This window comes from Theropithecus gelada, chromosome 2 (assembly GCF_003255815.1).
Source record: "Theropithecus gelada isolate Dixy chromosome 2, Tgel_1.0, whole genome shotgun sequence".
NCBI classification, from domain to species: Eukaryota; Metazoa; Chordata; class Mammalia; order Primates; family Cercopithecidae; genus Theropithecus; species Theropithecus gelada.
In genome coordinates, this window is record NC_037669.1 from 145,897,411 (window position 1) to 145,969,499 (window position 72,089).

General features: G+C 36.9%; 1 protein-coding gene across 1 annotated transcript; it reads left to right on the plus strand.

The window, feature by feature from the left end:
- The first annotated feature begins 202 nt into the window (after positions 1 to 202).
- Positions 203 to 19,815, plus strand: LOC112619395 (phospholipid scramblase 1-like). Its single transcript, XM_025377378.1, has 5 exons — positions 203 to 286; positions 1,615 to 1,657; positions 9,146 to 9,366; positions 15,268 to 15,429; positions 19,616 to 19,815. Exons 1-5 carry the CDS (start codon positions 203 to 205, stop codon positions 19,643 to 19,645), a joined length of 540 nt encoding a protein of 179 aa, XP_025233163.1. The 3' UTR covers positions 19,646 to 19,815.
- Positions 19,816 to 72,089: the final 52,274 nt, after the last annotated feature.

A 72,089-nucleotide genomic window follows, 5' to 3' on the forward strand; every position in this document is an offset into this window, starting at 1 on the left:
TGTAAAACCACATATATTAAAAACAATTTACAAAATAAGAGATGAATCATGTTTACACCATTAAATGTAGAAAAGCTAAAACTGTAGTTGTATATTCCTGTCTCTAACCAGGTTAATATGTTTTGATAATGTTAGATGTTAAATATAAAAGGCTAAATATTTTCAATTTGTCATACTCTAAAGCACTTACATAATCCAGATTATGGCTCTTTATGACCTACGACCCTGGTTGTCTACACCAGAGACAATAACCAGCTGTCCACCTGGATTGGAGTATTTGTATCAGGTATGGCAATGTGTTTCTCAACTTATTTGATCCACAATAACATGAATTTAGATCGTTCCAGAATATAATTTGTTATAAACATTTTTGACTATGGATTAAAATACTATGAACTTAACACTAAGATTTTTGTATTTTATTTACATTTAAATTTTTATTTTTGATTGAGATAGTAAACTTACACTTTACATATTATAATATTGTTACTTACAAATTTATTTCCTAGGAATCTCATTTAAAAATAAATACCTACTTTTGGCCAGATGCAGTGGTTCATGCCTGTAATCCTAGCACTTTGGGAGGTTGAGACAGGTGGATCACGAGGTCAGGAGATCGAGACCATCCTGACTAACACGGTGAAACCCTGTCTTTACTAAAAATATAAAAAATTAGATGGGCATAGTCGTGGGCGCCTGTAGTCCCAGCTACTCGGGAGGCTGAGGCAGGAGAATGGGGTGAACCCAGGAGACGGAGGTTGCAGTGAGCCGAGAGCGCGCCACTGCACTCCAGCCTGGGTGACAGAGCAAGACTCCGTCTCAAAATATAAAATAAAGTAAATAAATAAATGCCTACTTTTAAAATAGGAAATTGTATTTTGAGAATGTAACTTATACTAACCTCGAGAATCCTCACTTCATCTATTGCTTGTGCATTAGAAGCCTGGTATGAAAATGTAAAATATAAACATTAATATTAGGAAAATGTCTCTTATTCTGTACTAGATTGAATACAATTAAATTAAAGCTTATGATGTCAATTCTGATTTAATTTCCTGTGATATTGTCTCTTGAATAATTAACTTTGACAATTTAGTTGTCTGTAATCGTTGGCCACATTTTATTTTGTAATACTTTAAAAATAAAATAGTATATATGTAACTTCTTGAAAAGGTTGTTTACATTTTCAATACTTAATTATAAACTTGTCATAAATTATGATATAAATATAATAAAACCTTTTAACACTTGGGTAAAAATTATATTAAAATATTCTAATAGTGTAGATATTATCTGAATTTCAAAAATATTTACAATATGTATTTTAAATTTTTGTTAACCAAATTATTGAGTATGTTAACAATTGAGACAAGACAAAACACCTTATAGGCTGTAATAATAATTTTTCATTTGCCTGTTCCATGGTGAAGTAAAATAAAATTTAATTTTAGATTACTATGATATACAAGACAAGTGACAGAAAAAATCAGAGATGTTGACAATGGATCAATTATTTTAAATATCCTAAATGTAAATAATAAGTTATCTGTTGATATGTGCTTTAAATGTAGTCTGAGTACTTCATAACCACCTTCTTTATTTTTACTCTAATAGATAAATCAGTTAACAGTGTGCCAATATTTTGATCCTCCGGGAGGTATGTACCAAACACACTGATATATTAATTCTTGAAGTTATAACTTATTTTGTTGTAGTTAGATCAACCCCCATAAATTAAAGTGTTTCTTAAGGAAACTAAACCTCGCAAACATGAAGAGAGTGTATAGAAGGTCGTTAGATAATGAGAAGGTAAATGCAGCAATAGTCTTCTCATGGGAAAGGAAAAAAATACTTTTTTTTCTTATACTTTACTTTCTCTTAAAGCAGATCCTTTCAGGATCATTCCTGCCCTTTTAGTATGCTAAACATAGGTACAACTCCTGAAATGGTTTGCCCACCCTGATTTCTTCAAATACAGGTATTTTAGAGAAACAATAATTCTAAATTCTTCAGAAATTTTGTTAATAGAAGCAGAATGCAGGTAAGTTTCTGGATAGTCCAATTGTGCTCCCAAGTCTGAAAAATTAAACTGTCCTTTAGAATTTAACTGTTTACCTTTATCTCAACTTAGTATGAGTATTTCTTTTATGTGGATGAAACTAAAATGCATGGAAATGAGTATCTAGTTACAAAAAAAAATAATACTATCATTGCCTTTCTTATGCATTAGCGATTCTAAAACTAACATGGGCATTGATGATTTGTTTAACTCATGAAAGCTTTTCCATTTTGGCATATTATAAAAGAATGCTTTCTTTGTTTTTTTTTCTTGCTGAATTATACTAAATTGCTTTAATTTATGAAAGATCATTTACTACAGAAACACCATATGTTATTACAACAAACAAGGCATATGATATTCATTTTGAGAGAATCAAGGAAGAGTCAGATCCAGGCTTGCACTGAAGAACTTCCTCTGAAGTGTGAGGAATTAATATATTTGCTGTAGTTTCAATGTGTTCGCCAAAGTTCATGTGCTGGAAACTTAACCATCAATGTACTGGTGTTGACAGGTTGAACCTTTAAGAGGTGATTAAGTCATGAGGGCTCTGCCCTTATGCATGAATTAATGCCTTTATCTCAGGAGTGGGTTAGTTACTTTGGGAGTGGATTCCTGATAAAAGGATGCATCTGCATCTGATCTCCTTCCTCCCCCTCTCTCTTACACCTTCTTAGCATGTGATGCCTTCTACTACCATATGATGGAGCAGGAAGGCTCTCACCAGGTGCCAGCCCCACCTTCTTGGACTTCACCGCCTCCAGAACTTTAGGAATAAATCTCTCTTCTTTATATATTATTATTTTTGTGGTATATTTTATTGAAATACCAGTCTGTGGTATTATTTTATTGAAATACCAAACAGACTAAGATAGAAAATTGATACCTGAAAATGTGGAAGCAGCTTTGGAACTGGGTCATGGGTAGAGGCTGGAAGAGTTTGGAGAAGGAAGCTAGAAAAAGGCTAGATTGCCATCAGTGGAAAATTAAGGGTGATTCTGGTGAGGACCCAGAAGAGAATAGCTATAAGGAAGTCTGAGACTTCTTAGAAATTACTTAAGTGACTATGATCAGAGCATTGGTAGAAAGATACACAGCAAAGGCAATTCTGATGAGTCGTAGATAGAAATGAAAAACAAGGTGTTGCAAACTGGGGTGAAGGCCATACTTATTATACAATTGCTGAGAACTTGGCAGAGTTATGTCCATGCCCTTGAGCTTTAGGGAAGGTAGAATTTAAGTATAATGAATGAGGATATCTAGCAGAAGAAATTTCTATGCAAAATATTGAAGGAGCTGCATGATTAGTTTTCACCACTTTCAGTAAGATGCAAGAGGATAGAAATGACTTAAAATGGAATTTATAATTAAAAGAGAAACAGAATGGAAAACTATGGAGATTTCGCAGAGTACCCATATAAAGAGTAAAAAGGTATGCTTAGGAGAGCAAACCAAAAGTGTAGCCAAGCAGTGGTTTGTTAAGGAGATTAGTAAAAATAGAAGGGAGCCAGGTACTATTCATCAAGACAATGGGAGAATGGCCTTGAAGGCATTTCAGAGAGCTTTGAGGCTTCCCCTCCCATCACAGGCCCAGAGTTCCAGGAGCACCAAATGTTTTTGGAAGATGGATCCAAACAACACTCCACAAGCTCACTGCTCAGGGCTGTCTTGGTTCTGTTAAATATAGTGAACTCCATGTTTCTCTTCAAAGAATCAGTATGTTAGTATGTTCAGCTCTCTTATTCTTTGTTCTCCATTTTAAAGTTTAACTTCCTGGTTCTCTTTGCCCTCTTGCTTCTAGTTTCAGTAAACAACTTTCCCGCCAGTTCTAACCAGTAGTTCACATCTGTTCCCCTGGTTACCTATTCCGTCCTGAGTCACCCCTGCTCACCTGCTCTGACCTGAATCATCCTGAGTCACCTGTTCTGTAACTGTCCTTCCTGACAAACTACTCACCCCACCACTCCAACTAACACCCCTGCTTTCTTTAAAATAGCCAATCAGAATTAGCTTAGACTGTGCAGTCCAACCCTAGCCAATAGGGGAATGACACAGCAGTAGGGGCTATCTGCATCAGGAATAAGAGCCTATTCCTCTCCCTTGTTCAGGTGTGCTCTTGCCATTGCTCTATCCATGAATCATACCCTTTTATAGAAGTAAAATTGCCTTGCTGAGAAAATTAAATTTATGTTCGAGTGCTATTTCATTTGTGGCACCGAAAATTTATTTATGATAGTTCTCTAGTCCTGATACCTCACTGAAGTACTCCTTGGCCACCTCAGCCATGGCTCAAGCAGGCCCAAGTGCAACTCATGCTGCAACTCCAGAGGTCACAAGTGGTAAGCATTGGTGACATCCAAATGGTGCTTAGTCTTCAGATGTGCAGAGTGAATGAGCTGTGGGGCCATGGAAGCCTCCATGTAGATTTCAAAGGATGTCACAGACAACCTGGGGGCCCAGGGAAAGACTTGTCACAGGAGCAAAGCCAATACAGAAAGCCTGCACTAGAGCAATGCCCAGTGGAGTGGTCAAAGTGGTCAGCTTCGGAGACCACATAACTGTAGGTTCACTAGCAAGCAACTCCAGCCTGAGAAAGGTGCAGGCTTCAGAATGCAACTCATGAGAGCTACTGCGTGGACTGAAACCAGTAAAGCCATAGGGATAGGGTTGCCTGAGACCTTAAGGATCAAACCTCCCCACTCCGAGTATGCCCAGACTGCAAGACATAGAATCAAAGGAGATTATTCTCCTGCTTTAAGACTTAATGTTATTTTTCCTATTGGACTTAGGACTTACTTGGGACCAGTTAACCCCTTTTTTTTCTTGCCTATTTCTTCCTTTCGAAAGGGAAATGTTTGTCCTATGCCTATTCCACCATATTTTTTTGGAAGTAGATAACTTAATTTCATAGGCTAGTAGCTGGAAAGGAATTTGCCTTGGGACAAATTGTGCCTGGAGTCTCACCAATGTCTGATTCAGATGACCTTGTAAGGCGATGCTTGAGTGAGTTAAGACTTTGAGGCTATTGGAGTGGAATGAATGTTATTTCACATATGAGAAGAATATAAATTTCGGTGGCCAGAGGTGGAGTGCTGTGGTTTGAATTGATCCCCCAAATTTCAGGTGCTGAAAACTGAATTTTCAATGCAATAGTGCTGTGATGTGGGACCTTTAAGAAGTGATTAGGTCACGAGGGCTCTTCCTACCAGCATAGATTGTTGCCCTTATGGTAGGAGCATGTTTGTTATTGAAGGAGTGGATTCCTGATAAAAGGATGAGTTTGGACCCCTTCCTTCCTTCTCTTATATGTTCACTCACCATATGATGCCTTCCATCATATTATGATTGTTATAAATAAAGTTTTGGTGCCTCAAAAGAAATAGCACTCAAATATAAAATTTTCTTTGTAATTCTCAGCAAGGCAAGGTACTTCTATAGAAGGGTGTGCCCTTACAGATGGAGCAATGGTGAGTGCACATTTGGACAAGGGAGGGAAAGCAGTTCTTATTCCTGACACACGGGGTCCCTACTGCTATATCATTCCTCTATTGGCTAGTGTTAGAACACACAGGCTAAACTAATTCTGATTGACTAATTTAAAGAGAGTGATGTGGTGAGTGGTTTGGCGGGAAAAATGGTTATGAAATGAGTCAGGGTGGAGTAGGTAATCAGAAAAGGTTGCTTTACGAAGAAGTTAAGTTTAAAAGTAGAAGGCAAGGAATTGAACATACTGACATATTAATTCTTTGAAGAGAAATTTGGAATTCATATTTAACATGATGCAGTAAGAAGTCCCTTACCAGATGCCAGACCCTCAGCCTTGGACTTCCAAGCCTCTAGAACTGTGAGAAATAAATCCAGTTTTTAAATAAATTATTCAATGTGTGATATTCTGCTGTAGTGACACAAAATAAACTAAGACAATACTTAAATATGTAGTATAGAGTCCTAAAAATAATGAGACAGGTAAAAACTAATTGTGGAAATTCAAAGGAGAGAAATAGCCACAGTAACTCATAATTTAAGTCACAAAAATAGCAAAAACATTGGGAATCTAAACATCCTTGAATAGGGAACAATTTCTCCAAACCAGTGACTCTCCAGGTATGATCCCTAGAACAGCAGTATCAACATCACCTGGGAACATGTGAGAAATGCAAGTTCTCAAGCTCCATTACAGACCCATTGTTGATTCAGAAAATCCAGTTTGGGGTCAATAATTTGCTTTATAAAGCCCTCCAGGTGACCTTGATGCAGGTTTAAGAACTACCACTCTAAATGAAGGCACTTTCATGTAACTTAACACCGTGAGTTATTTAAAAGAATTAGACAGCTCTACAGATATGCCAGGAATATTTTCAGAGTATACTGCTAAGTATAAACAACAATTACAAAGTAGAGCATATAGTTAGGAGTGTGCATGTGTGTGTGTGTGTGTGCATGTGTGTTTACAATATGTGTAGTTTTTTTATATGCTTTGTGTATCTCTGAAAGGATGCATATGAAATTCAAAAGGATGGGGAGAGGGTAGGACTGGAAGAAGAAATTATTTCTAATGTTATACTCCCATTTGCATTTTTAAAATTTGTGCCATACATATGTAATTTCTACTTAAAAATTGATTTTTAAAGCAGAAAGTATTATTTTAATGAGTTGTGAATCATGATCTGGTCATCAATATCAAATGAAAATGTGTACTTTTTATATATGTTGGCACGGGATAGAAACAATTACATTTAATGCCTGCAGAATCATTAAAAATAAAGAAATTCTATACTCAACCTGTTTCAAAGTTTAGCCTTAAAATAGAATGTTTAGGCTGGGCACAGGCTCATGCCTGTAATCCCAGCACTTTGGGAGGCTGAGGTGGACAGATCATGAGGTCAGGAGTTCAAGACCAGCCTGGCCAATATGACGCAACCACGTCTCTACTAAAAATACAAAAAGATTAGCTGCGTGTGGTGGTGTGCACCTGTAGTCTTAGCTACTCAGGAGGCTGAGGCAGGAGAATCACTTGAACCTGGGAGATGAAGGTTGCAGTGAGCTGAGATTGCACCACTGCACTCCAGCCTGGTCAACAGAGCAAGACTCCATCTCAAAAAAAACAAAACAAAACAAAAAAACAAAAAAAACCCACCAGAACGTTTAATGTATGTTAGAGTAACATGTACTCGTTAAGTGTATACTCATTTCAAAAACAACAGTGAGAGAAAAAAAATCATCCATGCACAACTACTGATACATTTCCTCTGAAGAGGTTTTTAAAATTATTATTTTGTTAGAGTTTTAAAAAAAATCACTTTTAATTATCATCCACACTATTTTTCTTAGTCACTTAAGGTTATTTTTTCTTTATCATAAAAACCCAGCATTTTAAAGAGCTACACAGTAATCTTCAATAGAGGATAATAAGTATTGCCTCTTATTGGACACTTTCTTTGTTTTCACTTTGTTTTTTCTGTTCTAAATTGTGCAGTAGTGAACATTTGATGCCTAAAACTTTCTTTCTTAAGTTTTAGGATTGTTTTGTTTGCATAATAACACAAGTAAAATTATTAAAACAAAAGATAACAATATTCTTATTTGCTTGCAAAAAGGGTAAATTTGATTATTACCTTATATAAATAATAGAGTATTTCCTACTTCCCTCAATTTAGTGTAAGTACAATTTTTTTATTTCTACTATCCAGAATGGAGTTCTAATGAAATCTTTTTAAAATTCTGTAATAAGGAAAAGATGAAGAATACAATTTAACATAAAACATAATTGTAATGGGTTAACTTACTTGAAGTTCAAAAAGGATAACAAAAAGCTATGCATAGAATTTTAGCAGTAAATGGAGCCAAAGAGTACCTAGCCTAGCTCTCATTTTTCTTCATAAGAAGACTAAGATATCAGTGAAAATTAGTTACCTAAATTCAAACAGTTTATTATCTATTGGGGGAACTCGCCCCCAATAATTCAACGTTATTTCATGTAGGTTCTTTTCTATTTCCCTAAATGTTGGCCGGTCTGAGAAACAAAGGGAAAGAGTACAAAAGAGAGAAATGTTAAAGCTGGGTATCTGGGGGAGACATCACATGTCAGCAGGTTCTGTGATGCCAGCAAAGTTTTTATTAGTGATTTTCAAAAGGGGAGGGAGTGTATGAATAGTGTGTGGGTCACGGAGATCACATGCTTCACAAGGTAATAAACTATTACAAGGCAAATGGAGGCAGGGCGAGATCACAGCACCGGGGCAAAATTAAAATTGCTAATGAAGTTTCGGGCATGCATTGTCATTGATAACATCTTATCAGGAGACAGGGTTTGAGAGCAGACAACCGGTCTGGCCAAAATTTATTAGGTGAGAATTTCCTCATCCTAATAGGCCTGGGAGCACTACGGGAGACCGGGGCTTATTTCATCCCTTGTCTACAATTGTAAAAGATAGATGTCCCCTGAGCGGCCATTTTAGAGACCTCCCTCTAGGAACACATTATCTTTCTCAGGAATGTTCCTTCCTGAGAAAAATAATTCAGCGATATTTCTCCTATTTGCTTTTGAAAGAAGAAAAATATGGCTCTGTTCCGCCCGGCTCTCAGGCAGCCAGACCTAATGGTTATCTCCCTTTTCCCTGAACATCGCTGTTATCCTGTTCTTTTTTCAAGGTGCCCAGATTTCATATTGTTTAAACAATTTGTGCAGTTAACACAATCATCACAGGGTCTTGAGGTGACATACATCCTCAGCTTACGAAGATGACGGGATTAAGAGATTAAAGACAGGCATAGGAAATCACAAGAGTATTGATTGGGGAAGTGAAAAATGTCCAGGAAATCTTCAAAATTTATGTTTAGAGATTTCAGTAAAGACAGGCATAAGGAATTATAAAAGTATTAATTTGGAGAAGTAATAAATGTCTATGAAATTTTCACAATTTGTGCTCTTCTGCCATGACTTCAGCCAGTCCTTCTGTTTGGGGTCCCTGACTTCCTGTAACAATTATCCAATATAATTTCCATATTTGAAGGTAATTTGATACCTGTTTACGTACATCTTACATCAGTATTACTAACAAATTCATACATCATTTTATTCTCTAGTCCTCAGAAAATTTGAAACTAGTAAAACATATGAAATCTTGAACAATCAAGGACAGATAATTTATTTTGCAGAAGAGAGAAATAATTGCTTCCTTCGACACCTTTGTGGATTTTCAAGGCCTTTTACTATTACAATTTATGATAATGTAGGTAGAGATGTACTTGCTCTGCATAAGGCTCTGAAATGTAGCTGCTGCTGGAGTAGATGCTGCCTACAAAAGGTAAGTAAATATTTATACCATCATAACAAAAAAGCCTCGGTGCTGGACAGTATGATAAAGTCTAAACATTGGGATTGGCTGCAAAAGATTTTCTGGAATGAAAAATGTCAGAGAAATCATTGAATTTTTGTACCATGTACCTATAGGCTGAGAATCATGCACAACATTGCAAATTTTTTCTAGGCAATGAAGGTCATAAGATCTTTAGATGTTTTCTGTTCTAAACTATCTAAGCATCCATCCAAGGCTTTTTGTGACCTAAGAAATCTTTTCCTATTGTGAAGTGGCAAAGACTCTATCTCATTATTCCTATAGAAACTCTATATTTAAATCTACCTCCATTTTTAGTTAATTTTTGTATTCATGTGAGGAAAGTGTTAAGAACCTTTTTTTCCCACTTTAATATTTAGTTGTTTAAACACCATTATTTGTAAAAGACTATTCTTTTTCTACTGGATTGTTTTGGCAACATTTCTGAAAATGAATTGCCAATGTATATGTTTACCTATTTCTTTTTTTTTTTTTTTTTTTTTTTTGAGATGGAGTCTCGCTCTGTCGCCTGGGCTGGAGTGCAGTGGTCGGATCTCAGCTCACTGCAAGCTCTGCCTCCCGGGTTTACGCCATTCTCCTGCCTCAGCCTCCCGAGTAGCTGGGACTACAGGCGCATGCCACCTCGCCCGGCTAGTTTTTTGTATTTTTTAGTAGAGACGGGGTTTCACCGTGTTAGCCAGGATGGTCTCGATCTCCTGACCTCGTGATCCGCCCGTCTCGGCCTCCCAAAGTGCTGGGATTACAAGCTTGAGCCACCGCGCCCGGCCTGTTTACCTATTTCTAGAGTCTACTCTCTTCTATTATTCTACCTATGTGTATACATACAAATATATATACACACGCAGAGCTAAGATCATAAGGACAATATAATATTGGCATAATACCAGCTATAGAGTAAGTCTTAATATCAGGTAGTACAAGCCTTCTTATTTTGTTTTGCTTTTGTCAAACCTTTTTTGGCTCTCTTAGTTCCTTCACATTTTTATATAAATTTTCCAAAAAAAAAAAGAAAGAAAAAAACCTCTCATATTCAAAAATCCTGCTAAGATACTGAGGGTATTTAATCAATGGATTAATTTGAAAAGAACTTATATCTTATTAATATTGAATATTCTGCTCAATGACTATGGTTTATTTCTCCTTCTAGTTAGATCTTCTTTAATAACTCCCAGTAATAGTCATTTTCATTACTTAGGTCTTACAAATATTGTATTACAAATTAATTTAATTATTGTATGTTTCCAGATACAATTATAAATGGTACTTTGTATTTAAACTTTACATTTTTGTCGCTTTTATATAGTATATTGTATATAGAAAATTATTGCTCTGTGTATACTTACACTTTACTCTGACCTTGCTAAAACTTACTTATAAATTCTAGTAGCTTTTTGGTGGATTCCCTAAAGTTTCCTACAATTATAGATATGAAAATATAGATTTTACTTCTTCCTTTCTCATCTGTATGCTTTTTATTTGTATGTATAAATTTATGAATGTATGTATTTATTGTTTGGATTCTGGAAATCTCAGAAACATTTTATTCTTGTCACGTGTTTCACTACATCTACTTATATTTTGAGGCTTGAGGCTTTGTTTTTCCATCTAATTTTGCCATTTAATTTTGTCTAAAGAATTTGACAGTAGTTTTGTTTTGTTTTGCTAGCATACTTGTTCTGTCCTTTTCCATGATAGTTTTTGGGGGAATTTATAAGCCATACCACCATTATCATCAGATTGATTTAGCAGTCTCCCTTTGCCTTTTAATGGCTAATACTTACATATGGTAAGAAAAAGAAAAGGAAAGGAAGGAAAGGAAGGAAAGAAGGAAGGAAGGAGGGAGGAAGGAGAAAGAAAAAGAAAGAAAGAAAGAAAGAAAGAAAGAAAGAAAGAAAGAAAGAAAGAAAGAAAGAAAGAAAGAAAGAAAGAAAGAAAGAAAGAAAGAAAGAAAGGAAAGAAGGAAGAAGAGAGAGGAAGGAAGGAGAAAAGAGGGAAGGAAGGAAGGAAGGAAGGAAAGAAGGAAGGAGGAAAGAGGAAGGAAGGAAGGAAGGAGAAAAGGAAAAGAAAAGGAAAAGGGAAAGGAAAGGAAAGGTCAGAATTCTCTACTTTTCAGAATAGAAAAGGACAGAATATAATGGAAGCATATTCAGGAGAAACAATTTCTCTCAAATGCTTGCTTCCTAGGCCTCCTACATCCCTTTTTAGATACAACTACCATTATAAGTTTCTTATGTATTCTTCCACAGTTATGTTGTGAATATTTGTATAATGTATTACATAAATATAGCATGTTTATGCTATGTGTGTGTGTTTTAACATAATTAGTAGCATATTATTCTACTTTTTAAGCCCATAGCACTGTAATTTGAGGATTACATCTATGTTTAGAACTTCTTTGTTCCTTTAAATGGCAGCATAATAACCCATTACATGGATATGCCATAATTTATTCAACAAGTCTCTGTTGAGTCTGATTAACTGAGCTTTAAATAAAAATTGGGACAAAATTTAGATTTGCCGTGGCAAAGAGTTATGAAACTGCTTCGCATATTGAGTAATAAGCAGTTTTGGATGAGATTAGAGTTTATGTTGTATTTCAGGGGCATTGCAATTTAAAAAGTAATTCTCATACATGCCTACAAAGGAAATTATTATTATCCCTCTTTTGCAAATGGAAAGTAAATTTCAGAGACTTTAGTGATTTGTTCACATTTCAAGTAGTTAGTAAGCAGTGAAGTCATGTCTTAGCTCCGGGGACTTTAACATATAAATCCTGGTCTTCTCACTTCTATGTTTATTCTCAAACATGAGGCATCCCTTAAATACAGAAAGTTCTGTCTAAATATACAAAAAGCTCATTTAAGAGGTCGTACAGAACTAAATAAAGTGTTGCTTACAAGTCTAACATATCCGGTCGGATCAATGATATATTTTCAATCTTTTGTAGCTAAAAGTTGAAGCTCCACCTGGTGAAACAATTGGGTATGTTTATCAATACTTTCACCCATTCTTGCCAAAGTTCAAAATAAAAAATGAGAATAAGGAGGAGGTAATGAAAATTAGAGGCCCATGGTTGGTCTTCAGCTGTCTCAGGGATCTAAATTTTAATGTAAGTAATTAACAATATTTTAATGTCATATTAAAATTAGTTTATTACCTTTTTATAATAGATATAATTAGTGAATATGAATAAAGAAAAATAAAAGAATATTATTATGAAAATATTGTAACTATTCGCTTTTTTAAAAAATTGGATTACTAATTCACAGCATCCTTATTTAAAAGCTCTATAAGTTTATGTAGCTTATAAGGCAGGTTTTAAAGGTATCAAAAGTTAGTTATTTAATATCTCAAAGAATATTGACAGAGAAATTTAAACTTTATTAAATGGACAATGACCTAATCTGGTACTAATTATAGCTAATGTGTTACATTAATGTTAATTAACACAGTTTCTGCTTTTTATAAAACTTTGAAATTTAATATTTTTAAAAAATTTTTCTATGTGCTTACTAATTTACTTCTCAGATTATAGCCAACATCCAGATAATAATTTGGGAAATTAGCTACTAAACATACTTCATATAGTTAATAAAATTAAATAACTTGTTATATTTATTTAAACCTGAAGATTTCTAAGCAATGGAGAATATTGTGTTGGTTTAACATTATAGTAGATGTGCAAAAACTCATACTTCCCTAACTTTCATCTAAAACCTGTTTGTTTGTTTGAATATCTAAAATATCTAGTAGAAAATTTGCATACAGCCTAACTAAAATACTACCTATTTTTCCTTCCTTTCTTAGAATTATGTCAATTCATTTTAGTGATTCTGATTCTTACTGGCATCTGCATACACTGATTAAGAAAAATATACTTAATATATTACAAATTAATTGTTAATAATATGGTTAGTTCAGAAAGTAATAATATGACTCCAATGGGGCTCTATTTTAAGTTAAAAGCCAAAGTAACAGAGTAGACTTCCAAAGTAAGCATAAAACTCTGGAATCCAAAGCCATTTTTTACTGACACCAAATAATAAAATGCTTTTTGTGCATTATTTTGTATTTCAGAGTATAATATAGCAAATCCTACTCATTGTAATATTTGCAAAACTTTGTCAAAGCTATATAAAACTCTTCCCATTTTTTCTGTTTGAAGCAAAACAATTTTAAAGCTGGCACTCTTGGGTAAGTTCCAAGTAAGAGGAGCAAGAAAGGGAAATCATGATTTTCTAAGAAAGTCATCTTTTGCATGAATGTGGACAATCCTTTTAATACTTTTGTCTATGAATAAGAGGAAAGAGATAAAGTAGTAGCTAGTTACAGGGCCAGAACTAGAATGAGGCAATTAAGGTGTTCATCTCAGGTACAAAATTTAAGGGAGCAACACAAATCTTAGTATTAATGGTAAGTGATAAATGAATGTGTTGCACTTTTTAAAATTAAAATTAATGCAAAACTTTTTTTTATGATGAAATACACCAAAAAATTAAGAAAGGAACTGACCATGTACTTGTATTACTTATATCTCTGCAATACCCCAATCCTGTTTCTGGCTTGATGAAGGCACAGATGGAAAGTGAGGTATTTTTCTGAAAAGTATGTCATTATCCCTTTGATTGTAAAAGAACAGAGCCAAATGAGAGAAAGTATGGAGATACAACAGACTGAATACTTGATGAACCCGGTTTCTTATTTGGTATGGGACTAAGACACATGTAGAGAATTAGCTTCATATAGAGATGGCCCATTCACCATAACAGGAAGGAGGCCGGAAATGTTGGTACGAATACGTTCTGTTTGTAGGGCTGGTGTCTGAGTGTGAATTCCTGTTCCACAGCTTTTATTTTTTCTGTAATATAAGAGAGAAGATATTTTGTCGAGAATGAGGGGGAATGGTGGGTTCAGAGTTCTGAAAAGGGTGAAGAACTTTGGGCATATTTAAAACACTTTGCTATTTCTTATTTCCCATATTCCTTAGCACTACTCACAAGGCTGTGTATGAGCAGCCCTGCTAACCCCTCTGGTCTCACTAATTTTCTGCTATTAGCCGCCTCCCTCACTTCACTCCAGCTATGCTCCCTCTTAACTCGGGGCCTTTTCACATGTTAACTTTCTCTGGAATGCTGTCTGTCTTCCTATTTCTCTTGTCACTAATTCCTTCTGGTCCTCTAAGTCTCAGCTTAAATGATGCTGTCCCCAAGCAGCTTACTCTAAAACCATGCCCCTACCATTTGTGTAGTCTGCTTATTAGCTCCCAATTGTACTACATGATAGTACCCTACCCTTCCCTTATGGCCCTCATTACAAGGCAGGTACTATGATTCATCCCAGGTTTGTTGTTTTATATTTACATGAGTATCTTTTATCCTGAAGGAATTAGTGTGAGTTGGTATGAGAAATGATGCTCTCTGTTACTTTAGATAAGTAACAGAGAAAAAAAAAATGAGGAAAAAGTAAAGGCAACCAGAAAATAAAAGCACTTCTGAAAGAGTTGGGAAGCTGTGTAATGAGCTGAGAAGCTAGTGGTTTTCATTTTATAATGAAATTCATGCTCATGTTAAATGAAAGCAAATTATATGGGTTAACTATATATGTGTGTATACATAGACATAGAAATAGATATAATCAGTTGTATACAATTTGAAAATCTACTTTTAGATAGGAATTGTCTATAAATTTTACCGGGCTATTATGTGTCCATGTTGCATGTTTTGTAAATTCTTGGGTAAAATCAGTATGATTATAACTCATAAAGGACATAATTAGTTAATAAATTTGGTACAGGAATAACTTTTTATCTCATAGATTTTTCTCTAAAAGTTATATATTTTTCCATTTTAGTTATTGACTGTGGATGAGGAAATGGTTATTGGTAAGATTTCAAAACAGTACTCTGGATTTGTAAGGGGAATATTAACCAATGGTGAGAAATTTGGGATCCAGTTTCCATTTGATCTTGATGTTAAAATTAAAGCATTGATGCTTGGAGCAACTTTCCTCATTGTGAGTCTATTTTTACTCTATTTAGCTGAAAATTATATTTTCTGAGATTACCATTGCACTTTTGCTAATATTTCTCCTTGAATCATCTGAATTAACTGCGAATTGTGCCTTTCTGGCCATCCTCAGTCCCCAAATGACATCATGGATTCAGTATTCACATTGCAAAGGAAGCAAAAATTAGAGTGTTCTAGAAACATGATGATTCAGGTTTAAATCCTTAGCCTTCATGAAAAATCAGACTGTCACTGAAAATAGGAAAAATATGGTTCATTCAATGTGACTTATAGTTATCTCTTACAATGTAAAATTAATACATGCTTGTTACACTTTATTGAAATGGTAATATATTGTTAATTTGGAAACTATAGATATTATTTCATTGAGCTCTATCTCTTGAGCAATACAAAGACCTTAACAACATTTTAATTCTAATCTCTCTCTCACAACTAATATACTTTTGTTGACTAGTGTTTTAGTTTTGCTTCTTTTTAAATTCACACATTAAATATGTGCTATTAGTTTATTTTTCTAATAAAATCACAGATATGTTTAGCATTTTATTTGTTCTCAAATTTTATTGAACTTTAGATGAGCCCCCCAAGGTTATGTTCCTTTTTCCTAATCCTCACTTAATGTCATTGTATTAGTTCATTTTCGCACTGCTATAAAGAAATACCCAAAACTGGGTAATTTATAGAGGAAAGAGGTTTAATTGACTTACAGTTACACATGGCTAGGGAGGCTTCAGGAAACTTACAATTATGGTGGAAGGTGAAGAGGAAGCAGGCACCTTTTCCACAAGGCGGGAGGAAACAGTGAGTACAAGCACGGGACATGCCAGATGCATATAAGATCATCAGATCTCCTGAGAACTCACTGGCTATCAAAAGAACAGCCTGGGGGAAACACCCCCATTATCTAATCACTGCCCTCCCTCCCCACTTGGGGATTACAGGACCCTGCCTCAACACATAGGGATTATAATTCAAGATAAGATTTGGGTGGAGACACAGAGCCAAACCACATCTGTCTTCGATGGGTTCTTGGAAACTGCAAATTTAAGCACAATGATATAGAATAAAACTAATTATTTTTGCCATCAACATTATAACAAAATGACACTGAACAAAATGACATTTTTGTAATTTTTCTGTAATTACCAGTTGACAGAAATTGTTAAATTGGGCTGGGAGCGGTGGCTCATGCCTGTAATCCCAGCACTTTGGGATGAGGTCGGGAGTTCGAGACCAGCCTGACCAACATGGAGAAACCTGGTCTCTACTAAAAATACAAAATTAGTCGAGCAGGTGGCACGTGCCTGCAATCCCAACTACTCGGGAGGTTGAGGCAGGAGAATTGCTTGAACCTGAGAGGCGGAGGTTGTGGTGAGCTGACATTGCCCATTGCACTCCAGCCTGGGCAACAAGAGTGAAACTCCATCTCAAAAAAAAAAAAAAAAGAATAGTTAAATTGGATTTTTAGAGTGTCTGTAGTCTCTTTTAAAAAGACAAACCTAAATTAATGACCAAAAAATTGAAAGAAAGAGAATATGGATAAATACCACAAGAAAGCTAGGGAAGCTAAATTAATAGCAGGAAAAAAAAAAAAAGACATTAAGACTCCAAAAAATAGAAACAGAAACAAAATGGGTTCCTATGATGATAAAGTTTCTATTCAAACAAGATGTAATAATTCTAGGCTTGTATGCATGTAATATTAACTTCAAAATATACAGACAAGTGGCCGGGTGCGGTGGCTCATGCCTGTAATCCCAGCACTTTGGGAGGCCAAGGTGGGCGAATCACCTGAGGTCGGGTGTTCGAGACCAGCCTAACCAATATAGAGAAATCCCGTCTCCTAAAAATACAAAATTAGCCAGGCATGGTGGTGCACACCTGTAATCCCAGCTTCTAGGGAGGCTGAGGCAGGAGAATCACTTGAACCTGGGAGGCAGAGGTTGAGGTGAGTCGAGATCACGCCATTGCATTCCAGCCTGGGCAACAAGAGTGAAACTCCGTCTCAAAAAACAACAACAACAAAACAAAACATAGAGACAAGTGTTAAAAATTAGAGTGACAAACCCATCATAAAAATGGGGAATTTACTCATATCTCTTCATTTATACTAGATATAAGAGACAGAACATTAGTAAAGTTATTTAAAATTTGAACAACAAAATGAATACGCTTGATTTAATGGTCTTATTTAGAACTTTTTTTTTTTTTTTTGAGACAGAGTCTCTGTCACTAGGCTGGAGTGCAGTGGCACAATCTCAGCTCACTGCAACCTCCGCCTCCCGGGTTCAAGCGATTCTCCTGCCTCAGTCTCCCGAGTAGCTGGGACTACAAGCGCCCGCTACCACGCCCAGCTAACTTTTGTATTTTTAGTAGAGAAGCGGTTTCACCATGTTGGCCAGGATGGTCTCAGTCTCTTGACCTCGTGATCTGCCCGCGTCAGCCTCCCAAAGTGCTGGGATTACAGGCATGAGCCACCGTGCCCCGCCGAACTTTTACCAAACAATTAGACAATACACACTTTTCTCAAATAAACATTGTTTACAAAATTGATATAATAGTGGGCCAAGAAGCAAGTCTCAACAAATTACAGAGAATCATTATCATTTAGACCTTAGTATATGAGCAAACGAGACTCAATTAGAAGTTAGTAAATATTTTAAATGTTTTATACATATAGAAATATAAATAACCCAATTATTTTTAAAAAGCCATAACAAAAAATTTTAAATACTTTAAAATATGTAATAAAATATTACATGTCAAAACTCTTGGTATGCAACTAAAGATATTAAAATATATAGCTATAAATAATTATTGAAGAAAAGAGAAAAATTAATGTTAAATTAATTAGCTAAAACTATAAAGTTAGAAAAAAATAAAAAAGAATAAACCCAAGGAATTGAAGGAGATATTGAACAAGTAAGCAAACAAAAATAAACAGAGTACCCATACTTGGACTCTAGACAAATAGGTCTTTTGAAGCAAGAAAATCATAAAGTAACAGACTACTACATTTAAATAGTTTAAATTTCTGTACCCCATAAAACCTCATAATATTAAATATTTAAAAGCAAATAATAAATTAAGGAAAATATGGGAAATAAGGAAAACAATAAATTAAGGAAATACACAACAAATATGACCAACGAATAATATTCTTATGTTAATAAAAATGATATTTAAATAAGAAAAATATCAAATACTTAATGAAAATGTACAAATATTATGAAAAATAATTCAAATAACTATCAAAGAGGGAATAAAAATAAACACTCAACTTAAGAAAGCATTTCCAAAAACACACAAGAGAAGCAAAAAATAAAGGATAAAATACCATTTTTAAAATCATATATTAATGTTTTCATTTTTAATGATGTATGCTCAATGCTGACGAAGATTTAAGGAATCAAGTGCTCATGAACTCTAGGTACAACTTTTAGAGGAATGAATTAAAAACATTTGTCAAAAACGTAATGTTTATATTCTTTCAGATGCAGACAAATAATGATGTACAATCTTTATAGTAACTAGCAATATATACTCTATGTAGCAAACTTCACTCAAATAAACAGTAAAAGTTAAAACAACATAAAATGTGTGAGTATGAGATTTACTAAATACATTATGAGACATCTCTAGAACAGAGTAATAAACAGATATTAAAATAGACTAAAAAACTGAATACTTTTAAGGACCTTTAATGACACAAATACTCAGAATAGTTTACGCAATGAAAAAAGCCAGGGTATGAGCACATTATAACAGCAATTATCTACGTCTTGGAGGAATTTGTACCAAAATACTTACGGTAGATTTTGGGATTGACTGAAAATATAAACGTTTTCCTTCTCTTTTCCTCCAGTTTTCTAAGATGTGTATATGAATGAAAAAACATATATAAGTAAAATGAGGTAGTATTAGTTGCTGATCTCTAAGGGCCTTTAGCGATGCACAAATCTATTATTTTGATGTATTTAAGGGCAAACAGTCATTCTTATGCCCTTGGAAATTTGCTCCTCACGGGTCTGCCCCTCAGACACTTGCTTTTTAATATGTTTTGTGATCATGATATTATAATATAGGGACCTTAAAAAGCATTCTCATGTCTAATGCCTGCAGTTGTTTCTACTATTAAACCAACCTAATTGTATTTTTCATTTTCATTCTAGGACTACATGTATTTTGAACTGTGGCCATAAGAACTACCCTGAAGGAATATGTCAGAGGTCACTGGCATTTATTTTTGCCAGTCCTCCACAAAACTAAGCAACTTTCACTGAAAATATCTAAATACATTTTATTTTACTAAAACTGTTCATATATATTCTTTCTGCATAATAAACTGTACCAAAATTTTTTAACTTCAAATAATCATTGTGTTTAGCTTAGGATTCTGTTGTATAGTTCTCCTGTTCAGAACCTGGCTCACTCATGCATTTTGAGTCAATTATGAGATTGGTTGGGACTGTCTCATCTCAGATGGCTTCATTCACATGTCAGGCTATTGGCTGAGGGAATGGGGGCAATAGGTCACATATTTTTCATCATCTAGGAGGCTAGCCAAAGCTTTTACACATGACTGTGTTACAAAAGCAACAAGAAAGCAAGTTCAAATGTTCAAGCTCATTTTAAGCCTCTGCTTCTATTATGCTTAGTAATATCCCATTGACCAAAGCAAATCACATAGCCAAGCCCACATTCAAGGGGTGGAAAAATAGACTCAATTTTTTAATGACAGTTGCTGCAAAATTCTGTGACCTTTCTTCCCCCAACACAATTTATCACTGTCTTCTCTCTGGTTCCAATTATTTACATTCTTCCCAAACACAAAATATCCTTAACCCCATCAAGACTCCCAACAAGTCTCTTTCAATTACAGCATTAAGCTCAAGTCCAGTATGATGTGATCTGTTACCTTCTGTAAATGTGAGCGAGGATACTTGGACGCAGCTTCTCTCGATTCAGAGACTTGAGAACAAAAAAGACCCACTTTACACGTAATACTGAGCAAAGGTCAAAATAGTCACAATGAACAAATAAAATTCATGTAGTAGTCGCTGGTCAATAGAAATTATAGAAATCAGAAGGGATATGTTTCTAGTTCCCCTTACTCTGGTGACAGAGAAAATGCTGCTCCCTGGGAGTGGCTTTCCAGTCCATTGTTCTACAATATCCAAATACCGTGTCATCCTACATCAGAACTACACAGACACTCTCTTAAAGGGATCAAAAGAGATAAAGACTCAGTGAAATATAATAAAACAAGCCGTGGATACTTCCACAGAAAAGCTATTCTTCTTTCTTATAAAAGTATCTGGATAGAGCAATCCTAATTATATAAGTGTTACCATTTAATGTTTTAGATAAATCCTCCCCTTGTAGTTAGAATTTCTGCCCACAGAAGAAAATGTGTTTGCCTTCTGAAATATTTTTTTCTTTTCTAAATGAAATTACCATGTTTTTAGCTGAGTAACTTTTATAGGTTTCTGTCTATGAATATTGAAAACAGAGATCTCTTCACTTTAGAATGTCTTAGTCTCTTTTAGTTTATGCTTATACAACTCCCTTAAAAACTGTATGGATTTCTACTTATCAGATTTAGTCTACTTCATTGGAAAAAAGTCACATCCATTATTATTTTTAGGACAGGCTTCTTTCTCTGGACTTATTCACACCTAGCTTAGCTTTGTTATATCACAGGTGGGTTGCAAACGGAGCCAGAGAACACATCCTTAATGCACAAGCACATTTCAAACCTCTGTTTGCATCATGTCTGTTAATGTCCCATTGACCAAATCAAGTAACATGGCTAAATCCCCATTCAAGGGATGTTGAAAGAGATTCCACTTCTTGATGGGAAGAGCTCTAAAATATCGTGGATTTTTTTTTTTTTTAAACAATCTAGCACACTATTTAATGGGTGATTTTTTTATTCGTATTACCTATGAAATATCTTTGAATTTGGAATATTTTCAATTATATATCGCTAATTAACTAAAATATTTATGATAATTCATAGGTATTATTGGTCTCAATGAATGACAATATCCAAATACCATGTTATCCTACATCAGAACTACACAGACACTCTCTTAAAGGGATCAAAAGAGATAAAGACTCAGTGAAATATAATAAAACAAGCTGTGGATACTTCCACAGAAAAGCTATTCTTCTTTCTTATAAAAGTATCTGGATAGAGCAATCCTAATTATATAAGTGTTACCACTTAATGTTTTAGATAAATCCTCCCCTTGTAGTTAGAATTTCTGCCCACAGAAGAAAATAACAGATTTTTGTTTGCAAAAGTTTATGCTTAAAAGGGTACAGTCTAGGTCATTCTAGAAAGACTTGGGATCAAAAATTTAAAGCCAGCAGAAGTGGTTCACTCAAAGGGAGAGGGAACAGACTTGAGGCACATGTTGCCAAAGCTTAGGGATCTGTCCCTTACTCCCCTTCAAAGATCCAGAGGCAAATGGGCCCACATGTATGCCTGAAGATGTTTGTTGGGTGCACTGTCCTGGTAGACTCACATAAAGAACCTCATACTCTGGGGTGGCCAGGAGGAAGTGGAAATTCCTGTCTTCCAGGGGACTACAAGACCCTACTCTATAAGCTTACCCCAGTTCTCTATGCTTTGTGACATTTCTTAGGAATCTTTTAGGACATTTTATTGGGAAAATGGCACACACCACTTTTTCTCAAGAAAAAAAATTTAAAAATCATAAAAATGGAATTTCTCATACATTAATGAAAAGAAACTGGAAACAAAATTAATTTAAACAAGAAAATAAATAACATATTTTCTGCTACAGAATTCTTGGGAAGCAATCTCATTTCCAAATTATGTGTCTTGTTTACAATTTCTTTTATGAAACTTCCCTGCCTACATCCCCTGGAAGACAGATGAACTTTTCCCTCTCTATGCAGATCTGACAGAATCAGGGTTTGGAAAATAAAATTAGGTAATTTTCATTACAATGCATGATATATACTGAACGCTTAGTATATATTAGACAGTGTTATTACGGTCATGTTCAATTGAATGCTGATAGTTCAGATATGCTAGCTCACACAGAACATTTGTACATGACGAAAGTTAGAAATTTTCACATACTGTTATCTTGTTTGTTTGCCCCCATTCATAGAGATTCAAACTTTCTTTAGAGGAAGAAAACTTTGGTTGAAGTTGTTAGCAGAATTTTTTAGTGGAACATTTTATGCTTGTTTTTTGGTCAAGCTTGCAAACACTAAGCACAAAAGATAAAATTTCATTGCTCACATTTCAGAACAAGGTTCTAAACCATTTATGTAGGTTATGTTAAAAAAATAAAGTTGTCCTCAGCTCAACTATTCCAATACAGTTCATGTAACAAAACAGTTACAGGAGGACGAGAAGAAAGTATATACTATGGTGTCTAGTCTCATCCTTTGTGCTTTGAGTATTGAGGATTAGAAGTTGGTAACATTGCTCAAGAAGAGACCACGTAGGCTTCCTGACACAGGTGAAATTGTTTCAGGGACACAGTTTACCTCTCACATTGTAGATTAATTGATGCTCATCTAGCACCCTAAGGATTGGAAGCTTTGACAGCACTTATACCATCATAGCACAAGTGAAGTTTCTTCAGATGACTTGGTAGGCATTAGGGATGATTAAGTGGAAGCGAGGGCACAAGAAGCAAAGACAGCCTCTAGTAGGAGGAATTAGATGTACAGACTGGCTTTTGAAAACATAAAATACGCCATTCACTGAAATAGTGATTTTCAACTTTAGCATGCATCAAAATCACCTGGAGGGTCTTTCAAAACACAGATTGCTGCGTCTCATCCCCAGAGTATTTGATTCAACATGTCTTGGGTGTGCTGATAATTTCCATTTTAACAAGTTACCAGGTGAAGCTGCTGCTACTGCTAATGGGAACCACACTTGAAAATGTTGGCACTCGAGCAAACTACCAGACTTCAGCCAGAATTCTGTGAACTGCTTGCTAAAGGCAGCAAGTTGAGAAAATTATGAAGGCTTATGAAACATTTTAGAGGACCACTGGAATCATCTAAATCACCCCATCTGTATGCAGCATGGCTGGGGATCTTCAGGTATACCCTCGTTCTTTTATCTTCAGTCTCCCTCTCTGGAATATAATGTCACTCTAAGTGTGGCTTTGAGTCAGCAACATTAATGTAATCTGGGAACTTCCAAAAAGGCAAACGAATGAGTCCTACCCTAGACCTAGTCAATCAGTAACTCTGAGGATGAGACCCAGCAATCTGTTTTTTATTAATAACAAATTCTCAAGATAATTTTTATTGTGAGAAATGTTAGAATAATGCAGCGCTTCTCAGACTTAGCTATACATTGGAATCACCTGGAAGCTTTAAAAAACTATTGATGCTTTGGTCTTAACTCCAGAGAATGATTTCATTTATCTAAAGCACAATTGGGGCATTGGATATTTTTAAATAAGTAGTTTTAGGCTCACAGCAAAATTGGCTGGAATGTACACAGATTTCATATATATTCCTATCACCATGCCACATACAGGCACTAAAATTTTTAAAAGTTTTCCAGATGATTCTTGTGCACAGCCAAGTTTGGGAACGTTTTTTATTTAAACGTGCTGAGGACCTTATTTTAAACAAAGTTTCCTTTGATCGCATAGCTACCTTCACTTTTAACATTTTTGTTGTTGTTGTTGTTTTCATTTTAAGCTGCTTCAACTTTCTCTACTTTCTTTTTCCACTTCCTTGCCTCGTATTCACCACAAGTCCACTGTGATTTCTCTTGCATAACTACGATGACCTTATTTTTACCAAGGGGTACTTTTAAATTTCACCTTAATTGGATTCTGTACAGCATTTAGTATTGTTGACCATTCCTTCCTAAACTCTTTCATTGGTTTATAGAAAGCCCATTCTCTGAGATTTTTTTATTCTTGCCACGCATCCTCAGGCTCTATTAAATCTTCTCATGTACCCATTCATTAAACACTGATGTTTCTCAACATTGTATCTTTGGATCGTTTCTGGACTATCTAGCTTATCACATATCAGGGAAATTGAAGGTACATTAAAAACTTTTAAAATTAATTTTTATTCATAAAAGTAAAACATTTGAATAGTCTAAAATGCCAAACACTGCTGAAAGACTTATTACACAATCAATAGCATCTGGCTACTCCCCTCTACCCACTTTCTACATTACAAACAAAAAACCCCGCTAGAACTTCTATTTGGATTTTTATTGAATTTTTAGATAAATTTATGGAGAAATGATATTTTGACAATATTGAAACATCTACTATGAAAACATGATATATTTCTCTTTTACTTAGGGCTCCTTTAATCTCTGTCATCTAAGTTTTGTAGTCAGCACAGTACAAAACAAAAGTTCCTTACATATTTCTTATTACTTTTATTACCAGGTATCTAACGTTTTGATGCTTTTGGACATGGCATCTTTCAACTGTATTTTCTAGTTTTTTATTTCTAGTATGTGGAAATACAATCAATTTTGTACATTGGCTAATACTGTTACCTTTATCAACCTAAATAACAAACTAAAAAAAAGAAAAAGATATTTATTTGGAAGTAGGGCATTATAATGGGTATATGTGTACCATAGTAAACTATGTGCATATTCAGGGAAGTAAAGGAAGACAAAGATTTTTAAAGAAAAAATGAAGACGATCACATAATTCTTATATAAGTATCTTTAGCTACAAGAATCAATAACAAGAGTGACACTAGTTTGATGTTGAATAGGCAGTTGTTAGATGTCTTTTCAGAATTATTCTTTGTGTGAAGTTGTAATAGCCTTTGTTCAAGGCTGCAGAATTTGCAGTCTTTTGTGATCATTTTTATCAGGCATTTATACATGGGAACCCTCTCTTCGTAGCCTTTCCTGGCTCAATTTTTAAGGTTTCATTTTTAACACAAGCAACTCTATTTTTATTCTGACAACTTTCTCATTTCCCCCTATTGATCAAGCTATTTCTCTGAAAACATCATTGATCAATCATCCTTGTTATCTCTTAGTGCCAGAATGAACCTATTCCAGTTTGTTGGTCTGGTCCCATGTTGGGAGAATGGTGAGAAGGAGTCAATGTCAGAACCTTTTAACTGCATTTGAATAACAATGGTGGTTTGAAGGAAGTGGCTCTCAGGCTAAGCCTCCCTAGAGTTCATTATTAAGTTCAATTTTGTCTCTTCTGTAGTCTTTTGCTATCATCTCAAATAACTGGGCCAGTATTATTTTGTTAAGAGTTGCACTTCTGCAGAATTTTAACAAGTGGCAAATACAAAGTTTAAAAATGGAAAGTACAAAGTAAAATTAATAGTCATATAACAATCTCCATTTGCATAATGGTTTAGAGCCATGAATCTAGACTTAAAGGCAACTAATTGAGTGAATCAGATATCTATTATCCTGCCAAGTGAAAAAGGTAGGCATTAAGAGGGGTAAGAATCTCATTATGACATGGAGTCTTGCTCTGGCATCCGTGGAAAACTGTCTATGCATGAAAATGTCAGCTTCTTGTCCCGGTTTGCGATTTGAGTGTCTCTTGGTTATGGCATCAAGTGGGTTTGGTAAACGTTTTGTGTGGCCAATACATTAGGTACAAGTCTTGCTTCTTAAAATTATTATAGCTTTAGCATATAAGGCATTAAGAACACAGCCGTTCCCAATTTTAATAACTCCATGAAAGAAAGTTAGATTGGAAGAATGTAAAAGAATTCAGGATCCAGTCTAGTCTATTGTTAGATAACAAGAACTTGAAACCAATGCCCAGGGCTATAGCTTAATAATAGATATTATTGTGGCTTTTCTTTGGAAATATGATTTTTCCCATATGTTGATTATAAAGGAATCTCAGAAAACCTCTTGAGACTAGAAAGCCAAACCAAGGCAGACTTTAGATTTTACACACTCTTTTAAGGTTTCTGGGCCTGCCAAGAAGTAACCATTTTTATCTGCTAGGAAGGTGGCTGTACTGCAAGGAACCCTTGAAACCAGGCATTCTCAAATGTGATATTTCAGTCGAAGACTTGGTAATATAATCAGTGTTTCAAATTGTATCCTGATATACAGAGAGCAGATTTTTACTGGACTTATGCAAGTAACCATATTGTCATGAGAATAATCTTGAACATTTTTGAATTTTGGTGGAATCAAAGAGGGAGAAAAAGCAAATTCTTCTATCTTTGTTTGCAAAAGTATATTTTACCAAATTTCCGTAAAGTTCAAATAGTTTGAGAGAACAAAAATTTCTTAAATTTGGAAAAAAATAACATTTAAAAAAGAATCAACAATGTTTTAAGTGTCATAAAAACATTATCTTCATTAATTGTTCAATCTCGTTTAACTAATTTTTGTTCTGCTTGTTCTTGGTTAGAAATTTTATAAATCCATCAGTTTCTTCATTAAAGTTTTGAAAAAAATTTATTTTGCCCATTGATCTTAAATATATTAGAAACCTATATTTAAGAGGACATACAAATACTTGTTAGTCTTTTCCTTGAATCTGATTGCAAATACTTTTAGAGAAGAATTAAAAATAATCCCTGTGGGTGACAAAAACTTAGAATAGCCATGATTAAAAATCTGGTGGAAGTTTATTATAATCAACATTTGACAAGATAATTTAGTTATTTTTGTGGCATACAATATGATAGCCACAATTATGATGGATAACATATTAGGTTTCTAAGAGTTTTATCCAAATTTGGAATATGCATACTAATAACATACCTATAAGTGTAATTGAAACATCTGGATAGATACTCTTATCAGGTTGAATACATTTAATTATATTTTTCAATTGCTGAGATTTTTATTAACCTGATTAATGAGTTTGAAGATTGATTCTATTACTTATAAAACTATATATAGTTATAAAAATTGTTCTAAAACTAGAAATTTAGATATATTACATATCATAATATATATGACATTTATTAACGTGGAAAAATTACTTTGTTACAATGAAGATGGCCTCAATCACATTGTGTCATTCAAGAGACACTAATTTCACATATAAGCGCAGTATTCCAGGACAAAGAAAATCAAATGAGAAAAGGGCAAAAGGCATTTTATGATCCTGCTGTCTGATAAATCAATTTGTGGTTGCCTACCTAATTATCAATGGTTTTTGTCAAATGCTATTGGAGAAAGATTCATGCTGATAGTGATTCACTTTACCTTATGCTAGGACATTAATAAGTGGATCAGTTTCTCTTTAGCTAAAACATTAGCTAAATTGCGTTGGGAAAATAAAACCCAGAAGCGGAAACTGATTGGAAACATTGCTTTTAGGTAATGAAGCACTTACATATCTGTTTTGAGGATTCATTAGTTTTAGTTTGGGGAAGTTTCTACATAACTCACCTGAAAAAATGCATAATAGTCATTGAAATATATACTGCCAAAGTTACTGAATAAAGGGGGAACTTTGGAATTTTATTTCATTTCATTTTAATAAACACTCATCAAAGTTTGGGCTAAATTTCAGGCTCTAAAGATTAAAAAAAAAAAAAAAAAAAAAAAAAAAAAAAAAAAGATGATCAAGGCTGTATCCTACTACTTAAGGAGCCTAGTAGGGGAGGAGAAACACAATTAAACCAACAACTCTACCAGGTGATAAGGGCTATTAAAGACATTTGCATAATGTGCTACAGAAACACAATGAGATCAAAATTGTACATTCTTTCTAGGTGGGAGATATAGTCTATTGATAGTGTTTTAACACCTCTTTGTCTCTCTTTCCCTAGGCTTAGTATTTTGAAGATAGATGCAGGAAGGGCCAAAGTATCCCCTCAGTAAACTAGAGGAAGTTAAAACTGCCCCTGTGGTTTGCTAAGAGGTTTGCATAAACCAAATGAAGAACATTCTAGGCAGGTACAGAAGGGCTCAGTAGAGTATTTTCCTTTGAAGAACTTTCAGGAAGCATCATTATGGGTGGAGAGCTCTTCAGCAACGAGCAAGCACATTTGGGGTCAATAAGTGCAATTGTCATAGGTAAGAGAATCTGGTATCTGAGACATGAAGCTGTTTTACTAATAATGAAAAGAAAAGGATCAGTCATGGTTGTCCCGTGACAATTTTTCTTATTAATTAGAACAGGTTGTATCACATTCATTACAAACACAGAGACTATTTAAAGAGATGTTAAGATATTTTCCAGAAGCAGGACTAGCTACATAATTTGTTGAGCTCAGTGAAAACTAAAATGTGATGTTCCTTCTTCAAATATTATGAAGAATTCAGAATGGAAACAGCAGCACATTCATGCAAGCACAGGGCCCCATGTGACTTCCTGGCAGTCAGGCCTATGAAGCCAGCAGTGGTCAGAGGGCAGTGTCGGTTTGTATATTGTAGCAAGCTAAATATTTCTAGAATGAGAAACCATAGCTTTGAACTACAGCAAATGCAGATCTGAGTTCTAGCTCTATCACATATTACCTACTGTATATTGAACAAGTTATAAAACTTTCTACTTCCTCATTGAAATGTTGCCATGCAAATTAAAACTTCCACTTAAGCTCCAATATTATATACAAATATACATGTAAATTTTCTTCTGCTGAATATACAAAGAACTGATTTTGTTATTTAAAAAAGAATGTATCCAAATTAGTGGCTTTCAAATATTGCTGCTGATTTTAGAAATATAATTTTATTAAAGTAAAACAATTTGTTCATTTTCAGTTATTATTTTAATTTCCTTGGCCTTTGATTCCACCACTCACCCCAGTTGTACACTAAAGATTCACCATTAAAAAGATTATTTTAAGATTGGATTTTTAAATATTTAAATAGCTAAATGCAGTTGCTCATGCTTGTAATCCCAGTGATTTAGGAGGTAGCAGGATCCTATGAGCCCAAGAGTTTGAAATTAGAGTCAGGTATGATTGCACCACTGTACTCCAGCCTGCACAACAGAGTGAGACCTCATCTCTAAAAATAAATAAATGAATAAAATACTTAAATAGAAGTCATCTATTGAAGATTAAGAACATAATATTCATGTGTGTTTTATAATCTCCGCACAGAAAATTGCATTCTTCATTTTAATATTTCATTATTACTTTTTGATATTCAGAGATAGACTCAATTAATTTATGTAATGCTTTACCATTTTAACAATATATTACTTACATTTTGTCCTTTAATTATATGAAGAAAAGGAATGCTGGGGCATTCTCTCTGAGTGGCCGGGCAAATTCCTTCACCATCTCCAAGTGCTAGAGAGCTGACTTTTGCCAGCACATCATTAGAAAACTTGCTCTGAACCTTAAAGTATCTGTTCCCCTGAGAAACGTCATTTTGATACTTACTCAATTAAAAATAGAAAGCAGCAGAAGGCAGATGACCTCTGTCAGCACCCAGTCCCATTGTCTAAGCACATCTCTCCAGACTATTGCAAAAACAGAGACCTGTGTTCCTGCTCACCCTTAGCCTGTGAGTTCCTACCTGCATTATGTGATGTTTGCTGTTGTGTACCACTAGTACAGGCAGGAGGCAGAGAAATTCTAGGCAGATAGGGGCAGATCTCCAGTGAAATCCCACATTCAAGCCAGAGTAGCCTGAAACCTGTGGCCCAAAGTGAGAATTTCTATTCTTGTTTGCCTGTTCTCTCCTGATTGGTACTTTCTGAATAATGCAGTTTTACCAATTGAGTGTTGCCTTTTCCAAAACTACCTATGGCCTGCCCCATTCCCATCCTTTGCCTATAAAGACCCTAGACTTGGTCAGTAAAGGGAGAGAGGCAGTTTGACTTCAGCAAGATGGCTTGACTTTGGAGACAAAATGGCTGGACTTTGGCGATGAAGAGATGGCTTGATTTTAGGGAAGACACGGCTGGACTTCAGGGAGAGCTATCTGCCCTTCCCATTCCCTCTGCAGCTCTCCTCTCCACTGAGAGCCATTCCCATTGCTCAATAAAATTATTCATGTTCAGCATCCTTCAAGTGTCCCTGCGACCTCATTCTTCTTGGACACCAGACAAGAGCTCAGGAGCCACTGAGTGCAGGTACCCAAAACAGGCTGTCACACCAGCCCTTTGCCCTCTCTGGTGGAGGGCAGCTGCCCCACACAATGAGACAAGGGGCAAACTGAGCTGTTAACACATAGCCATCCATAACCAGCGGAACTAAAGGAGCATTGTATCACCTCTTCTGGGGCCTCAGGGTCACAGGCACCCCACCTGGTCACTGGTGCACAGAGCTTGCTCATGTCTCCCGGAATGGCTGGCTTGATCCCTCACACACTCGTTCATGTGCTCCCTCCTTCAAGGAGGAGCATACTTGGCCAAGTAAATGGGGCACCCTTGTTGCGAGCCTGATGAAGAGGCCGAGAAACATTCTGTACCACCATGAACCTTCACAAGAGAAAAACCTATCAAGTCATTGTGGGATAATGGGGACAGGAATTATTAATCTCATTTTACCAGTGAAAAATATAAAGTCACATGGATCATGTAAAATGCCCAAGATCACAAATCTAGTGATGAGCCTTGATGTGGCACTTGAACTTCCTATTCGAAGATAAATTATCAGTGATATAGGCCTCTGAAAACAAAACAGCTAGCACATTATTTACTTTCTACCAGCTCCTTTCATGAGTACTTCACATTTATTGACACAGTTAAGCCTACAATAAACCTCTCAGGTAACAATGTGACCCCTTTTTTACAGTGGAAAATACTGAGACAAAAGAAAGTTTGGCGACTTCCTCAAAGTCACCTTACTGTTAGTGAGTTGGAAAGTAGGGGGTTAAATCATCCAGAGTTTGTGCTCTTTTTTTGTTGCTGCACTGAAACTCACATGCCGACTTAGAAACCCTTTCTCAGAGCTAGGAGAGCTACCCAAACATTGCTATCCGTGAGCCGTATAACCAGTTGGTTTTGAGAAAAAGAAAGAGAAAAATCTCCTCATCAGTGGTCAAGTTGGCATGTAGGCTAATTCAAGATGCCTGTATTAACTGGGAGTTTTTGTAATATTGAAGCTCTTTTTTTGGTTTTAATTGAGATCGACTCTATGACTAAAACTACAAATGTTTCAGTTGTTAAACTGTGTACCTATTACTCACAGGTCCTTAAATGTTAACACAATATCTTGGGGATATATAGGACTAACAGTAAAGTAGCATGTCCAACCTGTAACACAGCCAGAAGTATGAGATATTATGGGATATTAACACAACCAGAAGTATGAGATATAGGCACAATAGAACTAAGAGAGAGGCGGAAACATTATACCACTTTTCTTAATCTGAAAAGCATCATGCTACACCTATCTCTGAAAGCAAGGACTTTATTTTTCTATTCTTGGGTATTCAAACTCATCAAAACTATAAAAACATAATCCATAATTTATATTTTTATGAATTTAGTGATAAGATCATTGTATTTTCTTCAAATTATTCTCTATAAAGTATCATTTATAATTATTTTAAATACATACATTTTGTAGACTTAAATACTTCTTCTCTCTTTTCTTACCAGCGTGAAGCTTAGTCACCTCCTGATTTACTCAATTTAAGATGTATTCAGACCTTCAGAAAATAAGAAATATTCAAAACAAAAATATTATATAACGGAATTCATCAGCTCATGGGTGAATCTCAGTCTTATTTTGTGGTATACATGGTAACATTTCTCACAAATTTTTCTGTGTCCCAAAGCATTATAATTTTGTTAGCGTCCTCTTCATGTTAAATAAAAAGGAACCTTATCTTTGGATGGCTATCATAGTAATGAAGAGAAAATTACCAGACAAATTGACATAGAAACATTTAATTTAACAATGATTCACTCAGTGTGTTGTTTTCAGAATGCATTTTAACATGTTCTTTATCTTAATAAAAGTAAAATGAGGTGTGTTTTAGTCCATTTTCATACTGCTGTAAAGAACTTCCTGAGACTGAGTAATTTATTAAAAAAAGAAGTTTAACTCACAGCTCCTCATGGCAGAGGAGGCCTCAGGAAACAATCATGGCAGAAGGCAAAGGGGAAGCAAGGCACCTATTACATGGCGGCAGGAGAGAGAGAGAGAGAGAATTAGGGGAAGTGCCACACTTTTAACCATCAGATCTCGTGAGAACTCACTCATTATCATGAGAACAGCATTAAGGAAACAGCTCCTGTGATCCAATCACCTCCCACCAGGTCCCTCCTTCAACACATGGGGATTTGGGATGAGATTTGGGTGGGAACACAGAGCCAAGTCATATCAAGATGAAATGAAGAAAAATGGAACAAGCAATATGTCTTGACCTGTTCTGCTTTCATGTACATGGCATTCTCTAGATGACTACTCAATTCTAGTAAAATATATGCAGGAGATGCATTTGTCCATTCAAGAAACATTAAATCCAACTAAATTCCAAAGTATAGAAACCAGAGAGAATGATGTCAGGGAGCAGAGGGTCAATCAAAATGGAATGGTGTCCACAAAATATGAAAATACGCATGTCATTGTTTAAGCCAGAACTACCTTTAGATATTAAAAAATGAATCTAGATCAAGTGTACTTGAGGAATACACAGGAGATAAGGTAACAGAAATATATAACAAGCTATGTTTTTAGGAAGCTCTGCAGGAAAAGGGGAAGTAAGAGACTAGATAGTGGCTACAGGGAGTAGAAAAAAGAGATGGCTTTATTTGGTGGGAAGAACGAAGCCTACATTTTGGATATGGGAAAGAAAACCAAAAAAAAAAAAAGAAAGAAAAAAAAATAGTTGAAGATATAGGAGAGGAATACTACGTATGACCAACAGAGCAAGAGCCTGGAACCTAAGGATGGAATAGGAAGCGGGAGACATGAGGAGGGCATACCTAATCTTCTGCAATGAGAAGAAAAGTGAGTATAGACATACATGTTGATAACAGTTTGGGTAGATCAGACAGAAGAGTAAGGAGGATTACTCCTGATGGCCATTGCTTTCATAAAAAGGTAGCAGCTAGATTCGCTTCTATGTCATACTTAGTATTCACGTAGTCATTCAACCAGTTGATTCAGTATCCACAATGCATTGGTTAATGAAGGAGGCACAGTTTCTGCCTGTACTAATTTTGCAGTCTAACAGTCTAGTGGGAATTGAAGATGCATAAATGTGTAGTAACAATACAGTGTAACAAGTGGATTTACAAGGGAGGTAAAGATTATTGACATTCATAAAAATGTTTACCAATGAAGATGGGCTATCTCATATGACTCTACTGCAAAAAAAAACAAAAAACAAAAAAAAAAACACTATAATTTTAATTATATTCTACTACTTTGCTTGCATATTCTTGGGTATTTTTTCCACAAGATTTTGAAGATCATATTGGACAATTTTGGTGAATTCATAGTGTAGTATTATGTAAGAATAAAAACCATGACATAGTTCTATTTTAATTTAATTGAAATAACACTTGGTGCTTATTAAAGTGAAAACAACAAAAAAAATTGCCCATAGTATATGTGCCCTAATGTTTAAAAGTAATTTATAAAACAAGGAATCAGAAAGGAGCAATTGATTGTGTAAAATATTGTATCAATATTAATTTCCTTATATGTTAATTGTGGTACTATTAAGGGAATATTCCTGTATGGAGATAATGCACACTGAAGTATTTAGGAGTACAGCAATACCATGTCTGCAATTTACAATTATTATTTTATATGTATGTATGTATATATTTAAGAGAGTAATAAAGCAAATGTGAAAAAATAGGGGAACGTAGGTGAGGATTATATGAAAAATTTTTGTACTATTCTTGCAACTTTTCTGAAAATATGTAATTATTTCTAAATTTACAAAAATTACCAGGCAGTGGGAGGCAATGGGATGGTCTAGCCTAAGTTTACATAATAGAGTAGTTGACTGCCTGAAGGTCATAGGAAAAGAAAACAAAACACCTCACATGCTTTTTCTTTTCTTTTAGTATAATAGATTCTAAAATTATGCTAACATTAAAGATAAATCAACCTTTCAGTGGCAAAGTGTCAGTTTTGTCATTTGTATGTTCAAGTAAACAAGATAACCTGAATGGGGAAGAAACAGCTGCCACCTGGATTCCACACCTCCTTGAGTACCCACTTTATTTGTCTATTCTCAGAACCCCAAATTTCTCCTTTCTTTTTGCTTGCTGCAGAAAAATGTTAAAAGAATAAATGTAGGCCTCACCATGTGCCCTAATTCTGAGGATTTCCTAAGCATATGGAAAACTTAGAAACTGAGAGACTAAAGATAAACTAAAGATAGACTAAACTAAAGGTAGATATACCTATGTAGCTATCTTTATATAGCTATCTATCTACTTATAGTGTTCGTTATGTTTCTCTGAAGAACCCAAAGTAATACACATTATGAACAAAACAAAAATTGATGGGATAGAGATACTGAAGAAAAACATGACTAAATTTAATAAATAGAAAATGGACAGAGATTCTTTCTTTGTAACAATTCAGACAGCAATAAACTCACATGTAACACATGATAATTCTAAAAAGAACTTTAAAAATAGAATTAAATTCTACATCTTCACTGGAAATAAACAACTTAAAATATTCCATTATTTTTACTCTTTATTTCTATAACCTGCAGACAATTTCTAAACTACAAAATATTTTGAATCTTTGTTCTTCAAATTCACAACACACCACTGTGTAATTAGGATGAGAAAAATACACTGTGGGTTGAACAAGAGAAGATATTAGCAAACCCTTTTAACACTTGTCATGTATTTGTGAGTCTAAAGCATTGAGAAGCTACACTTTGAAAGCTAATCAAATGGACTGAATTACTCATGGAAATGGACTGGAAAAATCACTTCTTGTGCAGAGTCACTAATGTGGAAAATACTCAGATTCCATTACTTTGAATTATCATTTAAATTATATTTTCAATATTTTCCTTGTCTATTGTGGAAAATATTGGGGGAGGTTATTTCTCCCATAATTTGAATATCATTTTAGATAATTTTTTAAATGTTGGGATTATTATGTATTAAATTAATACATCAAATTTGAATGAGTTCACTTTATCTTTAGTGATCCTATTCAAAAGCATTGGTTACATTTTCAACATTCATTAAAATTTCACTTTCTAATGAATATCTTCATTTCTAAGTTTATTCTTAAATTCTAAATCTGTCTTTCCAGTGCATGAATTTTTATTTTTATTTTATTTTTACTTTTCTAGACCTGTAGAAGCTTGTATTCCTTGGGGGAGGCAGAAGACAAATTTAATAAATACATTTGTAAGCTAAACAAATTTTAAAGAAACAAGATATATGGCGTTTGACAAAACAATCTATAAAAGTACTTGAAAAAGTTATAAGTGCATTAGGTAAAAAACAAGAAACAAGGAAAACCCATACACTATGGGGTTGTAATTTTAAGTGGAATGATTGGGAAAAAGTTCTATATTTAATGGAAAATTTGAGGAGTACCAGAGAGCAAAACGTGTGGGCATCTGGGAAGAGCATTCCAATCAGAGGATGTAGCATTTGCAAAGACCCTGAGGTGGGAGTATGCTGCAGATGCTCACAAAACAGAAAGAGGCCAATGTGGCTAGAGTAAAAGCAAGAAATTAGAGAAAATGAGAGATGAGGTCTGAACTGCGAAACTGTGCAGGTCGTTATAAAGATATTGGTATGTATTCTGAGAAGACTGTATAATAAAAGCAGGGGAGTCACCTGTCTCCTTCTGAGGCAGTTGGAAGAAGATTTTCAACACCCAAATCTACTAGGACTTTCCTAGACAGAGGGGCATGAAGGTCAAGTTCTTGTGATCTGTGCTACGCCAGTCCTGGCTTACAGAGATTATCGAGCCCAAATGATATATGGCTCTGCATTAGTTGTCCAAACCAACATCTCACATACACACAGACACCAGTGGACCTAAGAATTTCAGGAAAGAGTTCTTAGGAACTCAGGGAGGAGTCACTGACGCATATAAGTAGGTAGTGGAGGAAAGGATACTACTGTGCAGTCACCATCTTCATAGAATCCTGTGTTCCAGAATTTCTAACTATATTTAGCTCAATTCAATTCCACAAATTCTCTTCATTTCTCTTTCTTTATCCTGGAGAAGACAAAAAGTAACAAATCAAAATTATTTCTGTATTTTAACAGATAGCATTCAAGTAATTTATTTGACCTTGGTACTCTAAATTGAACTTTGTACAAAACACAATGTTGTTCAACAAACAGTATTTTACTGTAGATGACTTGCAAACCAGCAATCCAAAAAGTTTTGGCTGTGTACAAAGAAGCTCTAGCTCCTTCACAGAGCTATTCGTGACTGTGGAATCACTGTTGTTTGAAATAATGAACATGAATATAATAAAAATGACAAATATTTTTAGTGCCTTCTGTTTGCCAAGTATTCTGCTAAATATTTTATATGTGTGGTTACCTCAATTCTCAAAACAATGCAGTGTGGTAAGTATTACTGATATTTTACTGCCACAGAGGAGGAAATATATAGATGCAAACACATGCCAGGTGGCAGAGCTGGTCTTGTCTTACTCCAAATCTAGGAGACTTAACGCCTATTCATTGTTTACAAAACCACTGAAAAAGTTGGAGTTATCCAAATGAAAAAGATGCATAGCATTTACAAGAAGCTGTATTGCAAAGTTCTCCATTCTAGTTGACCTATTCAGATAGACAAGAAGAGCAGTTCAAGGCTTATTTTAGTGAGCATGGTGCAGCTTTCTACAAAAGAAAGTCGTGAAGAAACAGCTGTCTATTCTATTTTCAAACCATCCTCTACAATGATACTGCAGAGCAATTACATTTTTAGTTGCAGGGCACTTAAAGATGCAGCTTCTGTACAGAGGACACTTTACTCTGTCTTTGCTTTTTATTCTGTCTCCTGAAAACCAAAGAGTATTTTTAAATGGTAAAATGTATTATATCAATTTAAAATTCTCAAAAGAAAGTGAGAAAAACAATAGAATCTATGCATTTTCCACTTTCCTAAATGTGAAAAGACCAGGTTTGGCATAATTTATTCACATTATTGTTATCATCATCATCATCATCATTATCATCAGTATTTGTAGATAAGTTCATTCCATGATTAAAGTATTGTGTCTGATCTACTGCACTAAGAAGTGAAGCTCTCTCATCTTCCCTTCTCAGATAATTTTGCCAGGGCTGGGCAGGGACCACGTATATCCGGAATCCTCTGTATAATAAACTTGCCAGGAGGCCCTTTGTGATTATGCATAAGGTAGTCATTAGTTTTTAAAACCTAAATGTCATACTTTTTAGTAATTTAATTTTATGTCATGAGTTTCCCTCAACTATTTTAGTGCTAGTAATAGTTAGCTGTTTGGAAACAAAAATAGATAGGGTAACAATTTGATTAAAGATACAATAACCAAATTGATTGGACTGACAGAGAAGCAACTCAAGTCTTGTTCATTAAAATTTGAAGTCCCAAAGAAGATGGGGGATAGGAGGCAGGACTAGCTTGCATCTCCTTCTTGGACAGACCGAGCAGCGTGTGGAGATTCACGTCGTGAACATCTAAGACTTACCACAGGAACATACCAGGAAAGCTGAGAGAATCCAAAGACGCTTTGAAGAAACTGGATCGCCACTGTAGGCTGCCTGAGATACCGAAGGACTTGCTTTCTCAGTGAGGAGGCTGATGGTTTGGGGCAAGTTCTCAGCCCTGGTCACTGGCTGCCTGGAAATACACTCGATGCTGTTGGAGGAGCAAGGTGGGAGTGAGATCAGCCTTTGGGATTGCAGGCTGTGTGGGAGTGGGGTGAGGCCTGGGACTGCCGGCTTTCCCCCACTTCCCTGGCAACCTGTATGACACAGCATAGGCAGCCATAATCCTGCTGAGAACATAACTCCTCTGGTCTGGGAATCACACTCCCATTGCCCACAGCAGCCACAGTAAGCCCCGCTTAAGAAAGTCTGAGCTCAGACATGCCTATACCTGCCCCCACCTGGTGGTCTTTCTCTACTTACCCTGGTTGCCAGAGACAAAGGAAATAATCTCTTGGGAGCTCTATGGCCATACCCACCACCTGAGAAACATGAATACATAACCAGGCAACCTAGGGCAAGTTTGCATCTTCTCTATAGTACTGCAGCTGACGTGCTGTTGAAAACACCACCTCCAGGCTGGAGGTTAACCAACACAAAATCAGCACACTAAACAAAAACACAACAAAGGACACTCACAGAGTTCACTTCATTCCCTTGCTACCTCCACCAGAGCAGGTGATGGTATCCATGGCCAAAAGACCTGAAGACAGATTATATTACAAGACTCTTTGCAGACAGTCCCCAGTATAAGCCCCAAGCCTGGTAGCTCCATTGGGTAGCTAGACCCCAGAAGAGCAAAAACAATCACTGCACTTTGGCTCTCAGGAAGCCCCATTCCTAGGGGAAGAGGGAGAACACCACATCAAGGGAGCACCCCATAGGACAAAAGAATCTGAACGGCAGCACTTGAGTCTCAGATCTTCCCTCTGGAATAGTCTATCCAAATGAGAAGGAACTAGAAAACCAATTCCGACAATATGACAAAATGAGGTTTTAACACCCCAAGGCATCACACCAGCTTACCAGCAATGGATCCAAACCAAGCTGAAATGTCTGAATTGTCAGAAAAAAATTCAGAAGGTTGATTATTAAGCTAATCAAGGAGCCACCAGAGAAATGTGAAGTACAACTTCAAGAAATCGAAAACATGATACAGAATATGAAAGGAAAAAAAAAACCTCAGTGAAATCACATAAATAAAAAACAATCACAACTTCTGGAAGTCAAGGACACACTTAGAGAAATGGAAAATGTACTAGAAAGTCTCAGCAATAGAATCAAACAAGCAGAAGAAAAAAACTTCAGAGCTTGAAGACAAGGCTTTCAAATTCACTCAATCCATCAAAGACAAGAAAAAACAATTTAAAAAAAAATGAACAAAGCCTCCAAGAAGTTTGGGACTATGTTAAGTGTTCCAAACCTAAGAATAGTTGGTGTTCCCAAAGAAGAAGAGAAATCTAAAAGTTGGGAAAATATATTTGAGGGAATAATCAAAGAAAACTTCCCTGGCCTTTCTAGAGATCTAGACATACAAATATAAGAAGCTCAAAGAACACCTGGAAAATTCATCACAAAAAGATTATAGCTTAGGCACACAGTCATCAGGTTATCTGAAGTTACAATGAAGGAAAGAATCCTAAGAGCTATGAGGAAAAAGCATCAGGTAACCTCTAAAGGAAAACCTATCAAAGTAACAGCAGATTTATCAGTGGAAACCCTACAAGCTAGAAGGAATTGGGGTCCTATTTTTAGCCCCCTTAAACAAAACTATTATCAGCCAAGAATTTTGTGTCCAGGGAAACTAAGCTTCATAGAAGGAAAGATACAGTCTTTTCCAGACAAACAAATGCTGAGAGAATTCACCTCTACCAAATCATCACTACAAGAACTGCTAAAGAGAGCTCTAAATCTTGAAACAAATACTCAAAATACACCCAAATAGAACTCCCTTAAAGCATAAATCTCACAGGACCTATATAACAATAACACAATGAAGAAAAAAAAAACACAAAAACAAGGTATTCAGGCAATAAATAGCACAATTAATAGAATAGTACCTCACATCTCAATACTAATATTGAATGTAAATGGTCTAATGCTCCACTTAAAAGATATAGAATGACAGAATGGATAAGAATTCACCAACCAAGTTTCTTCTGTCTTCAGGAGACTCACCTAACACATAAGGACTCACATAAACTTAAGATAAATTTTATGACATTTTATGCAAATGGACACCGAAAATAAGCAGCAGTAGCTATTTTTACATAAGACAAAACAGACTTTAAAACAACAGTAGTTTAAAAAGACACATGGTGGTCGTTATATAATGATGAAAAGACTAGTTCAACAGGAAACTATCACAATTCCAAATATATATTCACCTAATACTGGAGCTCTGAAATCTACATAACAATTACTACTAGACACAAGAAATGGGATAGACAGCAACACAATAATAGTGGGGGACTTTAATACTCCACTGACAGCACTAGACAGGTCATCAAGACAGAAAGTCAACAACAACAAAAAATAAAACAATGGACTTAAACTATACACTACAACAATGGACTTAACAGATATTTGCAGATCATCCTACCCAACAACTGCAGAATATAGTTCTATTCATCAGCACATGGAGCATTATTCAAGATAGACCATGTGATAGGCCACAAAACAAGTCTCAGCAAGTTTAAGAAAATTGAAATTGTTTCAAGTACTCTCTCAGACCACAGTGGAATAAAATTGGAAATCAATTCCAAAAGGAACCTCAAAACCCTACAAATACATGGAAATTAAATAGCTTGCTCCTATATGATCATTGGGTCACGAATGAAATCAAGATGGAAATCAAAAAATTATTTGTGCTGAACAATAGGGACACAACCTGTCAAAACCTCTGGGATACAGCAAAAGCGTTGCTAAGAGGAAAGTTTGTAGTGTTAAAGGCCTACATCAAAAAGTCTGAAAGAGTACATATAGACCATCTAAGTGCCTGCCTCATGGAACTGGAGAAACAAGAACAATCCAAACCCAAACCCAGCAGAAGAAAAGAAATAACAAAGATCAGAGCAGAATTAAATGAAACTGAAACAAACCAAACACACACACACACACACACACACACATAGACACACACACACACACACAGACACACACACACAAAAGACAAATGAAACAAAAAGCTGGTTCTTTGAAAAAGTAAATAATATTGATAGATTGTTAGTGAATTAGCCAAGAAGAGAGAACCAAATTAAATACTCATGTTACAAAAGAGAAAAGTCTCAAATCAATCATCTAAATTTGGACCTCAAGAAATTAGAGGTAAATTAAGTCCAATATAAGCATTATGTGGAATCCAAAGTCTATTTTTCCTTATATCTTCCATCCTTATCATTATCCTTTTCTAGTTGCTAACTTCTGATTTTGAAAAAAAAAATTTTTTCTTATCCTCAGGACATCTGTCTCCAGGGAATTTCAACATAGATGAGAGAATTCAAGATTGGTCCCCCAATAATTTACTTCTGCTTTCTCCATGATGAATTTAAGACAATAACAGTATTTCCCTGGCTTCCTCCTCCAGAGACCAATGCCAGCAGAGCTTCCTAAGTGTAATTAGTTTCCCCAGATGTAGATGAAAGTGATATTTTCATCCAATTTACTTGCCCAATATATGGAAATCACATTGGTACACTCGATGAGAAAATGCATATCAAAAATTCATTTTTGAATTTATCATTTTTTCCTGAAAAGAGCAATTCTCAAAGTGTTGTTTGTTAGATTTGTCTGAAACTACTTTTGGCTTCCTTTTTCTCTTCAAGCCTTAGACCAAATTTTTATCTTTCTCATTCTTTGATGAGCTTTTCACATTTCTCTTCTGGCATTGGCTCCAGCTTTTTCGAAATACAATAGAGAATTTATGCAGATTTATCACAATTTGTTTTTACGTCTATCGTCCCCTCTCTTCAATTTGTTTCATAGTTCTCAATATCCAAAGTAAAAAGGAACAGCATTTCATCACTCAGTTTTGTTGTGTTATTGCTTTTCTTCATCTCCTGCTGAAAGAGGAATATAGTTATAGGTACAAAGGGCATCTTTACATAGTTCAAATTTTGCCTATTACATACAGCAAATTGCTTAAGTCATGAAAATAATCATACTACCATGGTCAATCCAAATATTTCCTTGACCTACACAATAAAAATATAATCACCATGCCACTATTCTTTAATGAGATTTTTCCATTTTTCTTATGCTCACCCAGACACTTGGTACCTTCTCCTTCAAGGTTCTCTCTAACCCTGTATCTGTAAATCTGTATAGCTTAGTAACTATCACCACACCCATGTACCTTGAAATCAGATTCCATTACAGTTAGTAGTTCTTTCTTGGAATACAGTGTTCTCACATCTCATTTGTTTAACTGGTTGTTTTTGTGCAGTACATTTTGATTCTCTTAAATCTGCCAGAAAAACAGCAAAGAAAATTTGTTCTTTCAGTTCTCAAGATTGTTTAGAACTCAACAGTGAGATGATGCGCAATTTTACTTTTCTAGTAAAAAATTCTTTAATGTGGATTACCTTAGCTTTTTTGTTTTGCTTTTGTTTAATTATCTCATTCTGATGGTTTATCCCGCAGAATTAATGTCACATTTCTTTTCTCACTCTAAACTCTGTGCTGATTTTGCAAGAGCAGAAATTTGTCTTTTGATGCAAATTTAACGTGTCAGCAAATTTATGGGTTTCTGCAAACCTTTAATTTATTGGTTTTCCAAGAGCTCTGAAATAAAACATTGATGGATGGGGGCAAATTCTTAGATCATTTTATAAGTGGACAGATTCACTGTTTTCAAAAAGTCTAGAAGAACTTGTCCAAAGTTTGTAGAAAAGGGATGTTTTAATATACTCTCCCACTGGAGTAAAAGTTTGTTCTAAAATTTTGCAGAAATTACTGATTCTATAAGCTCAGAAGTGATGGCCAGGAAATCTGAACAAGTAAAGCACAATTAATCAAAGTGAAAAGCTAGAAATATTCAAAAGAGAAATGTTCTTTCCAATCTTACTAAAAGAAAAAAAAACCTTTAAAAAACCTTTAATTTGAACAACTATTCAGTGATGAAATTTTCAGCACGTACTTATTAATTGCTTACTGTTTCAGGACTGTGCTAATCCCTGGAGACACAGAGATAGAGATGGTGCCCTCTTGAAATATGCAGCCTTATGTCATTTAATCTTCACAAAGATTCTTTGTAATAAATGAGTTGCTATTATTATGTAAATAATAGATAAGAATCAAAATTAAATGGCTTGTTCAGGATCAAACTGGAACTTAAATCTTCATATTCTTTTTTTTGGTATTTTTAATATATGAAAATGGAATTATATCATAATTTTAAAATATCTTCAGTATCAAAATATTAAGGATAAACCAAGAAAGAAAATTTTAAAAATAGAACCATTTGTTTTTGGCTTTTTTTACTTGGATAATTTATACACTAAATTACTGTAAATTGGTTGCTTATTGCAGGAACTGCTTCCCCATGCAAACTATTCCTTGCTTTCTATTTCGATTCATTCTTTTTCTACAGACAACTTTTGCGAGATAGGTATCAGATACTATATTTGGTTTCACTCCAACATATCTTAAGATAATGAAAGAACCAGCACACTCCAACCCCACATTTTCCCTCTGTACAGACCCAGCAGAGGTTCTCTGTAAGGGCTCCGCCTCTGTGACAAGTCTCTGCCTGGGCACCCAGGCTTTCTCATACATCCTCAGAAAATTAGGTGGAAACTGCCATGCCTCCTTCACTCTTGCATTCTGTGCACCCACAACCTTGCCACTGCGTAGAAGCTGCCAAGGTTTACAGAAACTTGCGTTCTCAAAAGTGACAGCCTGAGAAATATCTGGGGCCCTTTGAGCCAAGGCTGGAACAACAACAGCTGGGACTTGGGGAGCACTGTTTCAAGGCTATGCAGGGCAGTGGGGCCCTGGGCCTGGCCCAGAAAATTATTCCTTCACCCTGGGTCTCCGCCTGTGATGGGAGGGGCTGCCTTAGAGATTTCTGAAATGTTTTCTAGGCCTTCTTCCCATTGTCTTGGATATTAGCACTTGACCCCCTTTTAGTCACGCTAATCTCTCTAGCAAATGGCTGCTCTGCAGCCTAACTGCATTTGCATTTCTCTCCTGAAAAAGCCTTTTCCTTTTCTATCACATGGCCAGGATGCAAATTTTTCACATTTTTATACTCTACTTCCCTTTCAAATATAAGCTGCAACTTTAAGTCATTGATTTGCTCTGGTACCTGATGATAGGCTGTTAGATGCACCCAGGCTTCATCTTGAATGCCTTGTTGCTCAGGAGTTTCTTTCACCAGATACCCTAGGTGTATCAGTCGATTCTTGCACTGCTATAAAGGAATACTTGAGATGGGTAATTTATAAAGAAAAGAAATTTAATTGGCTCACAATTCTGTAGGCTGTACAAAAGGCATGGTGTCAGAATCTGTTCTTGGTGAGGGCCTCAGGAAGCTTACAATCATGACAAAAGATAAAGTAGAGCAGGCACATTACACAGCAAGAGCAGACAAGAGAGAAGGGGGAGGTGTCACACTCTTTTAAACAAGCAGATCTCATGTGAAGCTAGAGTGAAAACTCACCCACTACCATGGAAATTCCATGAAGCCGTTCATGAGGGATCTGCCACTGTAACCCAAATATCTCCTACCAGATCCCATCTTCAGCAGCAAGGAATACGTTTAAAAATGAGATGTGGAGGTGACACATATCCTAACCATATCACTGCAGTATAACCCATAACATTTTCAGACTGCCCAGTCTCATACTGCCTCTCCATTCCCTTACCTTCCTCTGTACCCACAAAGTGTGATGAGATTGAGCTGTTGCTGAAAAATGGAAGGTAATAGTAACCACAGTTCTTTTACTTTTCCTTTCACAGGACCACTATTTTTTATCTTTCTGTTTTTAAATATGGCGTGTTCATCCAACCCCAGCAGCTCTCAGTAGGTGGATAGTAAAGTATTAATACAGAAGAGATTTGAAGCTGGGAACTGATAGTGAGAGTGAATACTGAGGAATATTGAGGTACAATGGGAGCAAATGGTGGCTAGAGGGGAGACGAGCAGTAATTATTGCATCATTAGAGTCACAAGAGCTGATATAGTTTGAATGTGTCTCCTCACGCATATCTCATTTTGAAACATAATCCCCAATGTTATAGGTGGGCCTTGGAGGGTGGGACTAGATCCTGGGGATGGATTTCTCATGAATGGTTTAACACCCTCCTCTTTGGTACTATTCTTGTGATAGTGAGTGAGTTTTAATGAGATCTGGTTGTTTAAAAGTGTGTAGCAATTCCCCCCTTGCTCTCTCATTCCTACACTGGCCACATAACATACCTGCTTCCCCTTCACCTTCTGCTATGATTGTAAGTTTCCTGAGGCCTCCCCAGAAGCTGAGCAGATACCAGCCTCATGCTTCCTGTACAGTCTGCAAAACGTTGAGCCAATTAAAACTCTTATCTTGGCCGGGCGCGGTGGCTCAAGCCTGTAATCCCAGCACTTTGGGAGGCCGAGACGGGCGGATCACGAGGTGAGGAGATCGAGACCATCCTGGCTAACACGGTGAAACCCCGTCTCTACTAAAAAATACAAAAACTAGCCGGGCGAAGTGGCGGGCGCCTGTGGTCCCAGCTACTCGGGAGGCTGAGGCAGGAGAATGGCGTGAACCCGGGAGGCGGAGCTTGCAGTGAGCTGAGATCCGGCCACCGCACTCCAGCCTGGGCGACAGAGCCAGACTCAGTCTCAAAAAAAAAAAAAAAAAAACAAAAAAAACAAAAAAAAAAACTCTTATCTTTATAAATTACCCAGTCTCAGGTATTTCATTATAGCAACGCAAGAATGGACTAATACAAGGAGAGTGTCTATCACCTATACTCAACTCAGAGCCTCCATTACTCAGATCTTCACAGATGTAAAACAGAGACCCTATACCTCTGGGTAAGTTTTTATTATTTCATTTTTTTCAGAGATTGAAAAAACTTTTCTTTTAAGTTTTGTGCTTTCAAAAGAGACATTATCTGACTACTCATCTTGATTTTGATGTCAAATAAACCTAAATATATGGCTCATAGAAGATATTTAAAATATCTGGTAAATGACATTATAATAGGAAAGTAATGTGATATGTTTTAACTTCCTTGTTCTATTAGAGTTCCAAAGCCTGAATTTATTACCCTTCCAAATTCTGATATCTAAGTATCTAAGTTTGACAGTTACATATTGAATGTAACCTTTTTCTTAAATGCATTCTATTATTATTTATTTTTTTCAGCTTAAGTATATTGACAAAAATTATGTATGTTTAAGGTATACAATGTAATCTTTTGATATAAATAAATATTGTGAAATGATTACCACAATCAAACTAATTAACATGTCCATCGTCTCATTGAGTTACCACTGTATGTGTATGTGTGTGGTGAAAATACTTTTTCGTTCTCAGCAAATTTCAAGTATACAATGAATTATTATCAAATATAGTCATTTTGCTAAACATTAGATCTCTAGAATCTATTTTATAACTCAAAGTTTATGTCGCTTGACCAAAATCTGCCCACATTCTCCACCTCCCCAACCACCAATCTACTTGCTGTCAAATGGTTCTTTTATATGAGAACTAATGTCATATATCTAAAAATTCATAAACACACATTTCATTTAAAGAATAATGGCTGATCATCTCTATTTCTTAAGACTATTAGCAGAAAGTTAGAGTCTCTTGTTCCTCTTCACTCCTCTCCAAAGATAACCGTTGTGTTTTGTGTTTCTCTTCATTCCCCAGCTTTCTTTTTTTAAGTTTTAACTTCATACATGCATTTGGAAAAAAATATTATTTAGTTTTTCTGCTCTCAAACGTTTTAAAATAAAATAATATTATCTTCTCCAGTGACTTGCGTCTGTTTCTCAGTATGACATTTTTGAGCTTTATTCATGATGATGCATGTGGCTGTATTTTTGTTTGTTTTCACTAGTGTACTATTATATGATAATACCACATCAAGTCTACTGTTGATGGACATTATAAATGTTTTCAGTTTCTCGTTATATGAACAATGGTGTTGAGAATATTCTCATACGTATCCTTTGTGAACATGTGTAAATTGTTCAAGGGTGTATACCTAAGAATGACCAGAATTGAAGGTTCCATAAATATTTGTTGTTTTCCAAAATACCAGAGATTTTTATCATTGAAGGTTAAGGCCAGTCCTTGAACTACTTTGGCTGTCCAATGATTGAGACATGCTTTTTGATGTGTCCCAGAATACTTTTATACCTCTTGATACTATACAACTAACTCAAGCTCCAGTGAGAGAGTGGAAATAGTCCAAGCCTAATTGGCCTCTTTCTCCCATATGTAGCAAGACACACATTTGGGCTGAAAATCTACATATTGGCTTATGACTCGGTGAATTTCTTAAGTCAAATCAGTATCAATATGCTGTTCTAATGCTTCCTTGACCTGCTCTACCTCAGCAGCTTTCCATCTCACTTGGGCTACACAAATGAACACAATCTAAACACTGATAAACAGGATAACATAGTAGAAAGAATATGGTGACTATAGTCAATAATAATTAAGCTGTATATTTTAAAATAACTTAAAGAATGTAAATGGATTGTTTGTAACTCAAAGGATAAATGTTTGCAGGGACGGATACCTCATTCTCCATGATATGCTTATTTCACATGGCATGCCAGTATCAAAACATCTCATGTACCCCATAAATGTATACAACTACTATGTACTCACAAAAATTTTTTAAAAATTTTAAAAATGTACGAAAAAGAACGTGGACTTTGGATTCAAAGTTACTTGACTTTAGTGGGCTTAATCATTTACTAAGCTATACAGTTAAATTTATATTTCTCTGAGCTCATTTTCTCATCTATAAAATTGGGCAAATGGTATGTATCTTGGAGACATATAATTAGAGACAATGTAGGCAAACTGCTTGGCTGAGTGTCTGACACTTGATAGGCAGTAAATTATAGCCTTAGTTGACATTGTTCCTCTTTGTCATCACCTAGAACTTGGAAATATGAAAATTCTAAAATATTGAAATTTCATTCTATGAAGATAACATATATTTTCTATATATATATGTGTGCATATATATGTGTGTGTGTATATGTCTATGTACATATGCGCGCGTGTGTGTGTGTGTGTGTGTGAATATATTTGGCCTAATGGAATCCACTACATCTGCCCCCCATGCTTCTTTCAAAACTCATCTCAACTTCTAGTTTTCTACCCTTGAGTTATTCCCATAATGTTGCAGATACATATTTTTTATTTAAATGTTTAACTTATCTTCTTTTGGCCTCTCATTAAACATAACATGCCCCAGTCTAAACTTATTCTTACCTTCCTCAATCCCCACCATTTCCCCTACTGTTTTCCTCTCTAGTTTTGTTAATAGCATCACCATCAACTCAGTTACCTTGGGCTATGACTTAGAACTCTCTTTGACTCCTCTCTTTTATTTAGTCCATCAGCAACTCCTGGAGGCCCTGCTTCCAAACCGTGTCATGCCCTTGACCACTCCTAATCCTCTGTAGTGTCACCTCCCCCATCTAAGCTGGCATCAGCTCTCACCTGGATTGCTGCTGCCATCCCTCACTGCTTCCTGCTTCTATTCCTGCTATCATTCTATGGTGTTGGTCAGATCTGATCACTCCACTGACTGAATCCTCCAGACTTCCCAGTTCCAAATACCAAAAATGCCAACCACCTTGCCATGACCTTCAGATGAGATCAGACCTCTCTGTCTCCATGTCTTACCTCAGTTCCCTTCACTCACTGTGACCCAGTCACTTCTAACTGCTTTTTCTTTCTCTCCCTTGAGTATCCCAGACTCATTGCCACCTCTGACCCTTTGCACTAATCTCCTATCTTCCTGGAACTCTTCCCACAATTTTAGTGTGATGTTTCCTTTTCATAGTTCAAATAGCTCAAAGGGCACCTCCCAAGAATGGCTTTTCCTGACTCTCTTAGAACTAACCATCCATGTTTCTCTTAAGCCTATAACTTTGTTTTCCTCATAACTGCACTATCTAAACATAAATATTTGTTGACATTTTTTAAATCTCACCCCATGTAATCTCCAGCAAAGTGGCATTTTATCTGCCTGGCTTATTGCTATATTCTCATCATCTGTAATAGTGCCTGGTGTATAACAGATACTCAGTAAATACTTATTGTATTAATGAAGGAATGAATGAAAGGTAACTGGAAATGAGATAATGTACACTCTTTCTCTAAACTTTTAGCAATTATTGTGAAATAAAGTTATTCTTGCTTTTCCAGTGGCTGGAAAGAGACCCTGCCACCTTCCTAGGAAGCCTATTTTCACAAGAATGGGGATGAGGAGGTGCTCATTGTTAATGCTTGGCTGGAGTTCAGGCTCCCTACTGGTCCTCCACTTGCACTATCTTGGCTAGGGGAGGGAAGGGGATGAGAGAAAAATGATACCACTGCTCTATTTAAGAGACATTTGATAAAGGAACAGCAACTAAAGTCATATATTAGTGGTATATTCATATGATTATGATTATGAGTGCTTCTCTTCTTAAACTGTTATGTTTTCTTAACAAAATCTGATTTCCTTGACTATGATCTTATTTATATTGACAAAGTTAATAGTTAACTGCTCCCATGTTGGAGGTGAGCTGTCTGAGAACCAGACGATGTTCATATAAATAAGTGACTGAGTCAGAGGCAACATAACACAGTCTTAAAATCACCACTTTGAGACTAAGACCTAATTTCAAATCCCAGTGTCATCACTTTCTATCTATGTGAACTTGAATAATAATAATAATGAACATAATAGAAATTTGCATACTGCTGAGTTTATGCCATGCCCTGTGCTGACTCTGCAACCGCCTGATGAGATAGTTGCAGAGAGATATTGACAATCTCCTCAATCTTAGTTTTTGCACTTGTGAAATTGGTATACCTAATTTCATATGGTTTAAGAGGATTGTATTTCTTCATGATCTGGAAATCTCCCTACTAGGCTTTTTGTATATAGGATGCTATGTCCTCAGAAAGCGGAGACTTCTGTTGTATCTAAAAAGCTGTCATGTGACCCATGTCATCTACAAATAAAAAGTCATGCCATGTCCTAAAATATTGTAACTTTAAATATACATAATTATTTCATTGTTTCAATTATTTCGTTTGTCAGCTGTCTCTCCACCTGGAGGCTTCCACAGTAGCCCAGTATCTTCCCCTTGTATCAGTCAACTATCCCATCCTATCCAGTATCAGCCTGGTAAATATCCTATGCCAAATCAGCCTGTTCCAATAACACAGAAGCCAAAGCCAGCTCCTTTGGCAAACTGCCCTCCTGGTCTAGAATATTTAGCTCAGGTATTCCATGCTTTGGCAAACTGTCCTCCTGGTCTGGAATATTTAGCCCACACAAATCCAAGTTATTTTTCTATGAAATATGACCATAGTGATCCAATAAGGAGAGAGAAAACACAGGACAGAGTGAATAAAGGAGATGGGTCAATGTTAACATGTCTAGTTTGTGAGACTGTAAGAATGGTGGTACTAACTTCAGAAATGTAAAGGGGAAGCAAAAAGTATAGAGATGTTTTTAGTGGGATGAGTATGGAGTTTATATGATTCAGGTTTACCGTTAAGATATTCAGGATGTCCTCTTAAAAAAATGTAGATAAATAGAAACAGAAATAGAAAAAAAAAAAAAATCCTGTCTTAGACGCTAGCTTTTGTTTCATTTACTTGGAACAGCGACCGTCCAAAAAAGACATATAAAAGGAACAGAAAAATGAGTAGCTAAATCACTAAGTGCCTTGGCCCTTTGACTTCCTTCACCACCTATAATTTCCATCAGCTATTCCAGACCTCCCCCCACCAATATCTATTTTCCATGTAAAAACAGGGTGCTGACAAGGTACATATAGCAGCAGGTCAAGTCCTTGAGGTCCCTTCTCAAGTGGTGATACCCTACTTCTCTTCTCTATAAACATTATGGAGCCACCGTGACACTCAGGTCAGAAACTTGGGGAATACGAATATTTGGTAAACCAAATGGTATACATAAATAAATTAAATTAAAGGTAGTATTAAAAACTATTCTGTAACCCTTGACCCTTTTGGTTTAAGAAAGAGGAGACATTTAAATTCATTATATGTAAGGAACTCCCTAATTCAATACTTGCCTTCCCATATAATCAAGTATTTCTTGGAGTTCACAAGGTCCTCTTTGCAATTCCACATATTACTAATCCTGTGCATTGAAAACTATTGGTGCAATACTACAGACTTGATGTGTGAATTGAATTAGAAAATTGGAATTTTCTTGAGCCAAAAATTTTATTAAACTGCTCTCTTAATAAAATAGCCAAAAGGAGTGGGGTCAAGATGGCCAAATAGAAGCAACTCCAGTGTGGCTCTCACAGACAGGAATGAAAGGGGCGAGTAAATACAACACCTTCAACTAAAATATCCAGGCATGCTTTTGCATTGAGACTGATCAGGGAAACAGCTGGACCCATGGAGAATGGAGGAAAGCAGGGAAGGGTGACAGCCCACTCAGAAGAAATACGAAGTCAAGGGAACCTCTCTCCACCCCCAGGGAAGCGGTGAGCAGATATGTGATGTTGGGAAACCATTCTTCTCCCATGGATCTTTGCAACCCTTGGGTCTTAAGGTCTCTTCCTGAACCCACTCCACCAGGGCCTTTGGTCTGACACACAGGGCTGTGTGAAGTCTTGGCCGAGCAGCTGCTCAGGCACATGTAGAGTTCCAGGAGCTCTACTTACTTTGGCGCCAGGAAACCTGGCAAAGGTGACTCCAACTGAGTCAAGGAGGGAAGTTGGATGTTCCTACACATCCCTAGGGAAATAGCTAAATTCAGGAAGCCAAGCCGTGCAGGTCCACGGGTCCCACTTCCACAGTGCCTCGCAGGACTAATCTCACTGACTTGGAATTCCAGCCAGCCCCCAGAAACAGTGTTGCACCTACTTGGGATGAGACAGAGTTCCCAGAAAGAGGGGCAGGCTGCCATCTTTGCTGTTTGGACAACTCAGCCATTCCAGCCTGGGGGTTTAGGAGAGTCCAAACCAAATCAGCCAGGGATGGAAGGGACCCCTCCTAGCACAGCACACCTGCTCTACCAAACTGCAGCCGGACTGCTTCAAGTGGGACCCTGATCCATTCCTTATCTCAGGGCAGGGCCTCCCAGCAGGGGCCTCCAGCAAGCGCTACCCATATTCTCTGGCAGACAGAGTTTTAATTTCTCCCTTGGACGGAGTGCCCAAGGGGAGGAGCAGTTTGGACAACTCAGCTGTTCCAGGAAGTGGGCTTAGGAGAGTACAAACTGTCTGAGGCAGAAAGGAGCCCCCAGCAATGCACAGCTGCTCTACCAAAATGCTGTCAGACTTCTTCTTTAAGTGGGTTCATGATTTGCTCCTTATCTCTGGGTGGGACTTTCCAACTGGGGCCTCCAGCCACCGCCACCCATATTCTCCGGCCGACAGTTTTGATTTCTGCCTTGGATGGAGCACCTGAAGGGAGGGGTGGCCAACCATCTTTGCTGTTTAGACAACTCAGCTGTTCCAGTCGGTGGGCTCACAAGAGTCCAAACCACCTGAGAATGGAAGCGGTACCCCAGCAAGGCACAGCTACTCTACAAAAGCACGATCAGACTGCCCATCAGACTTTCATCTTGTCAGTGATTCCTAAGTAAAACCAAGATTAAAAGTTTACCTAATGTTTTTCCCAAACTCATTTTTCATGTAATACCACCCCAGAATGTGTTCTCTCCTTTGTGCCAGCTTCATTCACATGCTTCTGCCATCTTCGACCCTCTCCTTATTATCCCATGCACCTAGGGAAAACTGCCATTATTAACTCAAGTGAATGGAAGTCAATACATTAATCTCTCAGAGGTACCCATGAAATAATTCAAAATTGGTCACTTTTTGAGATTCACCTTAGCTGACTTACTCTCCCTAAGCCATTGAAAAAAATTGCACTCTCTATAATTGGTCCATGTAAAACCATGCTGAACTTCCTGATCAAATCCAAATGGCAGGTGGTATGTCAGAGAGACCAGTGAGTAGTAACTGAGCAAGAAACAATCTAGGTATACACAGCTATTTCTAGATGTTGCTCTAGCAAGTTAATGCTTTTCTGATATTTTAGATAAAACTTTCAGTCTTATACAGTGGAACTGGAGGAAACTGTTTTTCCTATTTGAACAGCCCTTTTAATGTCTATATGACCAAGTGAAAATAGGCTAATTTCAGTTGATAACACATATTTTTAATTAATTTCATTCATACTCAAAAATTGTTTTAGAACTCAGTTGATTCATTGTGATACATCTATCATCAATTTCTTTCTTAGTGCTAACTTAATTCTCTTATTTCTTCTCTCTCAATAGTTGGACAACATGTATGTTTTTCAGCATTTGGAGCCCCTGCAAAGTATATATAATTTAGTAGTGTTCAGCAGTATTTGAATCAGGTGGAAATTGACATTATTAAACAGGCAGTTACTTTTTACAGCAATCATTCTTTTCAGTGGTTCAAACAGAAAACACTGTTCTCTAAAATTAAAAGAGAATTATTTTGTGTAATTTTATTTATTTACAAATTATATAATCATTAGCTCTTAGATTAAGAAGGATCTTATATATTATCTGGTCAATGTCCCCTTACACTTACATCTTCTATCCACCCATCATTTAACTTTCACAGATGAGGAAAAGAAAGAGCAGAGGAATGAAATGACTTAGTGAGGGTCAAGCAGAATCTAGGTTTGCTGAAGCGTAGTGCGGTGCCTTTGCTTTGGAGGCAGGAAGAAATGAGCATGGTAAACATGAAGCCTAACCTCTGTTCATCAATAGAGTGTGGCTGACTCTTAAAGCAGCAGCTCTACACATTCATTTGACAACACAAGGTCTTCAACTCCTCTTGGTTACTTTTTCTATTTGCAATTAGTAGTGACCCTGATCATCTTACTGAGCTGGATAATTTATGCTCTAATGTATAAAATAATTAAAATATTTTATAGTTAAAGTCTTCTGAATGCAGGTAATATAAAAGACATAATCATCCTTATACAAGATGACTTTCACCTTTTACATGGAAAACTCTTAAGTCATCTTGCACTAAAATTAAAATAAGCACTTTAAATTCTAAAGCATATTAACATTTATAAGGTGATGAAATAGTTTGATGTTCCCATCAGTTGTTTATGTTTCAACTGAAATTTTTAAAAGGCTCTTTTGCCTTACACCCTGTGAAATGATTCATGATGACCTACCTCTTGAGGGCAGACTTAACTGCTAATAATTTAAAGATGACTTTCTCATTTCATTTTCTAGTGACGACAGATTTTGAAACTAATAATAGAAATGATGTTAAAAACAACTCAGACCAGATGGTTTGCATTGTAACTGAAGACACACATATCTTTACTACGAATGTGTATTGGACACTAAGGCCCTTCATCCTCTGATCACTGAATGCATGGGCTGAAAAATCATGACCATACAGAGACCTTTCAAATGTACCTGCTGTTGCCCCTCCGCCAGGCAGGAGGTTAAACAATGAATTTCCAATCCACAGTTTCCTTCTGCTCCAACTTTTCACAGCAGTTTACTCCTTCCACACAAAAGGGATTTTCCCTGGCCCATCCAATCAGAATGGGAGAAGATAGTGGAGAGGGAGGAAACCAAATTGCCTCACCTAAGGAAAATCACAGAGAACCTTTGTATGTGAGTTACTGCTCTTTAGTGCTAATCGGTGGGTCAAGCACAATTAGGGTTGTTTAGTCAATAATCATGATTCCATCAGTTGCATCTATTCAATTAGAAATTTACCTACCCTGTAGAATAGTCACATACATTTATCTAAATATACCTACATATTACCGGATAAGGTAACGTAAATATAAACGGATGCTTTTAGAATTGGAAGGGACTTCAGATTCCTTTATACTACTCATCACAACCCACACCTTTCTGTTTTTTGTTTTTTGTTTCTTTTGGGACAGAATCGTACTCTGTCACCCAGGCTGGAGTGCAGTGGCACGATCTCAGCTCACTGCAACCTCTGTCTCCCGGGTTCAAGCGATTCTCCTACCTCAGTCTCCCGAGTAGCTGGGACTACAGGCGCACACCACCATGGCTGGCTAATTTTTGTATTTTTAGTAGAGACGGGGTTTCATCATACTGGTCAGGCTGGTCTTGAACTCCTGACCTTGTGGCCCGCCCGCCTCAGCCTCCCAAAGTGCCAGGATTACAGGTGTGAGCCACCTTGCCCAGCCCCACAACCCACACCTTTCTACAGAGAAAGAAAGAGTGGCTGAAAAAGATTAAGTGCCTGAGAAGGTGTTACACTGACTGTGCCAGAAACTCAATGGAGGTGTGCTGCGTTACAATCCGGTTACTCTTATATAACCTGCGTCATTCTAGGAGTATTGTTTACTACAAGAAAAAGAAAAGCAGTTTTGGAGCAGCCAACAAGAGTTTAAATTCTAGATATGACACTTACTTAAATTTGTACAATTTACTGAACTTATTTGGGCTTCAATCTTCTGGTACATAAAATATGCATAACAATACCCCATAGGTTTACTGGGATATTAAAAGACATATTAAGTACCAACATTTACTAATCTTAATGTATTACAATACCCTCTTTTCTTTGATTTCCTCAGTTGTAAAATAGATATAATATAGTACATATCACATAGGAGCTTTTGAGATTTAAGTAGTAAATTAATGTTACATGCTTAGGACAGCACCTGGCAGATAGTCTACTACTCAAAGAATGTTAGTTGTTGTTCTTAGATATCTTATTCCCCTATCATTATGTTTTAATCCTAACAGTCTTATATTTGAGATGAATCTTCACCTCTGTCATTCATTCTTTTAACTATACTAGGAATTTTTCTTCATATTCATGACTTGCATTGTCTCCTCAAATCCTTTTAGTGCAGCCTTCCAAATTAAAAAAGCTATGATGTAGAAAAGATAATCAAAATTACAAACTTATCCAATTTATAGAACATTTATCTCAAATATTATTCAGATTTTATTCTTATCTCTTCAGTTTTACTTGTTTTCATGTTTGACTGTGTCTATTTAGTTCTGTGTAATTTCAGCAGCTGTTCAGATTTCTGCATCCACCACCACAGCATAGATAACCTGGTGAGGCAAGCTGATGTCCTAACCCTGTTTTCCTAGTTGCCAGGAGTGAGCTGGTGGTCAGCATCAACTGGTGTTTAAGTGAGGGGTAGGAAGTGTTCTAGGGCTGGGATAAGCATGATGTACCATCTCTGAAGTAAAAGCTGTATTCACTTCACTCAACCATATATATATATGTTAGATTATACATTCAAAAGACATGTTCTGAAGTCTGAGGAATCAAAATATGTAGACAGCAACATAAATATATTTATAAAGTAAATAATTTACTTTGAAAACCTACATATAAGAACAAGGAGTAAATAGTAAATTCTAAAAACATATGCTATCATTAGTTAGCTTAATTTTTGCGCGTTAAATTTTACCATAGTTCTTAGTTTTGCCGTTTCTCATCAAAAAAGCCAGTCATGTGAAATCATGTAATTTTGAGATGTGTCATAGCTTGGTTTACCTAAAGGTTTAACTCCTTGCAAGATGGATATGTATCTGGGCATATATGAAGAAAAATCTACCTAATCATGAGATAGGTGAGCTAATATGACCAGTTATATATAATAGTAACGATAATGGTGATGCCAATAATTATAAGAACAGCTCTCCCTTTTTAGTGCTTCCTACATTGCTGGCATGGTTCTGGTTCTAACTACTTTTTGTATATTAACTCATTTAATTCTTGTAGCAAGCCTATGAGATATATTACTGTGATAATTCCCAATGTAGAGATGAGAAGACTAGATGAGGTATTTTGCACAAGACCACTCAGTTATCTATATATTTACAAAGCTATCTATATTTCTGTTTGAAGCCAACCCTAAACACTACACCCTAAACCATTATGCCATGTTACTCTTTTATCTCTGTGTGATAGTTGGATTCTCTATGTATTAATATTAACACAGATGGCTGGACGTGGTGGCTCATGCCTGTAATCCCAGCACTTTGGGAATCAAAGGTGGGTGGATCACCTGAGGTCAGGAGTTTGAGACCAGCCTGCCAAACATGATGAAACCCAATCTCTACTAAAAATACAAAAATTAGCCGGGCATGGTGGTGCATGCCTGTAATCCCAGCTACTTGGGAGATTGTGAGGCAGGAGAAGTGCTTGAACTGGAGAGGCAGAAATTGCAGTGAGCCAAGAATGTGCCATTGCACTCCAGCCGGGGCAGCAAGGGTGAAATTCCATCTCAAAAAAATTTAAAAATTTAAAAATATATATTAACACAGACATACAGGGGAATGAAAATACGAAAAATTGTACACAAGAAATCATAAAGAAGAGATTTCTGTATACAAGATTTGTATACAATTATACACAGAAATTATATAGAAGAAATCATATTCAAGAAAATGCATGTGTTTTCAAGTTTGGGATTATTGCTGGAAGCCCATGAGGCTCCAAGCAGATCTTGTCTGAGAGTGTACTCTCTTCAGAGAGATTGGATTTTGCTTCTGCTGATGCCCCAGCAGTGTTACCAACTGAAGATTATTTTTGTTTTATTTTTAGTTTTTTATTTTTCAACTCTGTATGTATTTTAAATATGAACCCCTACATGATGAGGACAAGACTTGATTATTGTGCGAAACACACTCATCCAAACCCAAAGAACGGACTCAGAAGCACAAAGAACAGCAAAACTAAGACTTTTAATAATGGTCTTGCAAGATTGAGTGGTAGGCAGGCACATCCGGGGCAACTACAGCAACTAATTTATCTCCTAGCATGCAAGTCCCTCCCCCAGTTCCTCATTGGTCAATTACTATGAGATTACAATCTTCCCAGATGTCGCGTAAGTTTTATTATCCCCATTATAAGGTTATACTCCAGTCCCCTTCCCCACTTAAGTTTTGATTTCCCAATAACGAAACTTTCCTCCCTTTATGGGCTGACCCCTCCTCTACACTCTGTTCACTTATCATGACTTTCTAATAGCATGAGCCATGCAGTTTGTTACATCTGCAGGCTGGCTGCCAATTCTAGATTTATCATGCCTTGAAAATGGACCATTTAAAATATTTTCTCTCAAATTGTCTCTGCTTTTCTATTTACTTCCTCTGGTCTCATTTTCATCTAAACCCTCCTGGTCCCAGAATCACTCTAGAAGTCATTTACTTTCTTCTTCATAGGAGAGTGAGTTTAATTTAGTTTTAATAGTAGAAAGTTATTTTGCTGGTAAGTCATGGGCATTTGTTTATCAATAGGTGTTTCAATTAATCTCTCTGTTTTAGTCCCCTCACACAGGGATAATACATCATCCCACTTCTGTTAAGATTCCTGCCACAATTATGAGAGATGTAAGGATTGAAGCACCATTCCTTTCCATTTTTCAAATCAACCTTCTAGTCAACCCATGAATGGGTCACCAATTCCAGCATTTTCTGCCAGTTTGTTGGCTAGAGTTGTCAGTCCTTGTAAAGCTTTTGTGATGGTCCCATCTGAGCAGTATTGTCGGGAATGAAAGTACATTTGTCACCCAGCATAACACATATGCCCCCTTCATCTGCTAGAATTATGTTTAGTGCAAGCCTATTTTCCCAGGCCATTTGGCTGGTGGCATCTAACTGCCTAGCTACCCCCTTTGAGGGCGTCCCAAGTATAACTGATGAGTCTGTTGGTTATAATAGATGTAGTTAATCCAATCCACGTTCTTATTAATAGTTGACCACCAGAAAAGTGGTGACTCAAACCCAGCAACTATTTGGTTTTGGGCCTTAAATTCATTAGACACCCCGCTAGGGACTCCTATCGAGTCAATATGTATATTGGGATCGAAAGAATTTGTTAAATCTGTCCAGTTTGGGTGGCCATGTGTATTTTCAGGTATCTTAGGGCCTGGGGTTAGAGCAGTCCCAAGCAAATGGGTAGTTAAGTTTTTGATTAGTTTGAGAACAAATCACCCTGAGGGTTTTTTTTCCCTGTGATGTCTGTCCCTAACCCATATACCCAAGATGCTATTTTTGGTTCTTGGTCTAAAATGGCTGGATTGTTAATGGTGATGGATGTAGGATTGCATTCTAAATTCTGGTAGTTATTTGACTGTGAGCCCTTGGACAGATGTAGTTTATTTTGTAAGGGTCTCCAGCTCAGAGTTACCCACCCCATGTTTACTGTCCAACCCTGAAATTGGGTAGTCCACCATACATCGTCCCTGCTGGGGCAAGATGATGCCTTACTGTAACCTGTATCTGGTTCAGGGCAAAGATATTTATTTGCCTGCAAGAGCTGTCTCTGATTTTCTAAATTCCCACAAGATAAAACATGGCAAGCATTAAATTTTGTACTCTGGGTTTTTACTGTTTTGGTCACATTAATTATCAACTTGATTGAGTAAGGAGGAGTCCCCTGCCAGTTTCCATTTTGATGTTTTGCTGTTTGTATAGTACTCCATCCTAGCCATATTAACTTCTAGAAATGGGGCCAGTCCATGTTTTCTTTTTAGATTTTTCTTAGAGCTAACTTTAAGGATTCCTTAGGTGACCAATGCACTTTCCAGTGATCTTTTTCCCTCCCTTCAAGGGTCTCTTTTACCAGTCCCTTGACTCAAGTATAGTGAGTCCACCCCCATTCAGCTGTTCGCATGGCAGTCTCAGTGGTCAGGAGCCCTTGATAGGGACCTTCCCAGCTTTGGTGGAGCTTGTCCTCGTTCCAACTCTTAATCAGCACCAAGTTGTCAGGCTGGAAGTGATGAACCATGAACTTACCTGCTGTAGCTGCCCCAGGTGTGCCTGCCTACCAGACACTTGATCTTGAGTTTGAGTCAGAAGTCCTTTTAACTTAAGGGATGACGGGGTGGAGGATATGGCCAGTATATAGTTTCTTAAAAATTAGTCCTTGGTAGCTTGGGTGACAGTGAGACTCTGTCTCAAAAAAAAAAAAAAAAAAATAGTCCTTGGTTTCTGTAGTAGGAAGATCTGTAGCCCTGCACAAATATGGGAGTCCACAATCCCAAGTCTTCTCCTGTGGCTGTCCTAATCCTAAGGAGTGCTACTGGGAGATATTTGGTCCAAGGCATTTTAGTTTCTAAGATTAGTTTGGTGACATGCTTTTTGAGAGTTTGATTCATTCTTTCTACCTTTCTAGAGGAAGGGGGATGTCAAGGGGTATAATAATCCCATTTAATTTGTACACCTTCCATAATTTCCCTTACCACCCTTGAGGTAAAGTGCTCCCATTGTCTGAATCAATATTTTCCACCAGGCCAAATCTAGGTACAATCTGTTCTGATATTATTTCGACCACATTTCTGGCAGTGGCTATTGGAAGGAGAAAGTCTTCCGCCCAGCTGGAAAAGAGATCTATGATCACCAGTAAATACTTCAGTCTTCCGACCTTGGGCATTTCTGTGAAATCTATTTGAATGCTTTGAAATCATCTTAGTCCAGGAGGTCTTCCTCCCATGGCCTGTTTTCTAATTACCTTTTTCTTCATCTTTTGACAAGTTACACAAGTTCCACATATTTGTTTAGTGAGGGTATAAATTCCTATACACACATAATTTCTAAGTTTTGCATTACACAGAGCCTGGAGTCCCCAGTGACTCCCTTTGTATAATATAGACATTAGTTCTTTCATCAGGGGTTTACTGATACTAGCTCTCTCACATTATCCGCCTTTATCTCAGCTGTCTGCTCCAGTTCTGTGACTCCTGCTGCCCCTATGCCTGCAGCTTCACTCCCTGGTCTGCAAGGCCACCTCTTAGTAACAAAGTTAGCCTTCAAAAGCCCATGCCCTACTGGATCCTGCAGGTCTAATCCAGAGTATTTTCTATCTGATCTCTGAGCCTCTGCAGGAATGCAGAGGGAGTTTCCTCTTCTTCTTATTGAATTTTGAATGCCTTTGAGACATTTTGTGTTCAAGAGTGGACTCTTTAATCCCTTTAATTGTTAGTTCCCTGAGGTTCTGCATTTGGGCCTTGTCCCTGGGATCATTATTATCCCATTTGGGTTCTACATTTGGAAATTTTTGTTTGACTGGCAACACTCCTTGCCCAGGATGGTGTTGCCTCTCACAGAGAGTCATGATCACTCTCCTAATCATTCTCCTTTCTTCTCCTTGTGAACAGGATATTCATGATAGACATCAATTCAGCCCAGGTATAAAAGTTGGTCTGCTAAACCAAGGGGATCTTCTAGGAGTGGTTTCATTTCCTTCTTGAAATTCCTAACTTCAGTACTTGTAAGAGGAGCATTTACAAAGCCAATCCCTCCCTGTCTCATGGGAACTTCCCTAAGAGGGAACATGCTAGATGTCTGCTGTGTGGAAGGGATAGGGCAGTTCTCAATATCCCTCTTACACTGTTCTAATTCTTTTCTTAAATTTGGATAAGGATTTAAGGGAGCAATTGGTTCAGCTCCCCCATGGTCTCCAGGTCACCTTCCTCTAATCCTTCTGTTGCCCCTTGATATTTTATTCCCTATTTTGTGAGACATAGGCAGGGGGCAAGCACGATAGGGGTCCCAAGGCTTTGAGTGAGGACTCTTTACTAGGCTTTTTCTTCTTCTACTTCTTCTTTGAGGGGGAACATGGCAGTTAATTCCTTGATCCAGCAGAAAGTGTAACCTATCTCTTGTTGTGAGGATGAGTTTTATCATTCACACAGAGAATTAAAGTTTGGCACACCCAATCTTCATCTGAGCCAAACTTAGACCAAAAGACTGTAGGCTTATGAATGGGATCTTTGGGCCAGATAAAACAGCAATATTTTATCATCTTTTGCTATTTCTTGTCCCTGGTTCGAAGGTTGTCCCTCCAAACCTGCAACATTCTCCCCAAAGGACTGTCCGGGGGAATGTGAGAGGGAGTCTCCTAGGCCTAGAATTCCTGTTTTCCATTTTCAGTCTCTGTGTCTGAGCTGTTCCCTGTGTACTCAACCCCCCCACTGGAGGTTTCTTGCACACCCCAAGAATTGGTTTGTCCATGTCCCGCTGTTTCCCTTGCAGGAGAATAGAACTGCAGATTGGGACTCCGCACTCGCTTTGTATGCTGGATAAGTCTCAGTTACACACACTTAACCTCCAAAAATGCCCAACCACCACAGCAGAACTCACAGTCCAATTTTCCTACTTTGGATCGTGCATGAAATTGCCTGGTTGCTGTGGTGCTTCCTTTTCTCCCTGTGTCACTTCCGATGCCTCCTGAATAACAATCTCAGTTTTGTCTGTGACCTCTGTCGGGAGCCAGGATGCCCAAACAGATTGGACCACCTACATTGGGTGGGATACATCTCCTTTCTCAGCCAGAGTCCTACTCCACGCAGGCACAGAGATCCCAGACGAGCCCTCAGATTTGTAGAAAACATGCTCACCCATCCAAACCCAAAGAATGGACTCAGAGGCACAAAGAACAGAGAAAGTGAGACTTTTAATTGCAGTCTTGCAAGATCAAGTGTCTGGTAGGCAGGCACACCTGGGGCAGCTACAGCAGGTAATTTATCTTCTAGCATGCAAGTCCCTCCCCTAGTTCCTAACTGGTCAAGTACTATAGTGTTACAATCTTCCCAGATGTCGCCTAAGTTTCATTATTCCCCTTAAAAGGTTATACCCTAGCCCCCTTCCCCATTAAGTTTTGATTTCCCAATAATGAAACTTTCTTCTCTTATGGGCTGAGCCCTCGTCTACCTTCTGTTCACTTATCATGACTTTCTAACAGAATGAGCCATGTGGTTTGTTATATCCGCAGGCTGGCTGCCGGTGCTAGATTTATCATGCCTTGAAAATGGACCATCTGAAATATTTTCTCACAATTATGAATTCTCAGAGGACGAACCTTTAGCACAGGCCCAGTGAGGTTTTCATTTACTTCTCATTTGCCAGTGGAAGAATGTTATCTATTCCACTCTATATTGGAATGTGTCCCTTCAACGGTTCCCATTTTATTGAGGGTCTCTATTACAGTAACCTCCTTGCTCAAGCCCAAGCCCTCACAACTGCCTGGCCATGATTGGTAAATCAGATCCCCATTCTAAGGAAGATTGGCTACTGTTTCTCTTGCAGAAGCCAAAGATGGTGTTAGTCTTTGTGTAACACTCAGATTTTTCAGATTGTTTCTTACTTTTTGGCCCCATGGATTTCTCTAAATTTTCTTGGAACTCAAATTTGCACGTATATAGGTTTTATTATGCTTAGCTCAGCCTTTCAGGTTTTCACATGATATATTTTGCGACATTGTCAAATATGGATGTGACATAATTGTGAAAAACACATACAGATTTTAATGTACAGAACACAGGAGAATGTTCTAACCTCAACATAAAAACTAAAATAATGTTCTGTTTTTGTTAAAATCTTGGTCTGAGCAAAACAGATTTAGAAGACAATGTTAGAAACTCTTGCTTATGCAAGGATAGGCAGATGGGATATACCAGAGAGAATCAATTAGAAAGACAAAATATTATTTATTTAGTTTTGTGAAATTATTGCTACTGGAATTAAAAATTTAATTAATAATTACATTTTATTTAATAATTAGATTTAATAATTTTAATTTATTTATGTATTTATTACTTATATCTATAATCATAATTATATAATTTATAATTTATTTATTTAATAATTAATTTAATTCACTAATAAATTAAATATTATTCATTTAATTTGGTGAATTACTCTTCCCCCCTGACATAAAACTGAATAAAACAAGTCTACAAAATGGGACAGCAGTAATTCATTGTTTTCTCTACTAAAATATACTATTTACTTAGCCAAATTATGCTATCGGTAATCTATAAATTTTACTGAATAGTACCAAAATATTTTAGAGTTAGAAGGAATATTGAAGACTACCTGTGTTACATTCTAATCAAATGAGAAAACAGAGAGGCCAAGGTCATGTGTCCAAAGTTACGCTAAGCACAAATAGTAGAAACAGGACTGCAATTACAGATTCCTTTTATCCCCCAGTATTCTTGCAATCACACAAAAAATTTGAGAAATTTTAAATATTAAATTAACAATCTTTTTTTATTTTTTTTATTTTTTTTTTGAGATGGATCTCACTCTGTCACCCAGGCTGGAGTGCAGGGGCCGGATCTTGGCTCACTGCAACTTCCGCCTCCCAGGTTCAAGCAATTCTGCTGCCTCAGCCTGCCGAGTAGCTGGGACTACAGGCGCCCGCCGCCACACCCAGCTAATTTTTTGTACTTTAGGAGAGACGGGGTTTCACCTTTTTCCCCAGGCTGATCTCAAATTCCTGAGCTCTGGCAATCCGCCCACCTTCGCCTCCCAAAGTGCTAGGATTACAGGTGTGAGCCACTGCGCCCGGCCTTAATGTGCAATCTTTTATAACAATGGTTAATAGAAAATTTGTAAAGATTTGTTTCAAATGTATCTACTGTTGTAAATTAATTGTAAGCAAATGCTAACATAGCACGTCTCAACAATACCAACTGATCTCACAGCAATCTTCTACCTATGAAGGCAAAACTAAATTACTATGTTACAAAAACAAAAGCACTTAAAATACATCTGTCATCTATGAGGTATTTCAATGTACTCATCCATTCATTTATTGATACAGTCATATTTTTCACAGCCACCATTCACATCTGAGTTTAATTCATTTATTAAGATTTTTTAGATTCTTTTGAGAAAGATATTTATTGTTTGACAGATTCACTTGCACTGAAAAGTTTAATTGTTAGTCATACAAAGAATATCAGATGATCATAGACAGACTCAAACCATTATCTTGAAGAAGGGAAAGAACTATAGTTAATAGGCAGTCAAATACTACTTTGTCCAGATGTGACCGAGCCTGCCTGTTAGACTGACAGATACCATGGAAAAGACAATATGTCCGGAGATGTGGGAATATTTTATTCATAGTTCTGGAAAATTCACTGTCAGTTATAAAAATTATTCTGGGGACTACTACTATATTTTCTATATCCTTGAATTGTTTATTCTTATTTTCCCATATATTATAACATTTCAATATTTCTGTTTGTTTTCTGTGTCTGTATAGCTCTCTCTGTTCTGTCTGGTTTTGTGTATTCCTGTCTACCTGTAATTTTTGCCACTTGTTTGAGATATGGCCATGAGACCTTCCTAGACATGGAAATCAGAGAAATGTGGTGTTTTCTTAATTGATAGCAAGTTAATATCGTTGACCTTTTGAGAGATCACTGTATACTATCACTGTTCTTTGCCTGTGAATGAAATCACTTGAGAGATAGGCAAAGGAGTAAAACTGACATCATCATTAACCTGATAAAGCTATTAAAAGGACAAGGCTTCATTCTCTAGCAATAATAAGTTTGCAAAAGGGTGCAGAATCAGAATTACTCTCACTGTCTCAAGCAGAGCTGGGAAAAACCACAGCCCTTTATTCTAGAGGCCTACCACAATAAACCTCACTCCATGAAAAACCTAGGAATTCGCACTGGCTGTTAACAGGCTGTCTCTCCAAAGAGAAACACAGCTGAACTACTCATACCCAGTTTCTCTGCTCAAACTCCCCAGAACAATCATTTATCCCTAATCCTGAGGCAAGTAAATGAGGGAACAGATAAAGACCAGAAGTCTTCTCTAATGCCAGTATCTCTACATGGAAATACCAGCAATGAGAGTAATTTTGCTAGAGGTTTTGCTTGTCCCCTTAAGTCTCTTCTTCTTCAGCTCATCTGAAGCTTTCAGGCTCAGACTGGAACTAGAGCATTGGCTCTCTTGTGTCTCCAGTTTTCTATCTGAAGATCATGGGACTTCCCAGCCTTCATAACCACAAGAGCCAATTTCTTATGATAAGCCTACAAATGTACATCTTTGTCTAAAACTATCCTATTCATTCTATTTTTGCTGGAGAGATTCTACTAATAGAGATAACTTTTGAGAGTTATCCATGTTGTATTGCACATCAGTAGTTTCTCATTTTCATTCCTGTGCAGTATTCCATTGTGTGAGTATAATATATATTAATTGTCTATTTTTCTATTGGTGGCATTAGGATGTTTGCAATTGGAGTTATGTATATAGCTACCAAAAGTATCATTGTACACAAAATCTGGTAAACATCTGCACTTCTTCTTCACACCCAGTATGTTTAACTAAATATCTCAGTATCCTATGGCCCATTCAAAATGACACACAAAATTCACTATTATGCTGTATTAAATGAAATAAGCAAGAGTCAAAAGAATACACCCTGGATGAATTCATTTGATGAAGTTCAATATAGGTCAAAATAATGACTTGAAGATAGAAGTAAGCATTGTGGCCACCTCTTTAGAGTGTGCTGAATGGTATGTCACAGAATAAAACATTTTGGAGTACTTGAAATGTTCTATATCCATCTAGTTGATACATGGGTGTATGTATAACACTGAAAAAATATTTAACTTGCTTATTTAAATTTGCGCACATTACAAATTGTATGTTATACCTCAGTTTAAAAATGATGTATTTGTCCTTTCACAAAAACAATAATTATTCAGCTATGCATAAATGAAAATAGCTCTGGGAGAGTTCAAGAATCTATTTAAGAAGGTGCAGCCACACAGTGGGGCAATGGAACCAAAAATAACTTCACAGATAGCATGGGAAGAACAGTTTCATTTAGCCTACTTTTTTTTAATTCCTCAGGCCAGCACAGCTGTTCACTAAGAGAGGTCATCTTGGTCCATGAGTTCTCCTGAGGAAGGAAAAGAGGATCAAGATGAATAACCAGTTTCCCCAGCTTTTAGACTGAAGGACTTACTTTAGTTTTAACCCAGCCAGATTGTAGGGAAATCAGCATAGCTGATATATTTGGAGACGGCTAGGAACAAGTGGGGAGGAGCTATTGGTATCAAGTACATGGCAGCAGGTGCTACCTCAGTTCCCAGTGGCTTCCCTTGCAGAGGACCCCAATAACATCACCGTTAAGGACTTCAACAACTTTTATGGTCACTACAGACTCTTGAAGCCTTTACCACAAAGGGTTCCACATTTTCTCTTTTTCTGACCTCAGTTGCCTGAGCTGCAGTATCTGCTGCAACCACTGAAGGGAACTAGCCAGTGATGCCATGGAAACTCAGGACCCAGTATGGCCACTTTGTATAGTGTATACAACTAGGCTCTGCTCCCATCACCAACCTCAGCTCCCACTGTAGTGAGCACACCTGCAGTTGGCCCCTGTAGCTAAGTACAAATCATGTTGCCTACTTCAACATCCACCTATCCAGTCATGCTCACCACTTGACCAAGAGATGCCACTGTGATTCCCAGCAACCCTAGTGGCCATTATGGGCCCCATGTAAACATCAATTCCAAGACCACACATTTGTCAACATTGCACATTCCAGCTGCCTGATCACTGGTCCACCACCACTTGCCCTAAACCCAGAGTTTGTGCACATCCCCACAGTTTTTGTCTTGAACACCACTAGACCCAGGGCCCAGAGTACACCCACAAACAACCCTACTTTTGGAATCCCTCATCCTCATTCCTCCGCTGCAGGTGAAGATGTTTCCTTACCAAAGCCAGTCCATAAAGTCTGTGATAGGTAACTGCTTCTCAAATGTGCAGACACCAACACAAAGAAACAACACACAAAAAAGGAGGGAAACATGAAATCATCAAAGGAATGTAATAACTGTCCAGTAATTAACAGTTATTCTAAAGAAGCACAGTAAGGTAAGAGAGAACATGGATTAAACATTTTTTTAAATCAGTAAACAGTACAAGCACAGAGTGAGTAGTACAACATAAAGAAAATAGAAAAAAGAACCAAACGGTTTCTGGAATTTAAGAACACAATGGCTATGCTTTAAAAAAATAGAGTGCTCCAGCCGAGCATGGTGGCTCACGCCTGCAATCCCAGCACTTTGGGCGGCCAAGGCAGGTGGATCACGAGGTCAGGAGATCAAGACCGTCGTGGCTAACACGGTGAAACCCTGTCTCTATTAAAAATACAAAAAATTAGCCAGGTGTGGTGGCGGGCACCTGTAGTTCCAGCTACTCGGGAGGCTGAGGCTGAATGGTGTGAACCCGGGAGGCGGAGCTTGCAGTGAGCTGAGATCGTGCCACTGTACTCCAGCCTGGGCAAGAGAGTGACACTCTGTCTGAAAAAAACAAATAAATAAAATAAAATAGAGTGCTCCAACAGCAGGCTTGATCATTCAGAAGAAAGAATCAGCAAATGTGAAGGTAGACCACTTAAAATTATCCAGTAGGAAGAGGAAAAGGAAAAACAGTAAAGAAAACCTAGGGGACTTACGATACACACTGAAGTTAACCAGCAAATATATAATGTGAATTCAAGGAGAAGAGAAAAGGAAAGAAGCATAATTCTCACTTAAAGATTTAATAACAGAAAGCATCCCAGATCTGGAGAGGGAAATAGACATCCAGACTGAAGAAGCTCATGGGACCCTAAATAGATTGAAAAGAAAGAGATCTACATTCTGATATAGTAAAATTGAACTGAGAAATTAAAAAACAGAAAATTTTGAAAGCAGCTAGAGTAAAATAACTCATCACACACTAGGGAAATCCTATGAGAATATGAAGCACTTCTCAATAGAAATTTTGAAGGCCAGGAAAGAGTAAAAGGACTTTTTATTATTTTTATTATTATACTTTAAGTTCTGGGGTACATGTGCAGAACGTGCAGTTTTGTTACCTAGGTATACATGTGCCCTGGTAGTTTGCTACACCCATCAACCCATCACCTACATTAGGTATTTCTCCTAATGTTACCCCTCCCCTAGCCCCCACCTGCTGACAGGTCCCGGTGTGCGATGTTCCCCTCCCTGTGTCCATGTGTTCTCATTGTTCAGCTCCCACTTATGAGTGAATATGCAGTGTTTGGTTTTCTGATCTTGTGATAGCTTGCTGAGAATGATGGTTTCCAACTTCATCCACGTCCCTGAGAAGGACATGAACTCCTCCTTTTCTATGGCTGCATAGTATTCCATGTTATATATGTGTCACAATTTCTTAATCCAGTCTATCACCGATGGACGTTTCGATTGGTTCCAAGTCCTTGCTCTTGTGAATAGTGCCACAATAAACATACCATGCATGTGTCTTTATTGTAGAATGATTTATAATCCTTTGGGTATATGCCCAGTAATAGGATTGCTGGGTCAAATGGTATTTCTAGTTGTAGATCCTTGAGGAATAGCCACACTGTCTTCCACAATGGTTGAACCAATTTATACTCCCAGCAACAGTGTAAAAGTGCTCCTATTTTTCTACAACCTCTCCAGTATCTGTTGTTTCCTGACTTTTTAATGAACACCATTCTAACTGGCGTGAGATGATATCTAACTGTGGTTTTGATTTGCATTTCTCTGATGACCAGTGATGGTGAGCATTTTTTCATATGTCTGTTGGCTGCATAAATGTCTTTTTTTGAGAAGCATTCTGTTCCTATCCTTTGCCCATTTTTTGATGGGGTTGTTTGTTTTTTTCTTGTAAATTTGTTTAAGTTCTTTGTAGATTCTGGAAATTAGCCCGTTGTCAGATGGATAGACTGCAAAAATTTCCTCCCATTCTGTAGGTTACCTGCTCACTCTGATGATAGTTTCTTTTCCTGTGCAGAAGCTTTAGTTTAATTAGATCCCATTTGTCAATTTTGGCTTTTGTTGCCATTGTTTTTGATGTTTCAGACATGAAATCTTTGCCCATGCCTATGTCCTGAATGGTATTGTCCAGGTTTTCTTCCAGGATTTTTATGGTCCTATGTCTTACCTTTAAGTCTTTGATCCATCTTGAGTTGATTTTTGTCTAAGGTGTAAGGAAGGGGTCCCATTTCAGTTTTCTCCATATGGCTAGCCCTCTTAGCACAGCCGGCAGTGCATCAGTCTCATAATCTGAAGGAAAGAGGTTTATTGACTCACAGTTCTGCATGGCTGACAAGGCCACAGGAAACTTACGATCCGATCATGGCAGAAGAAGAAACAAACACATCCTTCTACATACACGTGGTGGCAGCAAGGAGAAGTGCCAAGCAAAAGGGGAAAAAGCCCCTTATAAAACTATCAGATCTTGTGAGAACTCACTCACTATTATGAGAACATGAGGACAACCACCCTCATGATTAAATTACCTCCCACTGGGTGCCTCCCACAACTCATGGGGATTATGGGAACTACAATTCAAGATGAGATTTGGCTGGGGACACAGTCAATCCATATCATTCCACCCTTGGCCCCTCCCAAATCTCATGTCCCCACATTTGAAAACACAGTCATCCCCTTCCTACAGTCCCCCAAAGTCTTAACTTATTCTATCCTTTACCAAAAAGTCCAAGTACAAAGTCTCATCTGAGACAAGACAAGTTTATTCAGCCTGAGCCTGTAAAATCAAAAGCAACTTAGTTACTTCCTAGATACAGTGAGGGTACAGGTGTTGGGTAAATGTATCCATTCCACATGGGAGAAATTGGCCAAAACAAGGGACTACAGGTCCCATGCAAGTCTGAAATCCAATAGGGCAGTCACCAAACCTTAAAGTTCAAAAATGATCTCCTTTGACTCCATGACTCACATTTAGGTCACACTGATGCAAGAGGTCGGTTCCCATGGCCTTGGGCAGCTCTGTCCCATGGCTTTGCAGGGTACTGTCCCCCTCCTGGCTGCTTTCACCAGCTGGCATTGAGTATCAGTGGCTTTTCCAGGCGCCTGGTACAAGCTGCCAATGGATCTACCATTCTGGGGTCTGGAGGATGGTGGCCGTCTTCTCACAGCTCCACAGTAAATTGGCCCCTTTTAGCCACATGTGGATCTGAAGCAGCTGGTATGCAAGACACCTTGTCCTGAGGCTGCATAGAGCAGGAGGGACCTGGGCCTGGCCCACAAAACCAATTATCCCTCCTAGGTCCTGTGACGGGGGCTACTGTGAAGATCTCTGACTTGCCCTGAAGTCATTTTCGTCATTGTATTGGTGATTAACATTTGTCTTCTCATTACTTATGCAACTTCAGTAATTGGATTGCTGGATCAAATGATAGTTCTGTTTTAAGTTCTTTGAGAAATCTCCAAACTACCTTCCACAGCAGCTGAACTAGTTTTCCATCTACCACCAGTGTATAAGCATTCCCTTTTCTCTGCAACCTTGCCAACATCTGTTATTTTTAGACTTTTTCATAGTAGCCATTTTGACTGGTGTGGGATGGTATATTATTGTAGTTTTGATTAGCATCTGTCTATGATTAGTGATACTGGGCATTTTTTTCATATACTTGTCAGTCACGTGTATCTCTTCTATCTCATCTGTTCATATGCTTGTTGGCTGCAGGTATCTCTTCTATTTTATCTGTTCCCATATTTGGCCCATTTTTTAGTGTTTGTTTCTTTGCTTGTTAATTTGCTTAAGTTCCTTATACATTCTGGATATTGGACATTCATTAGATGAATAGCTTGTGAATATTTTCTCTCATTCTGTAGGTTATTTGTTTACTCTGTTGATTGTTCCTTTTGCTGTGCAGAAGATCCTTAATATAATTAAGGTCCATTCATTAATTTTTAGTTTTGTTGCAATTGCTTTTGGTGTCTTTGTCATGAGATTCTTTGCAAGGGCCAATGTCCAGAATGGTATTTATTCAGTTTACTTCTAATGTTTTAATAGTTTTAGGCTTGACATTTAAGTCTTTCATCCATCTTGAGTTGAATTTTGTATACAGTAAAAAGAAGGGGTCCAATTTTAACCTTCTGCATATGGCCAGGCAATTATTTCAGCATCACTTATCGAATAAGAAATATTTTCCACATTGCTTATTTTTGTTGAATTCATGAAAGATCAAATGTTTGTGGGTGTGTGGCTTTATTTCCAGGTTCTCTAACCTGTTCCATTGGTCTCTGTGTCCATTTTGGGCCAATATCATGCTGGTTGGGT

Bases quoted from the DNA above. Each gene is read 5' to 3' on its own strand.
- LOC112619395 (XM_025377378.1), top strand. From the start codon at position 203: ATGGCTCTTTATGACCTACGACCCTGGTTGTCTACACCAGAGACAATA. The intron at 1,658-9,145 runs GTATGTACCAAA...TTTATTCTCTAG, and splicing joins ATATTTTGATCCTCCGGGAG to TCCTCAGAAAATTTGAAACT. The intron at 15,430-19,615 runs GTGAGTCTATTT...TTTTCATTCTAG, and splicing joins TTGGAGCAACTTTCCTCATT to GACTACATGTATTTTGAACT.